The 72,089-nt window shown below is 45.5% G+C and overlaps 1 long non-coding RNA gene across 1 annotated transcript; it reads left to right on the top strand.

The window, feature by feature from the left end:
• The first annotated feature begins 14,772 nt into the window (after positions 1-14,772).
• LOC144773058 (uncharacterized) lies at positions 14,773-57,180 on the top strand. Its single transcript, XR_013599911.1, has 3 exons — positions 14,773-14,903; positions 52,713-52,867; positions 56,968-57,180. It is a non-coding gene; the product is annotated as an uncharacterized LOC144773058 (long non-coding RNA).
• Positions 57,181-72,089: the final 14,909 nt, after the last annotated feature.

Raw genomic sequence — 72,089 nt, 5'->3', positions numbered from 1 at the left:
GTGGAGCTTCAGAGTGGAGCTTCAGAGTGGAGCTTCAGAGTGGAGCTTCAGAGTGGAGCTTCAGAGTGCAGAGTGGAGCTTCAGAGTGGAGCTGCAGATTCAGAGTGGAGCTGCAGATTCAGAGTGGAGCTGCAGATTCAGAGTGGAGCTGCAGATTCAGAGTGGAGCTGCAGATTCAGAGTGGAGCTGCAGATTCAGAGTGGAGCTTCAGAGTGGCGCTTCAGAGTGGCGCTTCAGAGTGGCGCTTCAGAGTGGAGCTTCAGAGTGCAGAGTGGAGCTTCAGAGTGCAGAGTGGAGCTTCAGAGTGCAGAGTGGAGCTTCAGAGTGCAGCTTCAGAGTGGAGCTTCAGAGTGGAGCTTCAGAGTGGAGCTTCAGAGTGGAGCTTCAGAGTGGAGCTTCAGAGTGGAGCTTCAGAGTGCAGCTTCAGAGTGCAGCTTCAGAGTGCAGCTTCAGAGTGCAGCTTCAGAGTGCAGCTTCAGAGTGGAGCTTCAGAGTGCAGAGTGGAGCTTCAGAGTGCAGAGTGGAGCTTCAGAGTGCAGAGTGGAGCTTCAGAGTGCAGATTCAGAGTGCAGATTCAGAGTGCAGATTCAGAGTGGAGCTTCAGAGTGCAGATTCAGAGTGGAGCTTCAGAGTGCAGATTCAGAGTGGAGCTTCAGAGTGGAGCTTCAGAGTGGAGCTTCAGAGTGGAGCTTCAGAGTGCAGATTCAGAGTGGAGATTCAGAGTGGAGATTTAGAGTGGAGATTCAGAGTGGAGATTCAGAGTGCAGATTCAGAGTGCAGAGTGGAGCTTCAGAGTGCAGATTCAGAGTGGAGCATCAGAGTGCAGATTCAGAGTGGAGCTTCAGAGTGCAGAGTGGAGCTTCAGAGTGCAGATTCAGAGTGGAGCTTCAGAGTGCAGAGTGGAGCTTCAGAGTGCAGATTCAGAGTGGAGCTTCAGAGTGCAGAGTGGAGCTTCAGCGTGCAGAGTGGAGCTTCAGAGTGCAGATTCAGAGTGCAGAGTGGAGCTTCAGAGTGGAGCTTCAGAGTGGAGCTTCAGAGTGGAGCTTCAGAGTGGAGCTTCAGAGTGGAGCTTCAGAGTGGAGCTTCAGAGTGCAGCTTCAGAGTGCAGAGTGGAGCTTCAGAGTGCAGCTTCAGAGTGCAGAGTGGAGCTTCAGAGTGCAGAGTGGAGCTTCAGAGTGCAGAGTGGAGCTTCAGAGTGCAGAGTGGAGCTTCAGAGTGGAGCTTCAGAGTGGAGCTTCAGAGTGGAGCTTCAGAGTGGAGCTTCAGAGTGGAGCTTCAGAGTGGAGCTTCAGAGTGGAGCTTCAGAGTGCAGATTCAGAGTGGAGATTCAGAGTGGAGCATCAGAGTGGAGCATCAGAGTGGAGCTTCAGAGTGGAGCTTCAGAGTGGAGATTCAGAGTGGAGATTCAGAGTGGAGCTTCAGAGTGGAGATTCAGAGTGGAGCTTCAGAGTGCAGAGTGGAGCTTCAGAGTGCAGATTCAGAGTGGAGCTTCAGAGTGCAGAGTGGAGCTTCAGAGTGCAGATTCAGAGTGGAGCTTCAGAGTCCAGAGTGGAGCTTCAGAGTGCAGATTCAGAGTGGAGCTTCAGAGTCCAGAGTGGAGCTTCAGAGTGCAGAGTGGAGCTTCAGAGTGCAGAGTGGAGCTTCAGAGTGCAGAGTGGAGCTTCAGAGTGCAGAGTGGAGCTTCAGAGTGCAGAGTGGAGCTTCAGAGTGCAGAGTGGAGCTTCAGAGTGCAGAGTGGAGCTTCAGAGTGGAGCTTCAGAGTGGAGCTTCAGAGTGGAGCTTCAGAGTGCAGCTTCAGAGTGCAGAGTGGAGCTTCAGAGTGCAGCTTCAGAGTGCAGAGTGGAGCTTCAGAGTGCAGAGTGGAGCTTCAGAGTGGAGCTTCAGAGTGGAGCTTCAGAGTGGAGCTTCAGAGTGGAGCTTCGGAGTGGAGCTTCGGAGTGGAGCTTCAGAGTGGAGCTTCAGAGTGGAGCTTCAGAGTGGAGCTTCAGAGTGGAGCTTCAGAGTGCAGAGTGGAGCTTCAGAGTGGAGCTGCAGATTCAGAGTGGAGCTGCAGATTCAGAGTGGAGCTGCAGATTCAGAGTGGAGCTGCAGATTCAGAGTGGAGCTGCAGATTCAGAGTGGAGCTGCAGATTCAGAGTGGAGCTTCAGAGTGGCGCTTCAGAGTGGCGCTTCAGAGTGGCGCTTCAGAGTGGAGCTTCAGAGTGCAGAGTGGAGCTTCAGAGTGCAGAGTGGAGCTTCAGAGTGCAGAGTGGAGCTTCAGAGTGCAGAGTGGAGCTTCAGAGTGCAGCTTCAGAGTGGAGCTTCAGAGTGGAGCTTCAGAGTGGAGCTTCAGAGTGGAGCTTCAGAGTGGAGCTTCAGAGTGGAGCTTCAGAGTGCAGCTTCAGAGTGCAGCTTCAGAGTGCAGCTTCAGAGTGCAGCTTCAGAGTGCAGCTTCAGAGTGCAGCTTCAGAGTGGAGCTTCAGAGTGCAGAGTGGAGCTTCAGAGTGCAGAGTGGAGCTTCAGAGTGCAGAGTGGAGCTTCAGAGTGCAGATTCAGAGTGCAGATTCAGAGTGCAGATTCAGAGTGGAGCTTCAGAGTGCAGATTCAGAGTGGAGCTTCAGAGTGCAGATTCAGAGTGGAGCTTCAGAGTGGAGCTTCAGAGTGGAGCTTCAGAGTGGAGCTTCAGAGTGCAGATTCAGAGTGGAGATTCAGAGTGGAGATTCAGAGTGGAGATTCAGAGTGGAGATTCAGAGTGCAGATTCAGAGTGCAGAGTGGAGCTTCAGAGTGCAGATTCAGAGTGGAGCATCAGCATGCAGATTCAGAGTGGAGCTTCAGAGTGCAGAGTGGAGCTTCAGAGTGCAGATTCAGAGTGGAGCTTCAGAGTGCAGAGTGGAGCTTCAGAGTGCAGATTCAGAGTGGAGCTTCAGAGTGCAGAGTGGAGCTTCAGAGTGCAGATTCAGAGTGGAGCTTCAGAGTGCAGAGTGGAGCTTCAGAGTGCAGAGTGGAGCTTCAGAGTGCAGATTCAGAGTGCAGAGTGGAGCTTCAGAGTGGAGCTTCAGAGTGGAGCTTCAGAGTGGAGCTTCAGAGTGGAGCTTCAGAGTGGAGCTTCAGAGTGGAGCTTCAGAGTGGAGCTTCAGAGTGGAGCTTCAGAGTGCAGATTGGAGCTTCAGAGTGCAGCTTCAGAGTGCAGAGTGGAGCTTCAGAGTGCAGAGTGGAGCTTCAGAGTGCAGAGTGGAGCTTCAGAGTGCAGAGTGGAGCTTCAGAGTGCAGAGTGGAGCTTCAGAGTGCAGAGTGGAGCTTCAGAGTGGAGCTTCAGAGTGGAGCTTCAGAGTGGAGCTTCAGAGTGTCAAGAGCAATGCCAATAGCTCTAACTTTAACAAAGGCAAAACCATTGCATTGTAAATGCTTGTTAGTACTTGCACTTAATTTGTGTGCGCTTAGCCTCTAGTATGTGGTAGTATTCAGTCCTGGCCTACTGCATTTACATACCCTTTGATCCGATGGTTTAGAAATAAACAAATACATCGAAACTGGCCACATCTTGACACTGTTGCACGACCTTCTGGCTTCTCCATCTCCAAGATAAAAGGAGTCGGTAGTTGGTTGGCTTGTAGCCTTTTTTGTCCTGAAGAACCTCAGGCACTGGCATACCGTGATTGGCCACTAGATGCCGCTGCTGCGCCTCCACCTGTCTGCACGCTGCGGGCCCTCAGCCAACGGCAGAGTGAGAATGGACACTGTGGCCCAGATTTAACACAAACCGGGCAGCAAAGTGCTGTGTAAAAAAAAGTCAACAGCGCTGCGGTGTCAGGGGCGTAGCTTTTATTACTGCCAAAAGGTCAAGTGGCACCGCTGCCCACAGGCCTGAGTGGCTCACTGCACCCAGGTTATGGGGCTCCTTCCAGGACTTCGGGCATTTTTACAATGTGACTGGCCACTGGGTGTCGCTGTTGCATTGGTGTCAGGCTGCGCTGTAGCTGTCTCACCGCTCCTTCAACATTTCATGTCGTTTTACAATGATGATGGACACATCATTTTGGCCATACCCTTTTACTGCTCTACAGTTTTGTCATCCAACCTCGTATTTATTTTCAGAGCTTCCTTCCCACGCTCTGTGCAGTGCCCATTGCGTACTTGATATGTTGAATGCACACTTTAACGTTGGTTTGCTTTTAAAAGGACAATATAGTTTCGGGGAAAGACCTTTAATATCGTATGCCTGATTATCCCTGCCACCCGATGCTTTATTTGTATTAAAAAACACGAAGTGCCAGGGCTCAAGGTATTTCTCAGGCGGTCACTGCAGTGTGACACAACCCACTGCCCCTGCCATTGCTGCCAATTGCCAACCCTCACGCATCTACTAACCATCATACTCTCACAAAAGTGATCGTTTGCATCATTCCAGGCTGTCCAAATACTTAAGAACTGCATGGGAACATTGGGATTGTTTATAGGTCTTGCCTGCAACTGTGCATGGGCTAGCACACGTGCTCTCGCTTGCGAGAGATACCGTTTTGTACAAGGGTCTTGGAGCCCGCTCACTGCTCACCATTTGTTGGCTTCATTGTCAGTCTTACTTTCTACCTCGTGAATGGCCGGCACATGCTGGATTCACTTCCCCTTGGTTCGTGTGTAGCATGGAGCTAGTATTGATTGCTTCATCTTGATTAGTGTCCTGCTGGTATGGTGACCAACTGGCATAGTTGCAAATTCAGGACAGTGAGTTTAAAAATTCAGGACAAAGGGTCAAAATTCACGCCAAAAATTCAGGACAGAAGGTCAAAATTCAGGACAGAAATTTCAGACAAAAAGTATGTTTTCAGACACTTCAGAGGAGGTCGTAAAATAGTGTAAAACTAAGTAAATAGACAACCAACATAAGTATGTCAAAATAAGTTTATATTAAGTTGAGACAATCGTGCACCTCACTGTTTTGGTATGTGAACAGCTTTGAGCAACTGTGCAGGTCTTTTTGTGGTATTTCATATGATATTTTGTTTACAGTTTGGGGTTCCTTTCAAGTGTTGTCCCACCCGCACTGCAGGGGATGCAGAGGCCTTCATTACATCCCTTCACCAAAGACCTCCTTCTGCACAGATTCCATCACTAACTATATCCCATGGTGCCCCTCATCTCTATATAGACCCTCACTCATGTATGTGTCATTTATTTTACAGTGCTGCTCAGCCCAATGTAGGGTGTTGAGCGCTTTAGCTCACACACTTATTGTTCAGAGACAATAACTCATAAGTATGTAAATCAATGTATAGGAAATGCTGCTTAAGACAAGGAGGGCTACAAGGTGTATGAGCCACATGGCATCCATAATGGTAGGCACTATATGCAGGGCCACTGGAATTATGCGGCAGGGAGCGCCAAATTATGCAAAACACACAAAATGATGGACGGAATATTGCACAATGGCAAAACATTCACCCCAAGTCACAGATCTGAGTTTAATCCATCGTTATTTTGCTCACCAAGCCACCCCAGTTCAGACATGGCGATATGCAAATCAGTCTTGACCCTGTGCCTCATGGGAACAGTCCAGACCAAACTGCCAAGCCATGTCTTTCCTGGACCGGAATCAAGCATCCTAGGACCGGTTTCTGGCTATCAGCCGTCTTCAGCCAGGATAGCTTGACTCCAGTGGTGTAGTGAGCACGGGACCCACGTCTGGGCATGCCCTTCCCACATAGGGTGAACAGCAACACACACAAGATGATGGACTGAATGTTGCACAATGGCAAAACATTCACCCCCAGTAACAGATCTGGGTTTAATCCATCGTTATTTTGCTCACCAAGCCACCCCAGTTCAGACTTGGCCATATGCAAATCAGTCTTGACCCTGTGCCTCATGGGAACAGTCCAGACCGAACTGCCAAGCCATGTCTTCCCTGGACCGGAATCAAGCATCGTAGGACAGGTTTCTGGCTGTCAGCCGTCTTCAGCCAGGATGTATGACATTACAACACATGCTTTTACCACGCATGCTTTTACGACGCAACTTCTACAACGCATACCATTACAACGCATAGCGCTTTGGGGTGCTGGATAGTGAATAGTTTAATTTACTATTCCAACTCCAGTCCCCATGGATAGTAGGGAAGGTGTTGGATAGTAAATTAAATCTATTCCCTATCCTAGAGCGCCCCCCAGCGCAATGCGTTGTAATGGTTTGCGTTGTAAAAGTGGCGATGTAAAAGCACTGCGTGGTAAAAGTTGCGTTGTAAAGGATGTTTCCCCTTCAGCCAGAATAGCTTAACTCCAGTGGCGTAGTGAGCGCGGGACCCACGTCTGGGCATATCCTCCCCACATAGGGTGAACAGCAAAACACACAAGATGATGGACGTCACTAACTATCTCCCATGGTGCCCCTCATCGCTATATAGACCCTCGCTCATGTATGTGTCATTAATTTTACAGTGCTGCTCAGCCCAATGTAGGGTGTTGAGCGCTTTAGCTCACGCACTTATTGTTCAGAGACAATAACTCATAAGTATGTAAATCAATGTATAGGAAATGCTGCTTAAGACAAGGAGGGTTACAAGGTGTATGAGCCACATGGCATCCATACTGGTAGGTACTATATGCTGGGCCACTGGAATTATGCGGCAGGGAGGGCCAAATTATGCTGCAGGGTTGACTAAATTATAATGCTTCACATTTTGTCATAGTATTACCATATTATTTTCTCATTTTTGCACATTTTAAAACTTTCTGGTCATAGGTTGCACCTCATTAGTACCCGTATAACACCCAAATATAGTAATATGCAAAGGAAGGTCAACCTTTACATAGGGCCTTTGCAACACATCACTGCCTTTTTAGTTATTGTTTAACCATTTGAGGAAGAAACTTTTTAAATTAGAATCTTCAGCTATATTCAGCTAATGATGGATTATGTGGCACATGTGGCAAATCCATAATCATGTGGAAACTGTTGAAGCCACACAATCACATTCATGTGGCCTGTCCAACATCCAGTGACCCCGAAATACAAACTGTGGGTATAACACATAACATAGTGGTTGGGGTTGTCTTTACAATTATTATACAAATAAATACTTTGCTCTGCATGTTACACATTGTGCTTTACAAGAGGCGCATTATGCCTCATTGCTTCTTTATGATGTGTCAAAACCAGGATTAGTGAAACCTCAGATCTCTCCAAGGGATGCATTAATCACCAGAGTTAAATAGACATTTTTGTTATGGCCCAAACATTGCAGATGCGCAAAGCACTCAGAAGTCTTTGCCTTTCATCCTGACTGATATTTCAAAATGTAGCTAGGTCCTCCAGGACTGCTCCTCCACAAAAGCAGCATGCTGTGCCCTAGAACTATGCAGAGGATGGCACACCACATGCTGTAAAGGGCCCATTGGAAGGGAGAGGCCACACAACTAAAATACCCCCCGCTTTATATGGCACTAAATAAAGGAGCAACGTGAGCTATCCATGTCTCTCCTTTTGAAGTCTGTGAAAATTGTTCCCCTGAGGAAAATTTGCAAAAATAATGCAAAAGTATGCTTTTTACAGTAGGAAAGAAACTTGGCCAAAATCTGCATTTACCGATATTGACGTTTGTCTTTTATTCTTTCCGTCTTTTCATTTTCTTTCTTTCCTTATGTCCTTTCTATCCACCTTTGTTCTCTACTTTCATCTTTACATCCTCCATTCATCTTTCTTTCCATCTTTCTGTCTGTGCATCCTTTCATTTTGTTTCACTCTCTCTATTCTTTAAATGTTTATTTCATTTACTTTTCATATTTTCATATTCCACATTAACATTAATTTTGTGTTCCTTTTTTCCATTTGATCATCCTCTTGTCCTTCCTTCCATTGTTAAATCTAAATCTTTCTCTATCTTTCCAGCTTTCTTTCATTATTTGCTTTCTATTCTTCATTCGCTTTCTCATCCATTTTCCTTGTGCTTCTTTTTGATTTACCAAGAACCAGATACCACACATTATCATTATTTCTCTTTCTGTCGCTGCTTTTGGCTACTTCAGCACCCTCTGACCCCCCCCCCCCCACACACACTCAAAGCTGCATTACAGTGATCATTCCTGCTTTTATTTATTTTTCTGTTATTCTGCCCTGTGCTGATCTGCGAGTCACAGATCAAAGTTAGGAAGGGTCATGGAACACTGATCTGCACATCCCCGCCCCCCACCCTGCCTCTGGTGCTTCTCCACACCTTTGGCCCATTGTCATTCTTTAGGTGATAATCATCCACATCAGAATGACAATGGGCCCGTACTTACACTGAGCACGGTCGGGGAGGGGCAGCTGCAGCCTCTGAGAAGTGCGAGCTGGCTCTGATTGTCCCGGGGGACAGCACAGCTGGCTGCCATCCCCAAAATTAGGGACAAATGGCGTCCGTGAAATTTACGGACGGTTGGTCACCCTACCTGCTGGTCGCACTGTGATCGAGGTGCTATTTTTATTTTTTCCTTTCTTTTTCCTTTCATGTAGCTTCTTATTTGTTTTCTTCTTTTTGCCATCTTCTTCTTATTGTCAGTGTTGCTTCTGCCCTCCCACCCCCTACATTGTCTGTGTTGCTTATTCCCTTCCACCACCCCAGCCTCTCCTTATCTGGGCTGCTTTTCTCCTTCCACCCTCCCGTTGTCCATGTTGCTTGTCCTCTCCCACCATCCGCTCTCATGTTGTCCGTGTTGTGCCCCACACCACCTGCCATGAGAAAACATGCATTTTCAATGCAATAGAGCTCTCATTTTTTAGAGTTAGAGCTATTGGCATCATAAATGATAAATTATTTTACCTATATGTTTTGGTTTGGAGTGTAGTGGATGTTTGAACAGAGACATAGCTGCAGCACTTCCTAGCAGACTTAGAATGAGAAATTACTACTAGGACCAGAGAAGCATCTACAGCACTGCTAGAGGACTTAGAATGAGGAATTACTGATGAGACTAGAGAAGCAGCAGTGTTTAGATGACTAAGAATGAGAAATTACCACTGGGACCAGAGATGCAGCTGCAGCACTGCCTAGAGGATTTAGAATGAGGAATTACCAATGATACCAGAGAAGCAACAATAAGTATACCAATAAGTTATAAGTATTTAGGCATGCAACACTTTTATTATTTATTTTTTACAAATTAAGCTCTAAATTTTGGCTGAAGCTTGTACTTTAAATCGACTTGCACTCCTTTAATCTGACATTAGCAGTACTTCCCAGCAGGGCTGCAGTACGTTTAACGGATGAGGAGCGGCACTTCGCTTCTAGATGTCCATGTTTATTAGGGGCACAAACTTCTCATGTCCCACTCCTTGGATCCTGCCAACACTGGCAGACAGTGTCAGGACACAACCAAGCACCCCAGGCTCTCCCGACTCCAGGCGCTGCCACAAACCACATCTGGAAACCGATTCATAAAGATGTGGTGTACTGGATAAATTGTCCACGAAGCCAGAAGGATTATGTCTAATGAGAGTGGGTCCACTCAATGAAAAATAATAAAAACCCTCTCCCCTTAATATTCAGAATGAAAGGCCCATAAGAAACTTCGGGGAAAAAATGGTAACAAAATGGGTTATCGCTACATAGACTGCAGATTCATTCAACTTGCCTGAAAGTGGAGTATAGGAGACATCTGCAACAGTGGCAAGAGGCCCTTACATGATGAACGGTGCGCAATAATAATAATTATTATCATAATAAGAATGTGTAATCTTGGCCAAATGTCTCACCCTAGACATGGAAGGTTTTGGAACCCTCAACGGTAGTATGTATCCATTACATAAATGATGTATTCACAACAGTTCTCCATCCATGCACTAGCGCCTTATCAATCATTCCTTTCGCTTCACTGCACTCCATACCTGCAGTGCCAAATCACATAAAAAGCACAACTCAGGCCCTCGTGCACCAAATCCACACACTTCGATCCAAGCACATCCAAGGAGTAGCATGCTGAATGAAACAACGGGCTAGTAGGAAAAAGTTAACATGGAGGTGACATGGTTAGAGCACTCAATTTGATTGAAGATGGCGACACCATTCACTTGAGCACATAGGAGATTGCCGTACTTACCAGGACAACTGGATATCTCAAGGAAAGCCATCTGCAAAAGGGCAGATGAGCTGTGAAGACACTATCTTCGATTGCCTCATAAATGAGGGAACGGACAGAGCTCTGTTAGGCCCCGCCCACCTCCTCATATATGAAGGAGCCAACACTACCTCTGCTCCTGGTAGCACTACCGGAAAAATAGAGTTTTTCAAGCCACACCTTTCACTGGAGTGGGACAAGACGAGCCTTGCAGAATGCCGAACAGAGTTTGCCCAGCCATGCTGGCAAAGAAAAGAAAAGAAAACAAAGGAGCGTGGCCGCTATAGTAAAAACGGACTGCGCTGCCAAACAAAAAAAATATAATAATGTCGATAAAAAGGTGCAAGTTGGGTGAGCCGCGAATTTTGTAAATATGATGTGCCCGCCATAACTAATAAAAATAAAAGCGTTGTCATATGTGGAGTAGGAGCAAAAATCTTTTAAGAAAATAGTGCTCACAGACTAGATAAAGCAAATCATGTAAAAACAAAAGTAAAAAGTCCAGTCCTCCTCGGAGATTACAAATGCAGACAAGGCGTTACTAAGGAGGGACTAACAAGCCTATTAACGAATCAGAAGCAACCTCTTAGAAAGGACAGTAACAGGATCCAATTGAGAATATGGGCGGGAAGTGGGCAGGGCTTCAAGCCCATACCTGAATACAGCATGCCGGGCAGAGCAGCACATGCGCTACCCAGGCTCAACCTAAAAATGCACTATGAAGAGGCCAGTACTCGCAGCTTCATAGGACATTTTTCCGGTCCTGTTGTCCCTGATGCCCCTCCCACTATCCCTCCTTTTTTTCCTGTTGCCCACTCTTCCCCTGTGCTAGGAAAGAAAAAATAGCACTATGACAAGGGCAGAGCTTACTGCATCATAGCGCTTTTTTTCAAACCTTTAGCTATGCTGCACAGCAGCCACTCAGCTGGGCAACATGGCTAAAAGACATTGGCAATGCTTATAGAGCTTGCATACGTGAGACATATTCACTTTGTAATGCTTAATTACTTTGTATTAAATAGATAAAACTGTTGTGGTCCTCACCTCAAAAATATACAAATAGCGTTACCATGTGTCAGACTGTGGAGCTGCCGTAAAAACCTGCACAAATTAAACGCTGCTGCCTCGAGGCCCGTGGCCAATAAAATGTGTTTCTTGGGGATAAGTAGCTGGTAACTTAGCAATGCCCCTTTGACTTGCTTTGGAGTACCCAACACCATCAATCCCCCTCCACCACGATTGTCATATGGGAATACCACATTACCATCAGTTCTTTTCAAATCGTAATGGGACGTTCCTTCACTCATAACCTTTGAACTTTGGCATTCTGTCAGCTGTACTTTGCAGCTTCACCCTCCTTCGTACCTGATACATTGGCACTACAAAGTGACTCTGCAAGTACAGATGTGGAAAAGAGCATAGCACACAGATGCTGGTCATTTTAAGGGAGGTGGGCGCGTACCTTCCGGGCACACTTCCAGGAGTACTGTGAACATCTTGACAAAATAACAACAGAAGAACAAACAATAATGAAATCTTACGCTGAAAAAGAAACTAGGTATTTTATCACAACCTTACCATTCACAAAGGCTGTAGAGGAGGACAGGCAATCTTGTGAAATAAGTAAACTCTTTTTAGGTTGAGCATTCGAGACCTTATATGTGTATGTACTATGTGGACTTTGGAGATCAGCCCTAGGACTTGTCTGCTTCCGCTTAGGGACTTTTTTCTGTTAAACTATCTCTATTAACTGTCTTGATAGAAAACGACCAGCAGAGGTCAGTAAAATACCAGAATTGATTTCTGCTAAGACTTTCTTTTTTTAATTTTTCTGGCAATTGCCTCTATTTAACTTTCTTGAAAGAAAACAACCAGCAGAGGTCAGTAAAATACCAGAATCACTTTAGCATTCTCTAGATTCCAGTCCATAGAAATTGTCTTCCAAGAGCACCCGTAGACAATAATTTTTTTCAAATCTTGTATTTTCAGTGATATGACCACCGAAGGCCCTGATTTTATAGTAAAAACAGAGCTTTGGACTATACCATCCCGCTGAAAGGCAATATTTCTCTCCATGTGTTCCCACACCTGGCTTGTCACACAGTTTAGTGCTTACTTTTTATCCATGTTAAAGAACAGTAGATGTTTCAGCACCCAGGCTAATGTGCTGCATAGCTAAATACATATCAGGTCCCAAAGGCAAGACCGATTGAGTTGCAAATGCTTGTTTGAAATACTAGCGCCACAACTGAACAAGGTGTTTAAAGTCATGGCACCCGACCTTCCCCTATAATCTAGAAAGGGAAAATTAGTCATTTTCTTAAAACCCTAAGTAGATCTGGAAGCGCCCAATCACCATGCTGATTATAGCTCCTTTACGTAAATTTATTCGGCAAGAATGGCAGGTGTTATCCACAGGATTGTTCATCCAAAGCAGAAAGGGTTTATTTCCGGAGAATATTTGGCCTCACATATGCATTACCTAAAGAAGATCCTGTATAATGCAGAAGTCATGGATGAACTGCTGGCCTTTAACCTGGCAAACCTGGATTATCTGGTGTTGGAGGTGATGCATTTTTCAAACCAGTTAACCAGGTTACTGTTCTCAAAGTATCAGGTTTCACTGGTGACTTTAATAATGGACAGCTACCCAGTGGCCGAGGTTAAAATCAAATCAGGCACTAGGTAGGCTTGTCTACACTCCCTGTTATTATGTGGGCTATTTATTAACCTTTATATTTATTTATTTCAACAACAAGAGAGCCAGGGACATAGATGGTCACTCTCCTACCCCAATTCAATATATTTCAACAACAAAGGAGTGACTGTCAGTTAAATCACTGTGTGCTTGTGAAAAAACAAATAAATTAAACAAAGAGACAGAGAAACTCTATTCGTAATCAGAGTAACACTATTTGTAAAAAGAACCCTCACTCACCCTAGTGATGACATGCTTCATCATGGGGTTCCCACGGGGGAGACCGAATATCTCCCCCGTGTGCTACAACGCCTGCGATTGCAGCGGAGCAGGTTGATAGTGATGTCAGTGCCATATGCTCAGTGAATTAAGTGGGAAGTTAAAAGAGATCAACAGTGCCTTAAAAAACTTTATTCGTAGGTCTGTTGGTCACATTAAAAACAAGTGAGGAGACTGTGATATTTTTTGTAACAATCACTGTTTCCTATAGAACAAGGTCAACATGTTTCTGCTGTCAAAAATGCCTTTTACGGCGCAGCTTTCATCAGGACCATAAGTGTATAATCCCCCGGGGGTCCGTACACGCTAAGGCACGTCCACACCGTGAGGATATTAATGTGAAAAGGAAAAAATATAAATCAAGTTTTTCTTTTTTTGTATTAAAACGTACGGTTTTGTACCGTGTCGTCATGTACTCACGGTAAATCAACCGGAGCCCAACCTGAAATAACATTCAACACAAAACATACATTGATTAAATGATTGATCAGTGTCATTAATTCATTTTACCAACATCATTATAATTGTCTCAATGTTTCTTCATTTGCGGTGTGTCTGTAAACTCAAGAGAAACATATGGAAGAAGCTACCCAGATTACTTGGGAGTTCCTTATCCCACAAATACCACTATCTACGGGTTCTCCGATTTGGCCATACTTTGGTCATGTTGGGTCTTATGCCTCACTCTAAATTTGAGAAAAGACATTTCTTTAAAAAAAAAAGAGAAATACATTCTCTCATGCTACCCTTGCTACAAACGAAACTAATCCCAGTCGGGACTACATATTCGAGTGTTTAGACTTCTGGAAGATTGTACAATCTGTAAAAATATGGTATGGTCTTTAGCATAGAATCTATACTCACATCATATCTGTTTCTAGACAAACGTCATAGAAAAGCAGCGCGGCTCACTCTTCACGCTGCATGTCAACTGGAAAATAATATAAAAAGCAGGACCGTTTTTTAAGAACCACTCTCCACTCTTGGCCTCGTTTATTATAGTCTAAGCATACGGAACAAGCTTATCGACTGCATGCACTTACTTGATCTACAGCGACTCGCCGCCGTCCACCTATTTCAGTAAACGCTGCTCTCTGAACATCGCGTTCCCCATTTTGCGCTTGGTTGTTATGGGAATTACGCGCGTCATCACATACACGGCGTAACACATCCTGGTCAGCTGACTGGTGACGTGTACTAGTTCCGTGAACAACACAAAGAGCGGACTAAGCATTCAATGCTCGAACTCAATGGGAACTTTATTGATCACCCTTCAAAGAAACAATCACAAGCCTCACATCAATATAATCTTACAATTGGTGACTGATAATGTTAATCAACTCAGGGAACGCTGTGTATATGCAAAAGGACAGATGGTCCTCTACTATCCATCACTCCACTTTTAAAAAATTCAAGCTACTGTTGGTAAAAAGGAGGTTAGTAGTTCATTGCATCTCATTAGAGGGAGAGAAATCTCATCAGCGTCTCAAAGTACACTGAATAGTTCAATTATAACCCTTCCACTATCTTACTCATGGTGTGATAATTAGTAGATTACCTATGTGATCTCGTGCAACTCTCTGATAAAAACAGAGGTCATTGGAGATTAGAAAGTTCGAATACAGAGATAAGAGTTCGAATACAGAGATAAGAGTTATGCTTGCCATCCCTGGTCCAGCCTTAACGTCTCATTACAGTGTTCCAGGGGATGTCATCATTCAACCCGGTCACATGGCTCGACAAGCGATGCACCCATCTCTGTTCTTTCTCAAATAGACTGGTTTCTGTTCCATACTCAAGGTGCTCTATCACAGTCCAGTGGATGTCTGAGGGGGAGTGCTTAAGCTCCTTATAAGGTGTGGTGAGTTTGGTGTTATTTTTACTACATCTTATGTTGCTACGGTGTTCGCCAATCCGGAGTTTAACCATCCTTTTGGTCATCCCCACGTATCTTAATCCACAAGGGCAGGTTATTAAATACACGACATTGCATGTATTGCAATTCGTGTGTTGCCGCTGATGCCATGTTTTGCCTGGTTCTAAGGTGAGTGCCTTGGATATGGATGTGAGAGAACAAACACTACATCCTCCACAAGGAAAATGGCCGCATACAGGAGGAAGACCCCATGCATCCAGTACACTCCTTGTTTTTTGTTCCTGTCGTCGTGGGCGAGTATGTACCACGGAGTCCTTCAAACTCCTAGCTTTTTTGAAAGAGAACAATGGTTTCTCCTATTTGCAGTTGTTGGAGGTCAGTATCCTCCAATGTCTCTTAATGCTGCGACTCACTGTGTTTGATGCTGTGTTGTAAGTTGTAACACATGTCAAGGGTATCTCTTGGTTGGTTGCTTTTGGGATGTTTTCTAAAAGAGCATCGTGATTTTGATTTCGTGCCCTCTTATAACTCTTACTCAAGAGGTGATTAGGATATCCCCTCCTTTGTAATTTCTCCGTGAGGTCCCGAGCTTTGGTTTTATAATCTGAGACCTCACTAAAATTCCTCCTAATCCGGAGGTATTGTCCAAAAGGGAGATTCTCTCTTAATGGTTGTGGATGAAAGCTTGAGTAATTTAGCAGGTTATTTCTCGCAGTAGGTTTGAAATAGGTTCTAGATGTTAAGTTCCTGCCTACTCTTGTGATTCTAACATCCAGGAATACAATCTCAGTGCTGTCATATTCATGTGTGAACTTGAGATGTAGGTCTTGGTTATTCAACCATACAAAAAAGGCAAGTAAAGACTCCTCATCACCCTTCCAAATTAACAGCACATCATCTATGTATCTCTGCCATTGAATAATGTTTGCAAAATGGGGGTTGGTGTTGGGTAGGATGTATTTACTCTCAAAATTGAATACGTACAAACCTGCCACGCTAGGAGCAAATGTGCTTCCCATTGACATGCCGGTAGCTTGTAAATAGAGATCATCTTCATATTGGAAAACATTCCTCTTCAGTGCCAGTGTCGCACAATCGACCACAAAAGACCGAGATGTCTGATATTGCCAGTCAGTTTGTTCTAATGTTTGTGCAATTACCTCAATAGTAGCATCTTGAGATATCGAGGTATACAGACTCTCTATGTCTAATGCCGCCAGGAGGCAGGGTTCTTCTGGCAGAGTGATAGTTTGTAGTATAGCCAGGAGACTTTTAGTTTCTTTGATGTAAGTGCTAGTTAGTTCAATGATGGGCCGCAGGAAGAAATCGCAGTATTTAGACAGAGGTTCTAAAAGAGAACCTAAACCTGAAACAATCGGCCTCCCTGGAGGTGGAAGGATCCCTTTGTGGGTTTTCGGGAGAGTATAGAAATATGGCATTCTCCCGTCTGTCATAGTCAAAAAATCCACTTCTTGTTTGCTTATTTTCCCATCATGTTCGGCCTCCATCACTAGGTCAATTATCTCTGTTTTCAGGCTCGAAGATGGATCCTCCCTTAATGGTACGTAGTTTGTTTGATTACTAAGGAGGCGCCGGCACTCTCAATCGTAGTCTTCCGTGTCCAGGATGACTATACCTCCCCCTTTGTCAGCACCCTTAATCACTATGTTGTTGTTATCTTGTAAGGAGCGTATTGCTTGAAACTCCTCTGAGGTTAGATTTTTAAAAGGTACAGGAGTCTCCAAAGACTCAACATCATTAATAACCGCCTGTTCAAAGGCCAGTAATTCAGGTGAGATCATGTGTGGTGGAGGGGTAAAGGTAGATTTTGGTCTAAAATTTGTACCTCCTCCTGATGTTTGAGTGTGTTCTGTTGCTTGTTTCTCAAAGAAATGTTTTAATCGTAATTTACGAAAAAAGTCACTAAGCTCACAGCGTAGTTTGAATTTATCAAAGCCCGGTGTTGGGACAAATCCCAAACCTTTCTCTAATACTCTCATTTCTGGTGTAGTTAGATTTGTTGTTGAGAGATTGAGGACTAAGTTTTCTGATTGCTCGGTCCGGCTCTCTGTTCGGAGGTTTTGCTCCTCGTATTGTCGCCCACCGATTCCTTGTTTCCCATTGGACTTGGTTGGACCCTTTCCATCTCCCTTTCTTCCCCTGGCCCCTCCCTAAAAAAGGCGGTTGTTGGAACATCTGGGGTTGAAAAAACTGTGGTTGTGGTGGGCCAAAAGCCGGGTTCCATCCCATCATAGGTGGGAACGGTAGAGGTTGGTGGTAGGCACCATGGTAGCCTCCCTGTTGGTACGTTTGTTGGCCACGGTTCGGGGCACCTCTTCCTCTACCCCGACCCCTGTTCTTTCTGCCCGTGCTTCCTGTACTAGAACCACTGTTATTAGAATCTCCCGAAGCATCAGAGTTGTAATCTGTCTTCGACGGTGGAGTAAAGTCCGGACTTGTGTACGGATAGGCCTTCACATATGACCAACGAGTCAGGTCTTTTTGAAATTTCTGGGCTTTAGATTGTGCTAAGCCTTCCTTATACTCATTCATTTCCTTATTGAGATCCTCCAGTTTCTTCTTATACCCTGTCAGGGTTGTCCTGAAATGACTTTCAGTCTGTTGAATCTCAATTTGCAAGGCTTCTGATAGTCTGAGAGCCGTTTTAATTATCAAAATTGCCCAGTCCCTGGTGCAATGCCAGGCTATTTGGGCCCATTCCTTTCTAAATGTCGCGTCCTCAAGAAAAATCCTTGGGGCGTTTGTTACTAGTAATCCTTTAGGAGCTGTATTTTTCATCAGATATTCTTTTAGCATCGTGCCATGCAAGATGGCTCTGATGCGGCTCCTCTTCTGTTCCCCAAGTTTGTCCCACTCCGTTGTCTGGGAGATGGTTTGGGAAATAAGTGTATCCGCAAACAACGAAGCATCCCCTAGGAGTGCATCCACTTCTTCTCTCGAATAAGAGAGACCTAAATCTTCCATTTTGTCTAAAACAAGGGTAAACAACGACGGACGGAATATACTCTCGCAGCTGTGCGCTGCAAAATCTATTTCAACAACAAGAGAGCCAGGGACATAGATGCTCACTCTCCTACCCCAATTCAATATATTTCAACAGCAAAGGAGTGACTGTCAGTTAAATCACTGTGTGCTAGTGAAAAAACAAATAAATTAAACAAAGAGACAGAGAAACTCTATTCGTAATCAGAGTAACACTATTTGTAAAAAGAACCCTCACTCACCCTAGTGATGACATGCTTCATCATGGGGTTCCCACAGGGGAGACCGAATATCTCCCCCGTGTGCTACAACGCCTTAACCTTATCTAGGTAAATAACCAATAAGGTTCAAGTCAAGGTCAGTCCTAAAAACTTAGAGGTCAATAGGATTCTAATGAATGCAGATGATGTGACTTTATTTTTGGGTCCTGAACAACAAAATATAAGGATTAATTTAAGATAATAGAACCATTTTGAAAAAAAATCTCCAGCAATAAAATAAATGACACCATAATATAAGGACTCCTATTAAATGATTAGATCTCTCAGTTAGCAGAAGAGGCACAGACAATTATGTCCTGCACTGTTTGGGATTTGGGGGTACAGGTATAAGGTGCAACAAAGCACCGTCTGAATTATAAGTGTTTACTATCCAAATATGAGATTGATATTCAAATCTTGTAACATGCCTTTGTCTGTGGCTGGCCATGTAAACATCATACTAATGATTTTTATTTCAGTGCCTTTCTTCTGTGCATATATTCATTTTTACAAATGTAAACTATTTACTATCCTGAATTGTTCAGGCTGGAAAGACCTTTCTGCCTGCCATAAGTAGTGTGCTCCCCTGGGGAAAGAAACATGGATCTAACCCGAATATGTATACTATTTGGCAGCATTTGCACAATTTATTCAATGGTTCGTCTTCCCAGGAGGCAATACACAGTTTCCCCCCCACATTATTTGGAATGGTATGACTAAAAAGCGCGGGAAAGTGGCATATCCCTTCAAATTTCATAGCCTAAAGACTTCAAAAATCAGGTTAAAAACACTAAGGGGTCTATTGGGATTGCGGGTGGATAGCTGCCGCCAGTCCGTGGTGGCAACCGCCGTTCTGGCGGCGGCCATCCGCCCGCGGTCGACACCCGGAAAACCGCCAGTCCGATTAGCATCGTGGCGGTGGTATTTTACCATAAAAAACAATTGCTCACCTTCGGGTTGTTTACGTTGTTCCTGCGTTCCAGCGCTATAATTTTGCAATGAATGATGGAATAATACATGACGTGGCATAATTTTAGAATTTTATGAAAACGCATACATGTAATTCCCAAAATCATACAAACTAAGCTGGTATAATTTAAATTTCACCCGGGTCTTATGCAGCTTCCTATAATCTCAAACTTCCACACATCTCAATACTTTTGTTTATAGGCTGTACTATAAACCAGAACATCTTCCTAAATCCTCTAAAGAATATCATAATTTGTGCATGATACTCCTGGGAAAGGTCAGTACTGTAAGGCGAAAATGGATCAGAAGATTAAATTAGAACATGATCTTTGTATGACTATGTTAGGCAGACAGTAAACGTATGGCCCTGCATTTTGTCCTTCTGATTTCATTTGTTATATGGATCGGCCTCTCTTTAAGTGTCCAAAGGTGGAGCATAATTATATTCCATGACTAATAAGAATGGGGGCGGAAGAGCAAAGAAATATTTTATGAAGAATTGTTCTATAAATATCTAGAGTTTTAAATGTACATTTAAAAAGACTTCCGAGCCACAAACAAATTGGTTTAATAGCTTGATAGGAGATTATACGGAATCACATTTACTTTACGTATTAGATGTTCATGATTAATGGACCCTTCTTTAAATCACTGGACACTAACATATTTTTCTACTTTCTTGCTTTGCTATGTCTTCTCCTATTCCTTTTATTGAAATAAAAAACAAAATAATGCAATGGAACACTGTGGCCAAAGTTGTTAAGGCATGTTTGTTAGATGGTGCCCAAAATCTTGCCCCAACTGACAGGGACAATTTCCCTCCCTCAACCCCAATAGTGACTAATGCCCCAGGCCTTCCACAAAATTAGCAAACATTCATTAGAAGGCTTCCCTGGGGTAAACTATATCAGTGTCACCTCAAACACTCAGAACACAGCTTACCAGCTCAAGGCCGACTGCGAACAGCAACCAGCCCTGGTGGATTGCTACTCGACCGGCCCTGGGAGCGAGGAGGGGGATGCTAGTAAAAAGCACCCCTTCCGCTTTTGTTACAGTGGGCAGATATTGCAACAGTGCTGCAAAACCATACTCCAGTGACAAAACCGACCCCCAAGGCCAGAATACAGGCCCCCACGCTTCCAGCCCACCAAGGAAGCGCCCGGTGCCCACTATGGCCAGTCTTGCCCTGCGGTCTCCCTCGGTAGTGCTTGTGCTACCTTTGGCACCACTTCTTTCTTGATGAAATGTGTGCCAGCCTGTCTGTGATTTTCAGGCTTGTCTTAAATTCCTCCCTCACGGGTGAGTTGCGCACTTACAATTCCCTGATTGATTGATTGATTGAATCAATGTGGATTTGTAAAGAGCAGCTAAACACCCAACGGGGTATCCAGGTCCCGGAGTCTCATTCCAACAGTCGGATCTTGATAGGAAAGCGCTGAGAAAGCAGGGAAAAGGAGGAAAAAGGGGATAAGTTATTCAAAAACAGGGGGAAAAAACAAGGAAAAGGAATTTGAAAATGAGGGGAAAGCAACGATAAGGCACTCAAAATCCTGAGGGAAAAGCAAGGAAAAAGCAGTGCAAACAAGGGGAAAACAAGGAGAATGGAAATCAAAAAATGGTGAAGAAGTAAGGAGAAAGCAATGAAAACGAGGGAAATACAAGGGAAAAGCGAAGAGAAGGTACTAAAAAAACAGGGGAAGAAGCAAGGAAAAAGCTGTGAAAATGAGAGAAAAGCGAGAGATGGCACTCAAAACCCCCCTCCTTGATAAAACGTTTTCAGAAGTTGGTGGGTATGTCAAGGTGGCCTAACCACAGGCACTTATGTCCCCACTGGACGTGAAGCTGTGTTGGTATCATGTGTGATAGGGTCTTTCATGCCTTTTATATGTTTTCCACTCTACTTCTCTTCTCCATAGCATTGTTCCCTCCAAGGGGTGCTGACCTGGAGAGTGTGACCTCAGGGGGGAGCTGTGTTTAGCAATAACTTAGGTTTTAAAAGCACCTGCAGCAGAGTTCTTTGTGCATCTAGCTTTCAGGCCACTATAAAAAATGTCAAGATAACTCTTGTGATTAATATTCCTGCCAGAAAGAGAGAGCTGAGAGTGTTGTCTCATGGCAGTTTTGACTCACCATAAAGTAGCGCAGAGGGTTAATATACCTGCTGCAAAGAACAGATCTATGTTTTATGTTGATAGCTGAGCGGATAGTAAAGTCAGCCCTTACAAGCGCTTTAAAACAAATGAATTATATGCGAGAGTGGGGTTGAGGTTCCGTGAATTCTGAACCCGTTCCATAAAGGTCATGGTTTCGTTATGAATTTGATATTAGCAAACCGTAACTAGTTAGTGTGGCAAGTATGAGTGTTTTCGTCACGTTAGACCGATGGATTCACTACGTATTTAGGGATTTCGTTCTGAACCCTTGGGTTCCATTTTGTGTATGGCAGCCATTTTGTGGTTGCCCTCACATAGGCCGATGACTGCGGCTGAACGAGTCTTTAGCACACGTACACTTTAGCTGACTTCTGAATGACCTGAGCGAACAGACCCTCTTGCCTGAAGTCAACCTTGTTAGGCCAGTTCCTTTCCCAGTAGCTGATCAAGATTGAGGATCAAAGCACAGGACATCGTAAAACTTTATTGCACACAAATATGCCTTATCCTACTCTCACCTGTTTCTGCTCCTTTCTTTATGGTCTATTTACAATGGGGATGTGCCCTTTTTTATTATGGGTTCGTTCGACCTGTCTAAAGAACAATGTTGGGTTTGACCGATGATTGATCATGGGCTGGGCAACTGAAAAGTGGGTTTTACCGTCATGCGATATCTCTGGTGTGGATACATGTGATTGGACAGTTTGTAAATGTAAGGTATTTGTCTGGAATGTGATTTTTGGCATAAAAAGGGATGACTTGCTTTGTAAAATTGAGCAGTCTCCTGAGAACTCATACCGTGTTGACTTCTAGGACTTCTGTTACTGGCTGCAGCCAATAAATTCGATCTTTGACGCCACCAAGAAGTTTCCGTGTCTCTGTGTTCTAAGACAGGTGATACCCGAAGACTTTGGGCGTGCCCCTGGCGCCGCCAGTTCTTAAATAACCCGGTTCTTCAGGGTTATGAAGAGATTAAGGGAACTTTTTCCGGGTGGTAGTTAGGGAATCTGAGGAGGAGGTCGTAGGGGAGGGGGTAAAAAAAAAAAGCCTGTCGCACCAGGTGCCACCAGCGCTAATTCAGGCCCTGGTTCCTCTTCACTATCCTTGCTGTGCTCTAGCTGGCTTACCAAGAAAGAACAGAATTGATTGTGAAGTTAAAAAGACGAACTGAAAGTAAAATGTCCGTGCCATACTGTGACTTGCCAGTGGGAGTCACTGTCACATTTGTAAATTGCCACAGAACATTTGCTAGATGCATAAACTAGGTAGGACTATCACAATACAAAAGGAGCTTTTTAATTTAAGACCAGGGTCTGTAGCAGGTTACATATGAAATGCACACAGCAAACCTCACCAGGAGCAAGGTACTTCTCATCAGGTTCCCTGCCCCTGTGCTGTAACTGCAATAAAAAACAAACTGATGAAAGGAATGTATGAACCGGTAAACAACGTTTACAATGCATCGTTTACAATGCATGTGTTTACAACGCAAGTCGTTACAACGATGGGTTGGTACATCGCATGCCATTTCAACGCAAGTCGTTGCAACGACTTTCTGTAGGGGGCAGAAGGTGTTGGATTTTCAATCCAAGACCTTCCCTACTGTTGCACACACTGGAGTTGGAATAGTAAATGATACTATTCCGAACTTCAGTGCCCACCCCTACAGCAAGTCGTTTTAACTACTTGCGTTGTAATGGCATGCAATGTAACAACGCGTCGTTGTAACGACTTACGTTGTAAACGTATGCATTGTAAACGCATGCGTTGTAAAGAGTGCTATTCGTATAAAACAGTCTCAGCCACTGGCAACCACTTGTGCTGCATCCTAGTCCCTTGTTTTTCACCCACTGTGCTCCTTAAGAGATTGACTATATGCAAATCCGTCATGGTCCAACTCCAGTAGGAGGAGTGTAGCATGAAGTGCCAGACCAGGTCCCCTCCAGACGAGAACACAAGGAACCTCAGTCTAGGGTTCAGCCTACATAGACCTCATCAGGGAGGTTTAGTTTGACTCTCGTATATCAGCAAGCATGGGTCACATGTCTCGGGATACCTGTCACACTTAGGACTTCTACTGCAATAAACAACAGAGAGATGGAAGGGATGCTTGATACCAGCCTGAGCTACTGGCTATCTCTTTGGCCAGTACATCATTATTCGTCCTATCTCATGTAACTACAGATCAGCTTTCTAAGAGACACAGCAAGTTTCTATTGAATAAACCAAACACTTAGGCGAGTGGGGACACAGAGAGCACATGATGAAGACAAGGCATGCTATCATGTTTGTCGGTTCTCTCCAGGATAGCAACCAGTACCATATTGTGAGTGTGCACTGGGTATCACTGCTGCACTGGTAACTGCTCCCTCCCTGACCTCGGCTAATGCCCTACTGCAAGAGTACAGAGGGTGGCACTGCTGCAGGGGTATATGCTCCCTGTCGAAAATCAGCCAATGCAATGCTGTGGTTTTCCACCAGGGGCTGTATTTCAAAAAGTACCTTGAGGGACATACCAGATATTTGCACCCTCGGTGACCGCGGGGCATTTTTACATTATAGAAGGGGTTGCAGATGTGTGTATAGTCCTTTCTATAATGTGGATTGCGCAGGCAGATATTTTGCATACATGTGACCCTCTGCAAATGATGGAACCGTTTGCCTTACACCTGTGCGGTATTAGAGATGTGGAAATAGAGGCAAAAGAGCTGCCGAGAGGCGCATTGGCTGTGCTCCACATACAACTGACACAGGGTCAGTGTGTCCTGTGGGCACCCAGAGGGAGGGGGCACAGAGTACAGAGGGAACCCCCAGGCATCCCCCTGCGCTGGTTGCAGTAATGCACTGCACTCACTCATGTTAAAAGATGAGCCACTGGGATCAAAAAGATACCCTGCATTTCAATAGTGCTCTCCTCAGCGCATGTGTGAACTACCAGAGTTCACGCTTGCAAGGCGTACCTCCTCCAAAGCGGCCTTAAAATCTCTTCACTGGCTACCAATCTGTGAAAGGATCAAATACAAAGCCCTCTGCGTATGCCAGCGTATCTTAGGAGGCAAAGCACCCGCCCCTTTGAACGGTCTTATTACCCCCTACAGACCAGAGCGGATGCTCAGATCCTCCGACACTGGCTTGGTCACTGTCCCCAAAATCCGCAGAGCCCGCATGGGGGGAAGATCGTTCCGTTTTCTTGCCGCCAAGAATTGGAACTTACTGCCGATTGAACTACGCCTGGAACCCTCTGAGCCCAAATTTCGCAGAGCCCTCAAAACACATCTGTTTCGTCTAGCACTGCCCTAACTTCTCCTCCCTAACTTCTCCTCCCTTACTAAAGCATTCTTAGCGCAGGGACACGCCGATGAGCGTAACTAAGCGCTTTATAAAATTCCAAAATAAGCAAGATGGCCGCCAGTGTGGTGTAGTGGACAGTCGCACCTATTCCCTCTCCCGACCAGGACGATATGGTTGATGCCCTGAGGAGTTCTTGGTACTGGATATGAGACTGCTCTGGTGGCTAAATAGGGCGGTGAGCAGTGAACATAAGTGCACAGAAAGGAATCTCAGAGAAAGCGTCTTGTTAACAGCCAGAACAGTGCTTAAAAATACACGAAGGTACTGGGAAGTAATTATCAGCGGGATGTCCCAGAAAGGAAAGAGAGAGAAGACCGAAAAAGACAAAGACAAGGAGAAAGCAGCGCCTATGGCCGGTATTACAAACAAGCTACAGGGAACAGGCACGATCCCTAAAACACCCTGTCCCGGCAAACGCGGGACGCCTGCACCAGCCTTAATATTAACTTTGGCCCAGAAAACCTTGCAACGCAAAGCCGACAAAGACAAGAAACTTGGAATGAAAACTACGGCTACGAGGGATGAGACACAGTACATAGCTGCTGGGCTAAATAAAGATGTACTCGAACAAAGAAACAGGATTACGGCGGTAAAAGAGGGCAAAGAAGCAACCTTCAGGCAGCCTACCTTGCCGGAATCCTTCTGTGCAAAACCAGCTGTGAGTGCAGCAGTGGCGAAGCCACCGGAGGAGCAACTACCCGGTAGTGAGAACGCCACCGGAGAAACGAGGGAGCCGGGCGCCGTCCTCGCGGACGCCAGCGGTTCAGTAACCAAGCAACCAGTGAGCCCAGTCACGGGCGGCGCAGCCTCAGTAAGCGTCCCCGCGGACGCTAACAGAGAAGGGAGAGAGCCAGACGGCATTCTCGTGGATGATAGTGGAGAAGCGAGGGAGACGGGCGCTATCCATGCGAACGCTGGAGGAGACCCGAGGGAGACGGGCGCCGACCTCATGGACGCCTCGGTAACCAAGCAAATAGTGAACGCAGCCGCGGGCGGCGCGACTTCAGCGGGAGCAGCATCGGAGCTGGAAGAAAGTGCTGGCAGCTCAAACAAACAGGAGGGCCAGGTGCAGGCATCGGTAGCAGAGACAGAGGGGGTAAGAAACATGAACAATGAAAGGATGCTAGACGCACTGTTGCAAGTGGAAGAAGAATGGTCTAATAAGCTGGGACAGAGTAATGGTGCAATGTGGGGCAGTCTGGCAAGTATCGAATCGTCGAGAGAGAGAGAGGGGGATAAATTCTTTTCTGTGAATGAAGGTTCAGACACTACTTCAAGCGACGAGGCAGGTAAATCTATAGGCAAATCCACAACAGAAACTAGCTCAGACACTGAAGAGAGCGGGGAGAGAAATACAAAAAAAAAAGGAAACACACTGTAAGGCGTGGAGGCTCCCCAGATAAAACGAATAAAAACCTGCTGTGGGACTACTCAGTAACTGCAAGCACCTATCAAGAAACCTCAATAGGGGGAAGCGGGGCAGCAGGAGGTGGGGACCCTGAAACTTCACAAAATGTCACAATGGATATGCTGTTTAGTACTCTTAAACAAATGCAGGCTGAGGCAAGTGCAGAGAGCAGAAGAGCCAGACATGACACTAAGAAAATCCAAACCTCGATTAGGAAAATGAATAAAAAATACGAGGAAGTGGAAGAAAGAGTGGGACTTGTGGAGGAACGGACTAGCAGAGTCGAGGATGAGATTACTGATTGGCAAGCATTTAAAATGGAACAGACTAAAGTGGCAGAGGACTTGCAGTGGAAAATTGAAAATTTTGAGAACCGGCAAAGACGGAGTAACGTGAGACTTCTTGGACTGGAGGAAGGGGTGGAGGGGCAGGATCCCAGAGGTTTTGTCATTAAATTGCCTTCCCTGTAGTACCATGGCAATGGGAATTAGAAGTACAACGAGCGCATAGGTTCCCACTGGTTAACAAAAAGAGGAAAGATGATAGACAGGATAACATGCCTAGGGCTATGCTGGTTTTCTGTGGTAACTATTTGGCAAGGCAAGAAATAATGGAAAAAGCCAGACCAGATGCCAAAAAAACAGCTCAAGGAGTAACTTTCTTTGCTCGCCCCGATTTTTGTCACGTAACGGTAGAGAGACGGTGGCGACTTAGGCAGATGATAACACCTTTCCAACAGCAAGGGGCAGAGGCTTACTTAAAGTTTCCTGCAAAATTGAAGACCATCGTAGGTGGTCATGTTAAGATGTTTTTCTCGGAGGTAAAGGCCAGCGAATATTTAACAGAGTTGACAGAGAAAAACAAGGGAAGAGGGGGAAAAAGATAAAGATACAAGTGGCAGTGCCAGGATAGGGTAGCAACACAGGGTGTTGGGCGAGGAAGGAAAGACAATGAAATTGGGAGGGAGAGGGAAGCGACTTTACATCACACAGCAGTCACATATAGGTCATGTGTGACCTATTTGCCTGTGGAAGGGGTGAGGGGAGGGGGGCGGGAGTCCTGTGGGTGGGGTGCGGGGAGGGAGGGTGGGCAAAGGGGAGGTTGAAAGTTGGAAAATAAGAGCACAAATAGCGGAAAAAGGGAGAAAAGAACATACTAGAGAGAAAGATGTATCAGTAAGCGATCTGATGGCTAGTGCTAAAAGAGTATGTCATTGTAGACGGGAAATTTTTGAGAAACATAAATGGCTTTAAGGATGATCTCCATGAATGTATGTGGGTTGAACAATGCTGATAAAAGACAAAAAGTTGCTGCTATGTTGAGATCGCTTAGATTAGAGATAATATGTCTGCAGGAGACACACATTGCAGGAAAAGAAAATTTTTTGTTGGAACAAATGGGGTTTGACATCCTTGCCTATACAAGGCAAGAAACAAAGACAAGAGGAGTGGCAATATTAGCCAAAAAAGGGGCCGTAAAACTTAAAAGGAAAAAAGAAGATCAAGAGGGAAGATGGGTAATTGCGGAGGTGGATGTACAGGGGGGATGTTATACAATAGCGTCAGTTTATGCCTCAAATGATGATGAACCAGACATCTTTGAAATGCTAGACGGAGAACTCGCATTATGGACTGAACCAATAATATGCTGTGGAGATTTTAACATTAATGGACTAAATGGGATGAGCTTGTTGAACAGGGGAGGGTATAATGGTAGAAAGAAAAAAACGTGCAAGGCCATACACTATATGGCGCGGCATAATGCACTAGTAGACGTTTTGGCGGAAAAAAATCCAATAGGGACAGGGAGTACATTTTATTCAGCCCCGCATAAGATGGTAGCCAGATTAGACTATTTCTTTATTTCTAGATCAATTACAAACGATTCTAAACTAGTAAAACTGCCCAGAGTGGTATCGGATCACAATCCATTAGTGTTGAGTATACCGATGCTCAATAAGAATGCGAGTAAAAACAGTACATGGACATTTGAGAGAGGATTATTGAGGGAGCCAGGTTATATAAGACATATGCAGGAATGGATACCCCAATATTGGGAAGAGAATAGGAATACAGCTACAACTAATATGATCTGGGACGCATTTAAAGCTGGAATCAGGAGAAACATTAAGCTATACACTGCAAAGAACTAAGAAAGAGAGGATCAAGACAGAGAAAAGGATGAGGGAACTGGAGGTCCTAGAAGAAAGACTAATTACAGCAATCCACAAGCGAGACCCACTAGAGGAAATACTCTTAGAAATAGAAATAAATAAAGCAGAGGCAGGGACAAGCCTGGCACAGAAGGCGGCAGGGAATTACCTAGCAAAGAAGGAAAAGTGCTATGAGTTCAATGAAAGGGTTGGACACTTACTAGCAATATGCACCCGACAAAATTTATCAGCAGGGGATATAAAAGAAATTAAAGATAGGTTAGGTAATGTGGTTAGTACACCAGAGGAGATACAGGAGGTTTTTAGAAGCTACTATGGCAACCTATACGATTCAAGCATAGGAAACGTGGATGGAAAAATTACAGACTATTTGGGGGGAATACAGCATGATATATTAGACACTGCAGCTAAGGAAGAATTAGATCTCCCACTAACATTACAGGAGGTAAGGGAGGCCGTGAGAGACTTACCGGTGGGGAAAGCCACAGGACCAGATCAGATCCCGGCAGAGTTTTATAAAATTTTTTGGGATCAACTGGGGGGAGACATGTTAGAGACTCTTAGACAGGCACAGGCTGGTAGTTCGATACCACGGTCATGGGCAGGCGCAGACATAATAGTGATCCTGAAAAAAGACAAGCCACCACTAGAGCCAGGGTCTTATAGACCAATCACACTCTTAAATGCAGACACAAAAATCTTTTCAAAATCATTAGCCCAAAGACTTAGCAAAATCATTGAAGGATTAGTTAGTACTTCACAGCATGGCTTCATCCCTGGAAAAGGTACGACCCAACATACTAGGCAGATGATAACCATCTTAGATGCAGTTGAGGTATCGCGAGATCCTGTCGCAGCCATATTTCTCGACGCTGAAAAGGCCTTCGACAGGGTCTCGTGGGACTACTTATGGAGGGTTATGAAATGGTTCGGGATAGGCGAGGGATATATTAAGGCAATCCAGGCTCTCTATGAAAATCCAATAGCAAGGATAAGAATAAATAGAAGTTATACAAAGGAAGTTCAGATCAAACGAGGGACCAGGCAGGGCTGCCCAGCTTCGCCGCTGCTGTTTGCTTTATATCTAGATCCCCTGCTAAGAAAATTAGATTCTAATAGGAATATCCAACCGGTGATACTGCACGGGAGGGAGTACAAACTATTCGCTTATGCAGATGACGTGGCCATTATAACACCAAAACCAGGGAGAGCGCTAGTTGAAATAGAGCAGGAGGCCTTGAAATTTGGAATGATTGCAGGATATTCAATTAATAAAGGTAAAACCCAGATTGTTCAAAATAAATATACAATACACCAAGATAATAGAATTGTCCCCGAAGCTACATATTTAGGGATAAAGGTGACCACTGACTTAGATAAGTTAGTAGAACTTAATATGAGTCCATTACTAGATAAGGTTAAAAGAAACACCGAAAGGATTCACAACCTACACCTGACGTTAATGGGGAGAATAAACGTTATTAAGATGATTACTTCCCAAAATTCTTATACCTTTTCAGAACGATTCCATTGTTTTTTGAACAATCATGGTTCCGGAAACTGGAATTAATACTTAATAGGTTAATCTGGGCCCAAGGGAAGACCAGAAGAGCGTATCGATACATGGTACTCCCAAGGGAGAAGGGAGGTTGGGGAGCCCCGGATTTTAGACTTTACTATTGGGCAGCAACATTGCAGTATACACAAGGGTTATTAGGTGGAGGGAGAAATTAGGAACAGAATACAAATGTATATAGAGCACTAGTTGGGGAGGAAGCTGAGAATGGTTTGTTGAAAACAGTGGATTATAACTATTTTAAACATACCAAGTTTAAGACTTTACAAGCAGCATATAAAGTCTGGAGAGTGGTGGCAAAAAAGCTGGGTATCGGCCGATACAATTATTACACACGACTATATAACAATCATTCATTACCAGGGGAGATATTCAGGGATACAATTATGAAGGAATGGGATAACAAGGGGATTAAAAAGATAGGAGATCTAATGGACATGGAGGGGACAATTAGACAATTTCAGGACTTACAAATGAAATATGACATAAGAGGAAACAATTTTTTCAAATATTTACAGCTAAGAAGCTATCTAGCAGATAAAAGAGGAGGACCAATAGGGTTCGAACATAGCAGGATTATGGAGTATATAGAGAAGTCGGATCGATGCACAATTAGACAGCTTTACGCAGAATTGTATACATTAAAAATCGATGATATAGATAAGTTTGCCACCAAATGGGTGGAAAAGGTGGGTGCCTCCATGGAGGATCTACAGACATCCTTGATGTTAGGCCACACAGTTTTATGTTCCGCAACATTACAATCGCAACACTACAAAACAATATACTCTTTATACCACACGCCAGCAAGAATTGCACAGTGGGGTGGGGCCAATGGAATCACATGCCCACGTTGCGACTCATTAGAGGCGGATATTGTTCACATGTTCGCTCAATGTCCACAATTACATACACTAAAAGGGGCAATTGAGAATTTTTTGGCAAACTCGTTGGGAATCAAAAGAAAATTGACAGATGATATAATAATCTTAGGATTCGCGGGAGAAACAGAGGATTATTACATAGAATTTTTGTTTATGGTGACGGCGGTGTATCGAATTGGAATTGCGAGAGCATGGCTTGACAAGGCCCCCCCTACTTTTGAACTCTGGATAGCAAGGCTGATCTCTACTTACAATCTGGAGAAAGCAATTTTTTAAAAAAATTTTTTTTTTTTTAATTTCAAAATATTTTATTGAAAGTAAATTTTTTTCCATATACAAAGGCAGAAAGCTATTTATGAAAGAAAGGGCAGGAGGGCGAGAGCATTGGGTGAAAGAATCTGGCAACCTCTAACTCGCTGGAAGAATAGTAAGATTCAAGGCGGGAGCGAGTAGAAATGAGTAGGAAGCCAGAAAGTAATGTTAATGATATGATTACACCAATTTGGATAGTGGTATGTAGATAATACTAAAGCACATATGAATATGAGTATTTGTATTATTTTTGGTTGTTTTATTGTTTTATAGTTTTTTTTTTTTTTTTTTCCTTTTTCTTTTCTCTCTTCTTTTTGTATACTGAATGTTTTATGTGCTATACTGGAGAACACTGTAAAAATGGGATAAAAATTTTAATAAAAAGTTATAAAAAAAAAAAAAAAAAAAAAAAAATCCAAAATAAATAAATAAGGAGGGCAGCATATTTGTGGTGTAACTGGGTGCGCTGCCCTGATTTACACCAGACGCTCCGTGTTAAGGGTGCACCTTATTGCAACTGCGACTTCGGGCCAGATATGAAATTCGGGCAAAGGTGTCATTATCAAATGTGTCTAACTCCTCTGATGCCTTAGTCAGTGCCATAATGCGACTTAGCAGTGGGCATCTCTACTGCATCAGTGTCATTTCCTAACCCAAGGGGGTGCGGGGGCCCAGGCAACCACATTGGCTCTTCAGTACGGTTGCCTGGCCACTGAGCATCTATGTGAGGTAGTGCACCTCCCTTTCACAACTCTCCTGTCTTATCATGCAACCTTTCACCCAATAGTTTATGCTGTTATTTTATGGCTTGCTTTATTTGCATGTGACCCCGGGTGTAGTCTTTGCTATTTTGTTAAAAATTAACCTAATTTACAATGTGTAAACCTCGTAAATGTGCTGGTTTTACAACGGATTACCCGTTTCTCCACAAAGTCTGATTGGGCAGACAGTCCAATGGGTTCAGAAAAAAATATGAACACCCTAAGTGCAGTGGTTCTTAACTTGTGGTCCATGGACACCTGGATATGCGACTCCTATTCAGAGGGTCTGAGACTGTTTAGACAACAATATAATTTTAGAGGATTAGTAAACTACATGTAAATATAACAGCAAATTGTAAAATAGAAAGAATAAAAGCATTCTGTAAATGTGAAGGAGTTTGAAGCTAAAAAGTAAGTTGGTATCCACAACTGGATTTGTGGGAGCAGGCCAAGTACAGCAAACAGAATATAGCAGAGAGTCTGAGTGGCCTCAATTGAAACAAAAATTGGAGAAAAAAAGACAAAGCATATGCTAGAGTCTAGTATATTGCTTCCTCTTTCCGAATTAGAACCAGAATTAAAGCTCAACCTTCCCATTAAAACGAAATGTTTGATTTTTCTATATTTGTTTGTGCATTAAATTAAATATTTCATCAGACATCCTCAAGCGCTCTACACACATAATAGACCATGGACAATAGTTCCAGTCATTGTTGGTATTCCAATTCTTCTTTATTCAGTTGCTTCACTCTAACCAACACGTGTTTCATCAACAGACTTCATCAGGGCTAAAAACCATACAATGCAACAGAATTATTCTATCGGTATATGGCAGTCCAGAACCTGTTACATCACGTGATTTCTCATAAAGTTATATGTAAAGGGACATTGGCCCAGATGTAGGTAAAATAGATTTACCGATTTTTAATTACCGAATTTTACCGATTCGGTAATTAAAAATCGGTAAATCTAAGGGGTGGATATGTAGGTATTCCATATGTGCTGGAATACCGATTCTGAAGAATTCGGTATTTACCGATTCGGTAAATACCGAATCGGTAATGCCCATTCATTCCTATGGGCTTTGAAGCCCATAGGAATGAATGGGCATGACCGATTCGGTATTTACCGAATCGGTAAATACCGATTTGCACAAGGGTGCAGGGGGTGTCACTTTGACACCCTCTGGCACCCCCAAAACAGGCTCGGGTGCCATGTGGCAGGCATACATGCCCTAAGGGCAGGTCTGCCTGTCACATGGCATAGGTGTGCATGCGCACATGTGCATGCACACCGGAATCAGTATTTTACCATCAAATTGGATTTGATGGTAAAATACCGAATCTGTAAGGCCTCTGGGACTCTGAAGAGTCCCACCTACATCTCGGTGCCTCAGAATCGGTAAATTTACCGATTTTTTATTTTACCGTATCGGTAAAATTACCGAATCGGTAATTTTACCGATTCGTTAAAATAATGCCCACCTGTCACCCATATACCGGTCGGTAACGGCCGAAAATACCGATTTTCGGCCGTTACCGACCGACCTACATCTGGCCCATTATGTTTGAGACATGTTTCCCCAGGATGCAATTTCAATGTTTATTATTGAGAATCTTTTTATTTTTAGCGCGAACTAGACCCGAACCGAATCGAATCAGGTATCAGAGCGCTTTACATAGCACCAGTTACGTTACATGAGGACACACTTTCATTTTAGGCACGGGGAGATTAAGTGATTTGCCCAGGATCACAGGAGGTTTTTGGCGTCGTTACCGAGACTCGAACCCAGATCCCCAGGTCCGAGGTCGAGCGCCTTAGCCGTTTGGCCAACCCCTCTCCCCTGAGAATCATTCACCCATGTGCTCCTATTTATAGTGTGTCATCTAATTACTTTTTTCTACTCTTCACTGGTTTATTTAGTATGCAGTACAAGATATTCCATTCGGGTCAAACTTCCTTTTCGCTCTAGGGCACATTTTGTAGTTTAAGTTCACTTTTTGCGCTTGGACATATGGACTGACTTTTCTGGTTATTTGTCCTCAAACATAGTTATTTATAAAAAATATTGGAGTGCTCCAGTATATTATTTTAAAATAAGTGCAAGGCAAATAAAGTTTCCCTAAGGGGCCAACGGCCAGTATTGCCATACATAAGGATTGCCGAGTACCAAGGCTTCCATGTCTCTTGATGCAACCTCATGCTTATTTCATTCAATTCCCTAAACTTCATGTCTCTTTATTTCTCTCTCACGGGTTCTTCTACATCAGTGCTTTCTCACTTTGGCACTCTTCATTTATTACCTCTTCTTTCTTTTGTACCTTTCCTTGTCTTGCTCTGGGTCAAAGTGTGATGTTGAAAAATAAGTTCTGATTACCAAAAACAAATTCCGTTGTCCACCATTTGCCGTCATCAGATCAAATTTAACACTGGCATGGATAGGTCTGTTAAACAGAGAGGTGGGGCTAGAATGCTCTTGGTAGAGATTTGATTTCTTCACAGCTCTTAGCCTATGAGGGTCTTGGTGTCTAGTGGTGGCACACGCTGGCAGTCATGCCTCTAATTATCGCGTCACGGCCAAAAGATGGCAAAGGCAAACAGTCCTGTAAACTATACCCAGGCTCTCCCTCTAGATGGGAATGGGTACAGGTGACAATCCTGAATCTTCTTGCATTCTCACTTATCAGGCGTAGCACACACAGGAAGGTCTGTTCTCTGTTGTAATGTAACTTTTCTCATTGGTATAGCACAAGCCTACTCATTGCATAGCTCTACTGCCTACTGTAGTCGCTCTCGGAGAAGGTGGAGGAGGCTGCCTACCTTGTCTCACTGCAGTGTCACTCCCTAGAGAGTACCAAGGACAGGCTAGGTACCAATTATGTCCTTACATCTTGCAGGACTAAATGTGAATCTATTACCCAAAACCATATGCTATAGTTCAGTTCAAAAGTTTAATGAAGCTATTAGGAACTAAGTCCAGCGAGGGTCTTCATCCCTTGGAGAGTTAGGAACAAAACTCTCCACCAGGCCAATCACCAATCTTAAGTCTGGATACAGACACCTTTAGTTGTCTGGAACACCTCATGTCATCAGTTCTCCAAACAAGCACAGCTAGAAAAAGTACCAAGAGTGGGTGTTGGTCTGCCCCTTTAAGCCATTGGCTTTCAAGTATTTTTCATGGTTTGCCATTGCTTGAATGAGTTGCCCATAAAGGTCCTGATGTTTTGTGGATGGTTGCATTGTCATATGTGATCCATAAGGTTTTGATGATGGGGCACCAAGTAGTCTTTTCATTACAGTACTGTTGGGGCAGGAATGCCCTCTGCATGGTGAACTGGCATGCATCCCTGCCTTGAGTGCCCAGCTACATGTGAAACCCAGGCAGGCAACAGCTCTCTATATAATGGAAGGTCACCACCCGACAGTGGGTGGCACAGACTGGCAGCAGCGTTCTATTTTACTGAAGGTCATCACCCGGCAGTCGGTGGCAATGATTGACAGCAACTCTCTAACTAAATTTAAATACTAGGTCTGGGTAGAACAGGCTGGCAGCATTTCTATTACTAATATTCTGTGCCTGGTAATGGGTAGCAAAAGCTGGCACCCGCTCTATTAAGGTCCAGGACCCAATGGTGGATGGCAAAGATTTATCAGATCTATTGGCAAAAGTCAGTGCCTGGGGTGGGCAGCAAAGGCTGGCAGCAGCTCAGTGCTTGATGATTGGTGGCAAAGGCTAGTAGCAGCTTTTTTTTGACTAAATTCCAATATCAGGCCTGGGTGGCAAAGGCAGGAAGCAACTTTCTTTTGTACTAAAGATAAATACCAGGTGGTGAGTGGCATAGTTTGGTAGCCACTCTCTATCTTACTAAAGTTCAATACGTGTCAGTGGTACAGGTTGGCACCAGCTCTCTATCTCACTGAAGTTCAATTCCTGTCTTTGGCACAGGATGGCAGAAGGTCTTGATCTCACTAAAGTTTAATATCTGGATGTAGGCAGGCTGACAGCAGCTGCTATCTTACTGCAGTTCATTGCTTGGCTCAGGCACAGGCTGACAGCAGTGTTTTCATCATACTAAAGTTCACCTCCTGGCGGTGGGTGGCACAGGCTGGCAGCAGCTTCCAATCCCAATGAAGTATAATATCCGAAGGTGGCACATGCTGGCAGGTGCTATATACTTTACTACAGTTCAATGCCTGGCTGTGCCAGAGTTTGGAAGAATCTCTCTACCTCACTAAAGTTTAATAGACGCGGGGCAAAAACTGGCAGGAGTTGAATGTCTTAATAAAGTTCAATATCTAGCGGTGGCTGGCAGAGTGTGGCAGCACCCTCTTTTATTGTCACCTATCTCCTGCAATGTATTTAAAGGTGCCTCCACCCCAGGAGGTGGTGTAACAAAACAACATACCACCTCACCCCCGCAGAATGCAGTGATTGGCCCCTACGACTCTCATATCTCACAGATATTTATAGGCTTGGGGTGATAGGGGCATGTGCTGCAGCGGCTGTAGGAGTTTGTGTTACTCCCCTGCCTCCAGGAGCCCCAGTCAGGGTTAGAGAGGAGCCCAACCTCCATTTTGCCTCCATCTTCTTGGTTGCACAGGTGGTTTGGAGGTTCCCAGCTATCCACCACATCCTATACCTATAAGGGCAATTAGGTATTTGCCGACGGGCTAGTCTGACAGGTCTATGTGTGTAACTTTTTTGCCTATTTGTGGGCCTGGTTTATGGTTTGGTGGGCCAATTTTTACTGTTGATTTTCCTGATATCAACACAAACATTGCCTGCTGCAAATTCAAATCCATACATTCTTCCATACTTTGCAAAACACTTATACAGCTTGCCTTTTCAAGTTTAAAACTGCCCCAATTTACAAACATGGGACACTTTCTTAGGTATCTAATTCACTAAAAGGGGACACATTTATTTTGGTTCCCTGGCCTATTTTCTGTCTCAGCCTGACCCGGCGCACATCCTTACTCGCAGTGACCCACCGTGTGGTGTCTGGACAGGTTTAGTTGGAGTCCGGGTGCACGTCCTGCTTGGCAAACATTGCGGCAGAAGCTCTTTGCCCATCCCTTGAGTTTATGGGCAGAGGCAATCCCTCGATAAACAAAGCTCCCGTGCTTTAAGGGGTGGTATGAGGCCAAAGGTGGGGAGGGCGTACCTGGGGAGAGGTGGAAGGGCGTGTGAATGGAACGCCTGTGTACTTGACCCCTCTAATGGTTGAGGCCCAGGACACACCACTCGTTAAGTACATTCCATGATGAAGCAGCAACAGTTCACCTCCGGTCTAAGAACCCAGTTACCCCTCGAATCATCCACTAATTGTGTCTTTGCACTTCACTTTACAGCACTTCATAGTCCTTCAGCTTGTTTTGAGCTACACAAGTACCACATACATATATATTTGGTGCCATCTTTTGTTAATACCTCCCTCCCATTCATGTTACAGTGGACACAAGGGTGTATAATATGCAGCAGCGTAGCCGGTGTGTCATTGGTCCTAGTGCAAGGAAGGAAATGGGCCCATCCGGGATGCTTTTTCAATGATAAAATACAGCAATAATCAGTGTTCAGTGGGAACCTCATGTCACTGGGGTGGGCCCGGTGACACTGCATCTGCTGCATCAATTGAAGCCACGACCCTGGTTATGGGGGCGGTGGAGTACAGGAGTGGTGAGGAGTCAGGAAAGTTTTAGACCTGAGTACTATTCTCAGGTGTGATTTGGGAAGGGGGTGGAGGGGAAGGCTGACCTGTTCTCTTCCTCCTTGTACCATCGGTCCTGCCCAGAACCAAATGTGTTCTCTTCCACATTACTTCTGCATGTCCAAGGCCATTAGGTGTGGGGGTCTCCAACGCTCCATTTTGTCACCTCTACTTTTTAACATATGCATGCTTTACTCGCACACCTGCTCCTTCATGTTAATGTGTAGTTTTATACATGCACAGGGTTTTCAGGTTGGCATGTAAGGATGGGCACTCGCTTATGTTGTTGGATCTCCAGCTATGTAGGAGCAGCAAAGCTCTGTAATAGACTTCGGCTTGAACTGAGTAAAGAACCTGTGTTAGTTCAGCAAGCAGTAAAAAACCTGGTTATTTCAGTATGTAGGCTCTATAGCATGTCTATTGCATGCTACACTCTGTATCTCGAAAGCAGGTGGTAATTGTGCATGGATTTGGCCCCATTATTCCCCCTAGAGGTGTGAAATACATGCAGAATTGGACCCAGTATGCCCGGGTCCACGTGCTATTCCTCATTCTGAGGTAAATAACTTGTAATCCTTGTTAATTTAGGGGAAGAACTGGCCAGAATGAGTGATTCTGGTCCCTAGTATCCAGTGCTTAATATGTAACAAATTAAGTGCCAGGGCCTTCGGCAGGAGGCCACTGCAGCTCGCACGACCGATTGCTCCGGTCAGCAGTGCCAATGACTGTTCCAACATAACTAGGAACCATCACACTCCTAAACGTGTGGCATGTCCCGCTATACCAAGACATTGAAGCTATAAGAATGACTTGGGTAGCAGGTAATACTCATGTATAGTGTATAGTGACTTAATAAACATCTGTTCTTGTGCTCATCTTTAAATTAGATACACAGCGCAACCATGTGACATGCAACATTGTCAATGTTGGCCTTCAAGTGCTGGTGCTGAGCACCGGAAACCACAGGCTCAAATTAAGCACTGGTTACCCTGGCAGAATTAGCAGGGAACTTATAATGATGCTGTAAGTATTTGGAAATGAACCCTATCAGAAAACAGCTTTTCTTCACTAAGACCTTATCTACGAATGCCTGGGAAAATTCCGGCGCCCATGCAAGCAAGCATCGGCAAAGTCAATTCCTCTCGCCTTTGCAATCTGTTCTATTGTTTCTCTATTCTACAGTAGTTGTGTGGATAGTAAGTGTAGATTCTTTGTGTTTGTGCTAATAAAATACTTTTTAATGTTTTGCTGATTAAGTGATGTATGTTGTATGTTTTGCCTCCCTCCGTCGTCCTACTGGCTTTGCAAATGTTTTTGTCAATGTTAGCAAGCTGAAAGCATTAATGCCAGCACTACTTCAATAACACTGGAAACCATTACTGCAGATTACATAAACTTCCTTTGGCACGTGTCCACCAAGCTATAGTACAGGCTTTTGTTAAGCCATTTTGGCATAGCACATAGGGTCTTGGTTCTTTCAGTGGGCAAGGGGGTCTTATTTTAGCCTCCATTCAGTACCGAAGTTGTGTGTATAAGGTATTCATATACAAACCTAATTGAAAAGGCAGCTGAGCTCTGTATATTGTCAAGGCAGATTCATCACAACATATGATAGAAGCGGTAGCTGGTTTGTAGAGTATTGCTGATGCGGTTTGAGGTAAAAGTGTGAATCAATGTCTGTAAATCAATCACCTCTTGCAGCATTATCTCTGTGCAACCCATCAGCGAACTTGAGTCACATGACACAGCACGGAGAAGATGAAGTACACTTTTCACAATACTGCTTTTCTTGTTCCTAAACATTAACTTTTGGAACATGTTTAGTAGCCGCAATACTGTGCACTTACAGTTCCTTTTATAAAATACATAGATGTAAAGTTTTGGGTTTGCATATATGGTTGCAATAATTATTATTAATGCATTCCGCCTCTGTCTGATCATTGGCAGTCTTACGTGTATGTGTAGTTCTCCATTGAAAACAGTTGTAACGAGGGGCTGGGAAGCTAAAGTGGGACTCACACGGGAGGAGACGGAAAGAGCTGCCGACGATGGAGGAGTCAAGCAGCGATGAGGGAGGGGGGTTGGTGTACGAAATAACCCCCTTGGAAAACAGCAAATGTGTAGAGATTAAATCAAGTTTTACAGTGGTATATACATAAATAATGCTAGGAGCATCAACACTACAAAGAAACAAAAGGGAACCTTCCCAAAACGCAGGATGAAAAAAATGAAAAAATAGTGCATATACAGGAACTGAAATAGACAAAAATTAATGGTTTGTTTTATAAAATACATAGATTTAACATTTGGGGTTTGCATATATGGTTGCGTTAATTATTGTTAATGCATTGTGCCTCTATGTGATGATTGGTGGTCTCATGTGTGCATGTAGCTCTCCACTGGAAGCGGTTGTAACAAGGGACTGGGAACCTAAAGTGGGACTCAGAGGGCCGACAATAGAGGGGGCAAGCAGCGATGATGGAGGGTGTGGGTTGATGGTACAAGCGGTGCTAGGAGCATCAACACTACAAAGAAACAAAAAGGAGCCTTCCCAAAACACGGGATGAAAGAAACAAAATAAAATAGTGTGCATACATGGACTGAAATAGACAAAATGTGAAAGGATACAAGTGATAGGCCACTGCTCCGTGGAAGGGTGCATGATACAAGAAGAAGGGACAAAAAACACAGATTACCCACATAGATGCAAGATTTTGGGAAGGACACGCGAACAAAGGAAACAAAAGGAATGAGTGGGTTGTAAGCCCACAGAGTGGGTACAGCATGTCTCGAAGAGACAGCGCATGCGCTGCCTAAGCAAGACTAAAGAATTGTTTGAACAGATGTTAGTGATGGAGAGCGGTAATTTCTTCTGGTAGTTTCTCAATGTAAAACCTCCATGCTACCTCTAATTTACCGCTCAAAAGGTGTTGGGCCCTTCACACCATGTATTACCATCAGGAGAATTTAAATAAAGATGAACAGTCAAAAATGCAATTATTATTCAAGCCAATAAAGAGAGTTGTTGAGTATTTAAAGTCAAAAGTTAAGTTTTTCTCTGACCCTTTATTCATTAGTAAAAATATCAATCAGGTTACAGAATTTGGAAAACAGGGAAAATATCAATAATACAGAACACATTACAGTCTGCATATAAGCATTACATGTAGTTATGAAAAATGTGGCGCAAAAGTCTTAAAGAGTTTCTAAGAAAAATAGTCTTGCAAAGCTAATCAGTACTTAAATAGTTTGCAAAAATATGCTATTAAGAGAAATAAATGCATAAATCAAATAAATCTTTTCAGACCTAATTAATTAGTCAAAACATATTAGCATCTAATCCTATCCTGATCCACTGCACTCTCTGTCTGTCTGTGTCTAAAGAGGAAAGCAGCCCGCCCTTCACAGGCCTCAAAGGAATGTGGCATGAACTGCCAAGATATGACGTGGAAGCAAGAAACCTCCCCCTGACACTCCTCGGACGCAAGCCCGCCCTTCAGCAATCTCCCGGGACGTTTCTCGTACCTAACCCATAGAAGCCAGCTGAGCTGAGAAAAAGAAGAAGTGCCAGCCCCCATCCAGAGAGGACAGTATTTATACCATAATTATTGGCAGAGTACACAAAGATGTAACATTTTTCAGTAAAACCTTTACGTGATTGGTCAGTCATGATGCATGAGGTCACACTTCCCTGACTCATTCTAAAAACCTGACTTCACTAGTCTTAACAAAAGAAGCATACATGAATAACTCCATTTATAAACATTTGCAACATTTACTAGGAAAAATGTTTCAATCTAATTCATCCTTCCTTCCTTCTCAGCGCAGTAGATGGACACTTTTAACTAACTGGTACATTGGCACAGTTACAAAAATTCAGGTTGTCCTTGACTTTTTGTCATGAGGAAAGCTGCCACAGTCTGCGCATGCTCCCTTCTCATTAAATTGCAAGCCATAGCCTTGATGGATTCACAGGCAGCCATGTTTTGTGTAGGCCCCAAAAATAAAACAAACACAAAGATAATATTAATTTCATGTAAATCAGTCCATTATGTATCCCAAGTGCATTATTAATTCACACACATTATAAAAAGAGGTGTTATTAACTGAAAATGTTTATCAAAATATGCAACAAGTCAAAGTCTATTAAGACAGGAATAATTAATGTAGATTATATGGGATGGGCTGGGAAGAGAGAAACACATTCTATTAATCTTCAAAGCTAAAAAGGCCACGTTTCTCTAGACTGTAAAAAATACACATGTAAATTCAGCAAAAGCATTTTCAGGCCTCACTTTCATGTTTTTCATGTGCCATGTTTTTAACCTGCACCAAAATGTGCGTTGCAATTTAAATGCAGCCTGTCTGAAGCACAAAAAAAAATAAACAATGCATGACTGCAGATGAAATCTGCTCCATCATTAGATTTATGGGTAAGTCTGTAAAATACAACCGTCAGATTTTTCACCTGATTCATCTGCTGGTTAAATCTTCCTACATTTACTGGGTGAAAAATACCAGGTAACTATAACAGGGCATTCGGATTTTGGTCCACTTTTTGCCAACATCCATGTTATGTCACATTTTGAGAACAAAACTTCTAATTGCTATTATGTATCTTATCCAATAAATAACCAACCCCAGGGTGTCATTATTTCTAGAATGAGATAAATAACAATGCAATTATGAAGAGCTCGTAATGGTGGTATGTGAAGATCTCTGCTAGCTGCACTACAAATTGATGGCAGCTGTGATGGATACCCCCATACCCTCTAAACAGGATTACAATTTAGGCAAATTCATAGACCCAAACCTTTCTCTCGACAAACAGGTGGCCAAGGTCTCAAGCTTCTGGTTTCTTCAAATCAAATGTTCAAAGAAGATACCACCATAGAGTCATGTGGATCATCACATCTGAATCGTGAATGTCCTAGTGCAATCAAGACTGTATCCGATTTACCTAGTTGCTACCATCACTCTCCTGAAGATACTCCCAATGGTGCAGAAAGCATCAGCTCGCCTCACCTCAAGACTTACCGGTGGAGATGACATCAGTTCCATCATTTTTTAGTTCTTCGCTAGTTCCCAGTCTATTTAAGAGCCCTCTTTAAATCACTTGGCATTGTACACATCCATTTTTCAATCTTCTCGTGTTTTTTTTTTGGCTGTAACGTTCAAACAGCGCAAGCCATGGCACTTTCTTCATTCAGCTCACCAGGACCTTCTGAATCTGCCCAAAAGCAAACCAGTCTTCTTTGGGAACAGTGCATTTATGGTGGCTGAAACTTAGGCCTGAAAATTCTTGCCCACTCGACTTCAACTAGTACCATCCCTCCGGATTTAATGTGAACACCTTAAGACATGTTTTTTTCAACTAATAAATCTTCCCTTTAAGGCTCATCTCCTCTTTTTTACCTGCCTTTTACTGTTGTTATTTTTAGCTTTGCTACCAGTCTTTTTTTTTTTTGTAACTTTTTATTATATAAAACAAAAGGAAACAACACATCAAACATACAATCAAGGCAATACAGCAATAATACAGCCATTAGGCGTGCGCTCAAGGAGGACGGGAGACATATGACAACAGGAGAAAAGATTTTTTGAATACAGATGAGGGGAGGGTGCCAAAGGTAGAATTGCATATGAACAGCACAATATACCACAGTTAGAAGGAATTTAGGTCAGGGCGACTGGGAGGGACTAGGAATCGCAGTGAGTGGGGGCGTACAGATATCTCCACGGTATGAGTTCCACTGGTTCCAAATCTTCCCCCATTTTTTGGGTCTGCCGCTTGCCATATACACTGTCTTCTCTCTGAACATGCACCAGTCCAGACTCTCTTTCCAAGCAGTCACTGTAGGTGGCCTCGGGGACCCCCACAGCTGTGCAATATCCCTCTTCGCAACCATATTGGCAAGAGTCACCCACCGAAGCTGCGACACGTCATAATCATTCGGACCCCACACATTCAATAAACATTGTCGGGCTTCCGGCATCATCACAACACCCATTACTTCATCCATCACTTCATGTATACGTTTCCAAAATCGCACCACTTCAGGGCATTCCCATATGATATGGAGATAGATGCCAAGAAGACCACACCCACGCCTACACTTGCCATCCGTGACATAGATTCTGTGGAGGATCTTGAGTTGGACCAGACGGAGGCGGGCCGGAATCGCCACCTCCCTGGGAGAGGAGATCGCGGACTGCCAGTCCTCATCATCCAGTTCAATACCATCAGCAATCCAAGCTTCACGAAGGCGATCAAGCAGACTCGATCGGTCATTAATCATTTTCTTATAGAACAATGAGATAGTACTGTCTGGTACATAACCGTCTAGTATACGATCTTCGAGGGGGGAGGCTTCCGGAATATCACTACCCACTGGCAACACAGAGTTCAGAGCATGGCGTACCTGGACATAACGAAATGTTTCCCTGTCACTCAGCTTATACTCTACTTGCAGATCCGAGAAGGTCTTCACCCCTCCTTTAACCCAGAGATCACGCACTTTACTAATACCGATCGTGTCCCATTGATCAAACCCCCTCGTCTTCCATAGGCCACCCAACTTCGCAGAGGCATAGAGCGGAGTTGCACCAGTTAGTTTATCACTCCAGCCCATAGCCGCCGTTGCGCTATGCCAAACCTGCACGGCTATAGCGGTAAGTCCCGAGAGTTGTGAACGCGAGGGTCCCGAATAAAGCGACCTGTAGTAATCACCACCCGGGAGCAGCCACTTATCCATTTCAAATGCTGGATTCAACGCCGGGCCATACATCCCGTGGTTGATGGCAGCAACGTGGGAGGCCCAATAATACCTACGAATATCCGGGAGCGCTATACCGCCATCATAACAGGGAAGTGTCAATTTTGGAAGAGCGATGCGTGAACGTCCGTTCCATATTAATTGCCTCTGCAACGATTCTACTTCCCGAAAATATTTTGACGGGACGACATCAAAACTATTCTGAAGTGCGTATAGGAACCGCGGTAAGGACATCATTTTAAAAAGGGCCGCACGCCCTAGGGGAGATAACGGTAATTTACGCCAACGCTCTACATCGGAGCGCAACCTTTGGAGTGGGGGGAGTAAATTGCGTTCATAGCGAACCGCCGGATCCAACGAGATAAACACACCCAAGTACTTAAAGCCAGACTGCGACAACTGGATGGGACAGCCCCGCGGCAAACGAGGGACATCACCCGCAAGTACATAAATGTAGGATTTCGACCAATTAATGATAAGGCCCGAGTTCTTCCCGAAGGAGTTAAGTACGTCAAACAATACGTTGAGCGATTTTTGGGGAGATGTAAGGAACAATAAAATATCATCTGCGTATAAGGAAATGCGATCTTCAAATTCCGGCGTCCAGCGTATACCCTTCATCGAAGGTTCCCACCGTAGCCAAGCGGCGAGTGGCTCCAACGCCAAAGCAAAGAGGAGCGGGGACAACGGACAACCCTGCCGCGTGCCCCTCCCAAGAGTGAAAGGCACGGAGACACGGCCATTAACCACCACCTGTGCCAGTGGCGTTTCATACAGGAGTTTGACCCAGCCAATAAAACCAGCGCCGAATCCAAATTTGGCGAGTACCGCCCAGAGATAAGACCATTCGAGTGTATCAAAGGCCATCGTGGCGTCCAAGGACGCCAAGATGGCCTGTTCACGCAGCGTCGGGGCCCTCGCGAGAACACCATGCAAACGTCGCAAGTTTAATGCCGTGTTACGGTGCGGGATAAAACCCGATTGATCCGGATGAATCAGGTCGCTAATAACCGTAATCAGACGATTAGCAAGCAGTTTGGCGAGGATCTTAGGCTCCGCATTTAAGAGCGAAATGGGTCTATAAGACGAGCAGCGATCCCGTGGTTTACCCTCATTATGGATCACCACAATGGTAGCAAGACACTGATCTCTGGGGAGGGAGCCACAGTCTCGCGCAGCCAAAAACATATCACAGAGATAGGGAGCTAGAGTATCAGGGCGTAATTTATACAGTTCATCAGGAAGGCCATTGGGACCCAGAGCCTTGCCGGAACAAATGGAGCATAGCGCGAGAGCCACCTCATCCACTGAGGGCGTGGCATCCAAACAGTCTCGATCCGATTCCGACAAACATGGAAGTGCTATATCTCGAAGCAACAATTGCGAATCCTCCTCGGGCCTGTCGGACACCGAGGTATAGACCTCTCGAAAATAATCAGCAAAGCATTCAACAATTTCAACAGGGTCCGTTACACGCACACCACCACATGTCTCAATCACCGGAACCACTCGACTTGCTCTCTCCCTTCTGTCCAGCCAGGCAATCAATTTTCCTGCTTTATCACCCACATCATATAGCCGTCCCTGCTGTTCCCTACTCATCATCTTTGCCGCATCAGTAACCAAAGTTTTATATTCTACTTGTTTAAGGCGGAGGACATGTAATGCTTCTCGAGACACCTCTCGATCCAATGCAGTCTCCAGGTCTGTGATTTCAGTCTCGAGCTGAACAATTGCCTCATTTTTACATTTCTTAGCACACCCCACCAAAGACAATGCCTGTCCCCTGAACACAGTCTTATAAGCTTCCCATAACGAAACAGGCGAGGATACAGAACCAGCATTCTCAGTAAAATACAGATCAAATGATTTAATCAATTCAGTGCGAGTCTTAGGGTTAAGAAGATACCAGGGGTTAATCGGGGCCACCCTCCCTTCGGCGCCGATGCTAAGATTAAAATGAAACCAAACAGGGGAGTGATCTGATATACCCCGGGCCAAGTGTCTAATCTCTCCAATCGAAGGGGACAGGGCAGCTGGTATCAGGATATAATCCAATCTAGAAAGACTACCATGAGCTCCCGAATGGAAAGTAAACTGCGTTTGCTCTGGATGCATTAGTCTCCAACAATCTATAAGTCCCAATGTTTCCAGGAAGTCACCCAACCAGGATTGCGCAGCAGGAAGATCTCGGGCGGATAGCGGTCTATTCTGCCAGAAATGACGGAGTTAAAATCACCACCCAGTATCAAAACACCCTCCGGGAGACCCAGAACCATCCGCCCCAGGTCCGTAAATGTCGTGGATTGTAAGCCCGGAGGGACATACACCGACACCAACGAAATTGGTTTTCCCTCCCACCGCCCAACAAGTGCAACATATCGACCCCTGGCATCAAGGATCACATCGTCAACCTCGAGGGGGAGGGAAACCCTGAGCAAAATACCCACTCCTCTAGAACTAGATGTAAATCCAGAATGGGCAGCAAGACGATAACCCCGTCTATTAAGAGCGTGACAAGTATTTCCTAGCAAGTGTGTCTCTTGTAGCAAAACGACATCAGGCGAAAGGCGCCGCAACAGCTGCATAACCACCCCTCTCTTTATCCGATCACCCAACCCATTCACATTCCAGCATAATACCCTCAACCCTCTACCCCCATCCAGATCCACAATGAACTCCCATCGCAAAACGAGCATCACACCAATGTCAAAGATAATGAAAGTACCTTGCCTTGATAAAGAAAAAACAAACAATCCCAAAACATGGCCCTCCCTCCCCCAAGGTTCAATCATAGCATTTATATCAATCATAGCATTTATATAGCGCACTACTCACCCAGAGGGTCTCAAGGCGCTAGGTGAGGGGGGTCCGCTACTGTTCGAACAGCCAGGTCTTGAGTTGCTTCCTGAAGGCAAGGTGGTCCTGGGTCAGGCGGAGGTGGGTCGGGAGGGAGTTCCAAGTCTTGGCGGCGAGGTAGGAGAAGGACCGTCCCCCTGTGGTGGCTCTTCGGATGGGGGGGGACGGCGGCGAGGGTGTGGCTGGTCGATCGAAGCTGGCGTTTGGGAGCGTAGAAGTTGAGGCGGCTGTTGAGGTATCCTGGGCCTTGGTTGTGTAGGGCTTTGTGTGCGTGGGTGAGGAGACGGAAGGTGATTCTCTTGTTGACCGGGAGCCAGTGCAGGTCTCTCAGGTGTCCGGAGATGTGGCTGCGACGGGGGATGTCCAGGATGAGTCGTGCTGAGGCGTTCTGGATCCGCTGGAGTCTTTTCTGGAGTTTGGCGGTGGTTCCGGCGTAGAGGGAGTTTCTGTAGTCCAGACGGCTGGTGACGAGGGCCTGGGTGACCGTCTTCCTGGTCTCGGTGGGGATCCACCGGAAGATCTTACGTAGCATGCGCAGGACGTTGAAGCACGACGAGGAGACGGCGTTGACTTGTCTGGTCATGGAGAGGGAGGAGTCCAGTATGAAGCCCAGGTTGCGTGCGTGGTCTGTTGGTTTGGGTGCGCTGCCTAGGGCGGGGGGCCACCAGGAGTCATCCCAGGCGGAAGGTGAGGATCCCAGGATGAGGACTTCCGTCTTGTCCGATTTCAGCTTCAGGCGGCTGTTCTTCATCCATTCGGCTACCTCTTTCATCCCTTCGTGAAGGTTGGCTCTGGCGGTGGTGGGGTCGTTGGTGAGGGAGAGGATCAGCTGGGTGTCGTCGGCGTAGGAGATGATGTTGAGGTTGTGCTGGCGTGCGATGTTAGCGAGGGGGCTCATGTAGACGTTGAAGAGGGTTGGGCTGAGCGAGGAGCCTTGAGGGACGCCGCAGATGACTTCGGTGGCTTCTGATCTGAACGGGGGGAGGTGGACTCTCTGTGTCCTTCCGGCGAGGAAGGAGGTGATCCACTCTAGTGCCTTCTCCTGGATTCCGACGTTGCTGAGGCGCTGCACTAGTGTACGGTGGCAGACAGTGTCGAAGGCCGCGGAGAGGTCCAGGAGGATGAGGGCCGCCGTTTCTCCGTTGTCGAGCAGGGCTCGGATGTCATCGGTGGCTGCCATCAGGGCGGTCTCGGTGCTGTGGTTGGCCCGGAAACCAGACTGCGAGAGGTCGAGGGATCCGTTCGTCTCGAGGAAGGCGGCCAGCTGCTTGTTGACGGTCTTCTCGATGACTTTTGCAGGGAACGGGAGCAGCGAGATGGGGCGGTAGTTCTTGAGGTCGGTGGGGTCGGCTGAAGGCTTCTTTAGTAGAGCGCTGAGTTCGGCGTGCTTCCGGGAAGGTGGCGGTGGTGAAGGAGGTGTTGATGATGTCCTGCAGGTGGGGTGCGATGACAGCTTCGGCCTTGTTGAAGACGTGGTGAGGGCAGGGGTCGGTCGGAGATCCGGAGTGGATGGAGTACATCGTGCGGACGGTGTCTTCGATGCTGATCGGGGTCCAGGCGCGGAGGGTGGTGGTGGGGGGCGGTGGTTCGGTCATGGCGTGCGTCGGTTGAATGCTGAAGCTGTTGTGTATGTCCGTGATCTTGTTGTGGAAGTGGGTGGCGAGGGAGTTGCAGAGGTCTTGCGAAGGGGTGATGTCGTTGTTTCCGGCGTTGGGGTTGGAGAGCTCTTTAACGATGTTGAAGAGTTCCTTGCTGTTGTGTGCGTTGTTGTCCAGTCGTTCCTTGAATGCAGTTTTCCCCTTGGAGAGCTCTTTAACGATGTTGAAGAGTTCTTTGCTGTTGTGTGCGTTGTTGTCCAGTCGTTCCTTGAATGCAGTTCACCCCTTGAAAGCCCATTCGTTGTTTCTGGACCGATTGAGAAAAGTTCCCAACACAACTCCTCCCCACCCTGCACCCCTGCTCCGACTCAAAAGCCACCCCAATTTGCAGTGTGCCTGTCGCCCTAACAATTACAAACAAAGAACTAATCTACACAAAGAAAACCCCAGAGGAGGAAAGGGGTCCCGCCATCCCCACTACCTCCCAAGATACGAATGGAATGATCAAGGAAGTCAGTGAGCCTCAGCTGGATACGTTGAATAGTGTTCGGGACACAGGCACCATAATCATTCTTGGTCCATCAGTCCCCCCTCAGCACCACCAGCATGTTCCTGGCCAGCACGGCGAGCCGGCAAAGTGTCCAACCAATCACTTGCTTCCTCAGGCCTGACAAAGAAGAATGTTCGATTGTCATATTCAACACGCAGTCGGGCCGGGAATAAGATAGCGTATTTTAGTTCCATGTCTCTTAATCGCCGTTTCACCCCTTGAAAGCCCATTCGTTGTTTCTGAACCGATTGAGAAAAGTCCGGATAAAAGTTCACAGCAGCGTTCTCGAACTGCGTAGGGCCGCTTGTCCGTGCCGCCTGCAGAATGGCGTCGCGATCTCTGAAATTGAAGATCCGTGCAATAATCGGACGGGGGGAAAACCGGGCTTCGCCTGTCCCCCTGGCACTCTGCACGCACGTTCGATGGCAAAGAATTTGCTCAGGCCCTTGGGTGCAAGATGATTAAGAATGAGGTCCTCCACTCGAAGAACAGTGGCGAGTGAACTAGAATCTTCCGGGACCCCAATAATACGCACGTTGTTGCGCTGTGCACGGCTTTCAAAATCCTCCAAGCGACGAGCAAAAAAGTCATTAGCAGAACTAAGGTTGCGTACTTCTGTTTGCAAGTCGGACACATCCGTGGTAAGGCTGGATGTCTTTAGGTCCAATGACTTCACCTTCTCGTTCGTCTTGGCCAAATCAGTTCGAATGAGGTTGACATCAATAGCCACCGTGTCCAACTTCAGAGCCAGGGCTTCATACTGTTGGCCAATAGAAGACTGAATACCAGCAATGGCGCCCATCACGTCCTGTATCCTTAATTCCGCCAATACAGCAGGATCGTCGACAGCCTCCTCCCGGGCCTTAGGTGCTCCACCAGGGGATCCTTTAGAAAGTGTGTAGCGATCCATGACATTCGTCTGGGTTGAACCTCCACAGATAGTGGTCTTGACTTTCCGTTTTTCACCCTCGGGCTTGCCCGTCACGGGGAGCCGGGTGCCCCGGAGGGAGGCTTGGGATCTGGTCCAAATGGCTCCTTAAAATTCACACACAAGAATACAGGAGGCGAAGTTGAGCCAATTTGAGTCCACAGCCAGACGGTCGCTAGCTCGAAGCTCAATGAGCTGGCATCGGAGCTCGTCCGATCAACAAACACACCGCAGATAGGAGACAGTGCGCTGGAGAAACGAAACCGAAAGTGAAGTGAGGCTGTGGTCTGATCCCCTCAAGCCGTTGTTGTTAAATTACGACCTGGGCACTGCTACAACTCAAGGTCCAGGCTGTTCCATGGAGAAGGCCACAAATTTCAGGACGGGAGAACTCGGGGACCCTGCGTCCGATTCCGACCCAAAAACCTGCTAGTATATCAGCCGGGTTGTGTCTTCAATGACCTTCCATCAAATCAGGATATTATCCAGGATAAATGCGGGAGGCAGCAAGGGTCCTCGGGAGCCCTGTGCTCACGCGGCCATCTCGGATGCGCGCGTAGCTCCTCCCCCCTTTGTTACCAGTCTTGTCTCCAGGTATGTTGCTGGAGCCGACCACTGCTGTAAAACTGTTACGGATACTCAAAATCTTTGACAAGTATTCTGGTTTCTGAATACATTGGAGGAAATCAGTGTTGTATCCGCTCTTTTGATATGGCTGGCTTTAAATATCTTGGAATCGATACTATGAGGAACCAGGAAATGTTCCTACATATAAATGTATACATGGGCCTTGGCACATTGCAAGAATAAATGGGGGTACTGATGGAGTTTGCAGGGGTCTCTTTTTAGGGATGTTTAAAATGACTGTATTACTTATATTCATATACGTCCTCAAAAATGCACCATACTGGTTTATGAGTATAAGTAAAGGCTGAAATAAGGATGCTCCTGTGAGATGGGAACTTGTCCAGAATAGCACTTGGAAAACTGGTCAGGGAGATCTATGTGGGGGGACTGATACCCAATAGCAAATAGTGAAAGTCTATTCAGAAACATTAAACTATTACTACACACTCTGGTAGCCCATATACCAAGGGGAATGAGCAATCATTGAGGAAGTTTCCCCACTGGAAGATAGAATGTTGTCCGTGGTAATACCACATAAAGCCATATCCCTAATTTATAAGATAATAATAAACAATATACTAGACCCACTGGAGGACTTAAAGGGAAAATGGGTGGAATATCTGGGCCCATTTTCTAGAGGGGTAATGGGAAGAGGCGCTAGGTGCTCCTAGAGAGGTCTCTATAAGGACTAGTGCAACAAAAAATGCAGCACAAAGCCTATCCCCCCAGCATACTCCTTCGCAAATTGGTAGTGGGACGACTGGTCGTTGTTTAAGTGGGTGGAAAAAAAATCATTTTCTTTACATACTATGAGAATGTCCACAGAGGTCCTTTGGATGGGAGTGGGAATGTGTCATGCGAATCTGACATTCTTCCAGGAGCCACCACCAGATAAATGGGCAGTATTAGATCTGGAATGAGATCACTATGCAATGATAATCCAAAATGATTTACAGATTGGAGCGTATGGTGGCCATGAGAAATGTTGTCCAGCGGTAAGGTGTGGCTCCCCTTCCAGAGCTGACGAATAGAAAATGGACATGGATTGGTGCACATGGACTGAAAAACAGATATATGAAGAGAGGGTATTCCCCCAAAAATGGGAAAGATAAGGTTGCCTTGGACGACAAATGAGGGTCTGCCCTGAATTCTATATATTGATGGCTTATCTGGGCCTAGGGTGGATGGTTAGGTTTTAGGGACATGGTGTGCTAAAAAAACAAAGGGTATATGGCCAATGTATTTCTTATAATGTGCTTGGAGTACTTACTGCAAGGTTGTGATGGAGACTGTTGTTCGTTGCAAACTTTCAATAAAAAGATAAATATAACATATATAATTCTTCGAACCAGGCAAAATTGCTCGGAAGAGGTAGAGTTTGCTCTACAGGCCTAAGAGATGCACCAAATATTTAAAGAAAGAGGATACCCCATTGAGGTTTTGGAAGGCGCCCTTTGAAGGGTAAAGGAAAAGAAACGTGAGAACCTGTTGGTGGTGAAACCAAAAGCTGTTGCAAACAAGAATGATTTGGAGGTCTAGATATATCATGGATTATGACAGGTCCTACTTTGAGATTAGAGAATTGTTTAACCAGAACTGGAAGATCCTTAAATGGACAAAAACGTAAGGATCTATTGCCAGAACATCTGCTTATAACATACAGGAAAACAGCCTCATTAGGAGACCTGTAACCAGAAGTTACCTGAATCCTGAACAACTGGTGAGATCTAGAATTGGCAATTAGTTGTCAAGCGAAAAGAAAAGATTTTGGAAGTGCTTAAAGAGTAACGACTGCAATTATGGACACAGCTTAAATACATTTGGGACGATGCATGGGAAAAAGAACAAAATAAATGAATGAATAACATGTGAAACCACATTTGTGTTTTATATTTTAGAATGGGAAGTACTGTAAATAAACGTAAACTACGCATTTTACAACATCTTTGTGCAATAAAGAATAAGGACTTTTCATGCACCATGGCAAAGCAAAGGAAGTGCATAATGGAAATGCCAGCTGGTATGCAACATGAAGCAAAGAAGCCCCGGAGTGGTAAGAGAGAATTTAACTTGAGAAGAGCAGAGTCAAAGTGGATAATTCTGATGGGAACGGAGCACCAGTGGGGTTTGAATGCAGACACTGAACTTCAGGTCCAACTGTGATCTCTGCCTCTTTTAAACTGATCATTTTTACAGCAGAGTATTAAGGCAATGTTCCCAGATCATCACTCTACCATTTGTTTTTTTTCTCTCTTATAGTGTTATTTGCACTTTATTGAACTTGCACCTTTGTGAGATTCACAGTTTGCTGAATGTGTTATAAATATGTTGACAAGAAGGTGCTGACAACATATGCAGTAATATTTAAATTGAGAGAATATCTTTACATATAATGCATAAAATTGTGATCTGCGAAATAATGCTTTGCACTTGTGTTCGAGTTTATATGTATATTATTGCATGATCCTTCTTAGAAATAGTTAGATGTTCCTGTGGACATATTAGCGTTATCACTTGTACTTTACAGACATTTTCTAGGCCAAACTTGATTTTTAATTAATGACTTTTACATTGCATTCTCTTGCATTCTCTTGCACCATATCTGCACTTAACTGTATTTACAATTTGTAAACAAAAAAGTGCTGAAAACATATCTGTGCATGAAGTTCTGAGAACATAGACAATGTTACTTAACACATTTGCACTTTAAATTAATCTGAAGTACTGTACGCGGATAATGCACTAAGTTGAGAAATTGCTAATGCATTTGCACTTTATAACACAGGGAGATGCTCCAATTGTTGTATTTGAAATTTTTGAAAAATAAGTACTGGACATATATCTGTGCATAACGTTTTGAGCAAAAGACACACAGATGATGGACAGAATGCAGAGCAAATCAAACATTCACCCCCAGACAAAAGATCTGGGTTAAATCCATTGTTTTTTTTAGCTGATTAGCATATGGCTGGGATTAAGCTGGAATGGCTTGGGAAGCAAATAAATCAATTGATTTAGGCCCAGATCTCTGTACTGGGATGAATGTTTGACATTGTTCAACATTCTGTCCATCAATTGTTCTTTTTGCATTTTTACCCCGAGTGGGACGGGTTTACCCAGACGTGGATCCTGTGCTTTTCATGCTGGAGTCAAGCCACCTTAGATGATAAGGGGTGAAACCCAGATACCAGTCCTAGGGTATGCCCAGACGTGGGTCCCGTGCTTTCCATGATGCTGGAGTCAAGCTAGCCTGGCTGATGAGGGGTGAAACCCCGAAACATATCCTAGGGCGATTGTTTTCCAGTCCAGGGGGAACCTGGCCTGGCAGTTTGTGCTGAACTGTTCTCATGGGTAACAAGGTCAAGACTGATTTGAATATGGCTGGGTTTAAACTGGAATGGCATGGGAAGCAAAAAAGATGGATTTAGGCCCAGATCTCTTTACTGGGGGGAATGTTTGACATTGTTCCACATTCTGTCCATCAATTTTTCTTTTTGCATTTGTCAACCCGAGTGGGACGGGTATGCCCAGACATGATTTCCATGCCTTCCATGCCGCTGGAGTCAAGCTAGCTTGGCTAATGAGGGGTAAAACCCCAAAACCGGTCCTAGGAGTATTGTTTTCCAGTCCAGAGAGAACCTGGCCTGGCAGTTTGGGCTGCACTGTTGCCATTGGGAACAGGGTCAAGACTAATTTGCACATGGCTGGGTTTAAACTGGAATGGCATGGGAAGCAAAAAATAATGGATTTAGGCCCAGATCTCTTTAATGGGGTGTATGTTTGACATTCTTCAACATTCTGTCCATCAATTGTTCTTTTTGCATTTATCACCCGAGTGGGACAGGTATGCCCTGTAAGGATCCACAAGCTGTTTCCGCAGAAGTGCCAGGAACCGATGATAGGCCCAACGCCTCCCTCTTGCACCACCGCGTCTATCAGACCATAGCACGTGAGGGTGACAAAGAGGGAAAGGAGGGAACACAACAAGGGAAGGAGGGGAGCAGACACCTTGGACCAGAAGCTTCAGCAGGTTGAACACAGGCACTGTAATAAAGAGGACAATTAACAGTGTACAGATGAAAACACCACAACTGCCCTTTCTTCCCTGTTCTTCACCTCTCCTGTTATTATTACCTAAGGATAATCCTAAGGTCTTCCCTCGAGCACCACACGTACCCCTCGTTAACTGCCACTAATAATCTCTCAATGCTAGTCTCTCTGAGTTGACCTAAAAGGAAAGAGATAAACAATGAGATACTGCGGTATGTTCCTATTCTGTGAGAAATATATCTAATCATAGAGAACTTAGCCTAGTGTGAGGTGTAAGGGCAGGGAAGGTGTTTGATGCTTTAAGAGGCGTTGGTTGTTTGGAGATATCTGTACCAAGAAAAGACCTACTGATAACATGTGTTTACAGAAACACCATAAACTATAATATATAAATAGCGCCAGGCGCCTGTACCAGATCTTCAGTGATTCTGAGGCTGTAACCCCTGCCAATTCTGACACACCAACTGGCTGTCTGATGATGCCGCAAAATAATAATGAAAAATAATGGCCAGGGGGAAAGTAACAGAGTAACACAGGCGGACCACTAGTCCCACAATGCCCCAGAAAGACTCCACGTCTGCTCTGCCCAAGTCCAGCGGCCAACGGTAACCAAGTCCGGCTGACGGGCGGAACCGGGAGTAACAAACGGGAATTCCCCCTTGGGAGCAAAGGAGAGCTTTAGCCGGCGCTGTGGGGGAATGAGGAATAAAGAGACGCTAAGCCCACTATAAAGGATCCAAAGCGGGAGCGTCTTTCCTGAATATTAAAGGTTCGCCAGGAGCGAACAGACACCCACTCGATACCTGAGTGAATACCGAGGAGCGTAGATTACCGGAGGAACCGGAGACTTGCTGGACGAGAAGAGTACCAGCGCGAAGAGTATACAAGCAGGAACAATTGCGGAACGGGCTTAGGGCGGAAGTGACGCGACGCATAGGGGAGCACGAACACTAGAGCGCGAAGCGTCGGTCTCTAGGGAAGTCAGGCTTTTGACATCGGCCTGACTCCCTCGCTCAAACCAGTCCTAGGATTCTTGTTTTCCAGTCCAGGGAGAACCTGGTCTGGCAGTTTGTGCTGAACTGTTCCCATGGGGAACAGGGTCAAGACTGATTTGAATATGGCTGGGTTTAAACTGGAATGGCATGGGAAGCAATAAAATGATGGATTTAGGCCCAGATCTCTTTACTGGGGTGTATGTTTGACATTGTTCAACATTCTGTCCATCAATTGTTCTTTTTGCAGTTGTCACCCCAAGTGGGACGGGTATGCCCAGACATGGGTCTCGTGCTTTCCATGCCGCTGGAGTCAAGCAAGCCTGGCTAATGAGGGGTAACCGGTCCTGGCATGGCTGGGTTTAAACTGGAATGACATGGGAAGCAAAATAACAATGGATTTAGGGAGAATTCTCTGTCTAGGAGTGCATGTTTGACACTGTTTAACTTTCTGTCCATCAATTGTTCTTTTTACATTTGTCACCCCGAGTGGGACAGGTATGCCCAGACATGAGTCTTGTGCTTTCCATGCCGCTGGAGTGAAGCAAGCCTGGCTGATGAGGGGTAAAACCCCAAAACCGGTCCTAGGATTCTTGTTTTCCAGTCCAGGGAGAACCTGGCCTGGCAGTTTGTGCTGGGGTCAAGACTGATTTGAATATGGCTGGGTTTAAACTGGAATGGCATGGGAAGCAACAAAATGATGAATTCAGGCCCAGTTCTCTTTACTGGGGTGTATGTTTGACATTGTTCAACATTCTGTCCATCATTTGTTCTTTTTGCATTTGTCACCCGGAGTGGGACGGGTATGCCCAGACATGGGTCTCGTGCTTTCCATGCCGCTGGAGTCAAGCAAGCCTGGCTGATGAGGGGTGAAACCCCGAAACCGGTCCTAGGATTCCAGTATTCTAGTCCAGAGAGAACCTGGCCTGGCAGTTTAAGCTGAACTGTTCCCATGGGGAACAGGGTCAAGACTGATTTGCATATGACTGGGTTTAAATTGAATGGCATGGGAAGCAACAAAACGATGAACTTAGGCCCAGATCTTTGTTAAGGGGTGAATGTTTGACATTGTTCAACATTCTGATCATCAATTCTTCTTTTTGCATTTTAGGTATGCCCCGTCCTGGGTCCTGCGCTTTCCATGCCTGGAGTCAAGCTAGCCTGGCTGATGAGGAGTGAAAACCCAAACCTGGTCCTAGAATGCTTGTTTTCCAGTCCAGGGAGAACCTGGCCTTGTAGTTCGGGCTGAACTGTTGCCATGGGGATCAGTGTCAAGACTGATTTTCATATGTTAGGTTCAAACTGGAATGGCATGGGAGGCAAATAAACGATGGCTTGAGGCCCAGAACTCTTTACTGGGGTGAATGTGTGGCATTGTTAAACATTCTGTCCATTAATTGTTCTTTTTGCATAAAGTTTTGAGAACACAGATGATGTTCCATAATGCATTTGCACTTTAAATTAATCTGAAGTACTGTATGCCGATATTGCACTGAGTTGAGGAATCGCCAATGCATCTGCACTTTATAACACAGGGAAACACTCCAGTTATTGCATAAAAAATTGCGAAGTTTGGAGTGATCTTATGCATGTGCATCTTGATTGGGAAATTCAGTACAGCATGCATATTTTTGCACAAAGTCCTATGAACATAGATGACATTATTTATTGCATTTGCACTTTAATGAATCTGAAGTACTATATGTGAAGATTGCACTGAGCTTGGGAAATTGTTAATGCATTTGCACTTTAAACCACATGGAGACATTCAATCATACCTTCCTGTATAAACAATGGGGCATATTTATGAGAAAATGGTGCAGATTGGTCCCACCAGCAATTTTGCAGCGCTGAGCTGCGTCATTTTCTAAGTGGACGAATTGGCTGTTTTTACAACAATACAGCACATTCCTGTACTCACGGCTGAGCCGGTTAACAAAAATAGCCTAGCACCACCGCAGGCACCCTTGCACCCTGGTGCAAGGGTGCCTGCATTGCAGGGATGATTGTTGTTGTGCAGGATGGGACACATTCCAGCAAAAAAAACCAGTCATAAATGGCAGAATCTAAAACACATCGAAAGAGCAAAAACTAGGACAAATAAAAGTATTACTACTCGTTGTGCCACTCTTATGCCTTCTTTGGGGAGGTGTACGGTTTTGTCGCTGCCTTATATTTACAGATTCTTGTAAACCTAGAGCAGTGTCAAAAAGCAATGGGTGTTGCGTGGGACCACCTACAGCAACATCAATTGCACACCCTTTTGCCGCAGAAAACTGCATGAAGAAGAACCATATTTACAAGACGCTTTAAGTCACGCAAAGTGGCTTGTGCTACCTTGTAAATAGGAATCAGGGCACACTGCCACCGGAGCTTTGCAAAAAGGGATGCTCCGTAGGTGCAATGCACTTGTAAATATGCCCCATTGTGTCAATTACAGCATCACCAATTTATCTCATGGTACTTTACCGACAAGTATTGATTTTTGAATTTGAAGTACTGTATGTGAAGATTGCATTGAGATTGAGAAATTGTTGTTGCTTTCACATTTTAAATTATAGACAGGCATTCAATAGATTTTCCTGCACAAACATTGAGTCAACGGTCAAAGTGCCAATGTGTCTCATGGTACTTTACAGATTTATATAATGCACAAAACATTTTCTTCCTAATTACACAACCCTTTGTCAGTACCCTCTCTTAGTAAACATGACTTAAGCCATGTGTCAAATAATGTATTCACGTCTGATAAAAGGTTGAAGAAAGAATAAAAGAAAATGGTGGTTGAAATGTGCTGTGATGGTGGAGGCCTATATGTGTCATGTTAGCAGTCCAGTTGTTTATTAAATGCAATGGTGGTGGGGTAAATGGTTTTCCTGGCACTGAGCAACTCTAAGACCGTATTGAAGACTACAGCCGAAACCCGTTGATCTACATTCTGGCACCTTATACCAACAAGCATTTACAATGCAATGGTCTCGGCATTGTTAAAGTTAGAGCTATTGGCATTGCTCATGACATTATTTTTATTTATGTTTTTGTTTTTAAAACATATAAATAAATGGCATTGTCATTTACAATGCCAATAGCTTAATCTCTCGCAAATGTGAGACCTATTGCATTTGCACACACACACACAGAGCCACACACACACACACACACACACACAGAGCCACACACACACACGCACAGAGCCCCCCCACACACACACACAGAGCCCCACACACACACACACACACACACAGAGCCCCCCCCCCACACACACACAGAGCCCCACACACACAGACAGAGCCCCCCCCCACACAGAGAGCCCCACACACACAGACACAGAGCCCTACACACACAGACACAGAGAGCCCCACACACACAGACACAGAGAGCCACACACACACAGAGAGACACACACACACAGAGCCACACACAGGGAACAGAGGCCAGAAAAAACGATCACAACGAGGGAGCAGAGGCCAGAAAAAATGATCACAACGAGGGAACTGGGGGCAGGAAAGCAAGCACAACAAGGGAACAGGGGGCAGGAAAGCAAGCACAACGAGTGAACAGGGGGCAGGAAAGCAAGCACAACGAGGGAACAGGGGGCGGAAAAGCAAGCACAACGAGGGAACAGGGGGCGGAAAAGCAAGCAGAATGAGGGAACAGGGGGCAGGAAAGCAAGCACAACGAGGGAACAGGGGACAGGAAAGCAAGCACAATGAGGTATAATTCTATTATTACACGTCCCGCGCAACGTCTACCTTCTCTGTTGACAAATGTCCCTAGCCCTTTACCAAGGTGGCAGACAGGTCGTGCCACTGTGCTTGGTTTCTTTTTGAAAAACGCACCGGGCCACTAAGAACTTTGAAATAACAGCGGCTTCATCCCCAAGACAGGGGGCCGGTGGGGGGGCTCGATAACGGCTGAGGGGAGCAAGGCAGTGACAGCGAGGCAGGTGCCGGGGGAGCACCCCCTTACCGTGGCCGCCGGTCAGCTGGTCCACGAGAGCGGGCAGGCAGCAGGCGGAGGGAGGCTGCGGGGTGCCGGTCGAGCTCGAGGCGGAGGGGCGAGGATGTTCCAGCGGCTCGGCCTTTCCCAGGATGCTCGGTGATGTCGCAGCTGACATGTTTGCTGCCGCCGCTGTGACGCAACAGCGGACCCACCTCTGTACTGTAGCTGTGGCTCTGCGGCACGCACCCCGCAGCGGCGGCCGCTGCTGACGCGGACGGGGCTCGAGCGCATGCCGGGTTCAGAACAGAGCACGAGCCGGGTTCAGAACAGAGCGCGAGCCGGGCTCAGAACCGCGCTCGAGCCGGGTTCAGAACCTAGCGCGGATGCTCAATCAACCCACAGGTTTTAGATAGCAACAAAGAGGCCATGAATTACCACACTTATGTAACGTCAGAATTATACCAGAAGAGTCAACCGTATTGCTATAGATACACATACTATGCAAAAAAGTACCACCTATATGCGATGGCCGACATTTTACCAGACTTTGAATGCCCCGTCCTTTTCGGTTTGGGGGGCGTTTTTTCTTTAGAGAAAGAAACGAAAAATACATGCCCCTCAATCCGAAAAGGACGAGGCTTACAGCGAAAAGAGATCGTCACAGAGACCTCTTCTCCAATGGCTGGCCGCCGTTTAGGAGGCCAGCCAATGGAGAAGTGGGGCAGGTTTAAGCCTTGCTACTCTGAGACATAAGATCTCGCAAGCGAGACTGCGCATGCGCAGCCTACGCTAGCCGAGACCTAAAAAGAAAATAAAAGGATTGTTTTTGGAAATGGAGTCATGGAGCATACTGCTATCCTGTGAAATATATAAATATATTTTTCAAACAAATATAGTTTAAAGAACAAAAGGAATGTGGCACACCGAATCAGTTTTCAGGTGATTAAAAGGTACATGCATCATTGTTGCCGTTTGCGATTCCTTAATAGCGAAAATTAAGAAATCGCAGTTAAGGAATCGCAAACGGCAATGCATAAAAAAAAATAAAAAATCGCAATTTTTTTAGCGATTCCTTATTATTCCTTAATTGCGATTCACAATTTGCGAATCGCAATTAAGGAATCCCTTCCCATTGATTCCTATGGGCCAAAAGGCCCATAGGAATGAATGGGAAGACAATCTCAATTTGCGAATCGCAATTAGCTAATCGCAAATTGAGATTGCGATTTCAAGGGTGCAGGGGTGTCCAAAGGACACCCTGTTGCACCCCTGAAATCAATCTATGCACATATGTTGTGCACACACATGCCCTAAGAGCGTGTGTGTGCACAACATGACAGTTTGAAAAAAAAAATAAAAAATTCCCTCCTAATTGCGAATTCGCAATTGTTAAAGATGTCATGCATTGCATTTAAGGAATCGCAAATTGCAATTCCTTAAATGCAATCGCATTTTTAGAAATCGCAAAAAATAGCGATTTCTTGTATTTTTGTTTGATGCATCCCAAATAGTGATTTAGGAATCGCAAACGGCCGATTTTTGCGATTCGCACCGTTTGCGATTCCTAAATCGCTTGATGCATGTGGCTGTTAGTGTGCAGTTACCAAACAACGTGTTTCGGCCGGAACGGCCTTTGTGAAGTTGGCGTATACCACCCAACGTCCCCCAGAAATACAATTGACATCACGATTGACATAAAAGAAAGACATTATACTTTATGTACGGTGTAGTCCATAATAACATAAATGAATCAACATTCATTTCAGTATTCACAATTCCTTATTATTTAAGGAATTAATGTGTTCTTCAATGCGTCTTTGTCACATCATTGCAAATCTAACCGATTGGCAAAGTGTAATCTGCTTTCCATCAGTAAACATGAAAAAAGGACTTCACAGAACCATTCGAATGGTCATTGCCATCAACAATGTCATCTAATATCACCTAAAAAGTCCATTTGAATCAATACCATTTGATATAATCTTATGAGGGCTTTTGAAAAATAATATTTACAATTGCTAATAAATGGAGTATGTGCAATAACAAAACCATAAATCATATGATCTAAAGACAATATATGTAATCACAATCCCTGTAAATGTATCCTTTTGAACACACAAGCATCCTTGTTCTCATATACATAATGTTATACTCAAGTCAGAATATGATCACCACTTCCGTGAAGGAGCACCACCCCAGGATGTGGGGACCATGCGGTCTGTTATCGAGCAGGCCGATTTCGTCAGGCAGCAATGGATTTAGCATGTCCACCGGCACACCCAGGCCCATCTTTGGGCATTCAATGTTACAGCAGCAACATCGCGTGCTCCATTGGGAGCTAAAGGACACTACAAGGCCCATAATGCTCTGCTAGTCGTGGCAGAGCGTCCCATTCAGGGCAGGCTTTGGAGCATATAAATGATGAGGGCGGTGTCCTATGCGCCTTCAATTGCCAAAGTCTCTGAAGAGAAGTGGGGAAACTTCAAAACACGTCAGGCATCCATGGCACATTGAACTGCTTAAAGTTATTATTGTACTGGTGGACTGGATACCATAAAGGCTCTTTAGGAGCATTTTGCCGCTCGAGTGCTCCTTGTACGTTGGAGCTTGGATAAATACGCTGCATACCCTGCCGCGAAGGAGCCCCACCCCAGGATGTGGGGGCCACGTGGTCTGTTATCGAGCAGGCCGATTGCGTGGACAGCAATGGATTTAGCATGTCCACCTGCACACGAGGCCCTTCTGGGGGCAGCCAATGTTACAGCAGCAACATAGCCCGCCATTGGAAGCTAAAGGACACTACAAGGCCCAAAATTCTCTGCTAGTCGCGGCAGAGCGTCCCATTCAGGGCATGCATTGGAGCATATAAATGATGAGGGCAGTGTCCTATGCGCCTTCAATTGCCAAAGCCTCTAAAGAAAAGTGGGGACACTTCGAAACACGTCAGGCATCCATGACACACTGAACTGCTTAAAGTTATCGTTGTACTGGTGGACTGTATACCATAAAGGCTCTTTAGGAGCATTTTGCAGCTCAAGTGCTCCTTGTACGTTGTGTACTTGGAGCTTGGATAATTACGCAGCATACCCTGCCGCAAAGGAGCACCCCCCCTGGATGTGGGGGCCACGCGGTCTGTTATCGAGCAGGCCGATTTCGTGGGGCAGCAATGGATTTAGCATGTCCACCAGCAAACCGAGGCCCATCTGGGGGCATTCAATGTTACAGCCGCAACATTGCACGCTCCATTGGGAGCTAAAGGACACGACAAGGCCATTAATGCTCTGCTAGTCGTGGCAGAGCATCCCATTCAGGGCATGCATTAGAGTATATAAATGATGAGGGCAGTGTCCTATGCGCCTTCAATTGCCAAAGCCTCTGAAGGGAAGGGGGACACTTCGAAATGTGTCTGGCATGCAGGGCACCTTGTACTGCTTAAAGTTATCGTTGTACTGGTGGACTGTATACCATAAAGGCTTTTTAGGAGCATTTTTAGGAGCTTGGATATATATACATATCCCATTGAGTGTGGGAGGTCTGCAGAGGCATTTAAAGCGGAGACGTGGGACTGTTACGCAGTGCAGCAGTGGCATCTGAAGAAGACTAGTGTGTCGAAATGCATAATGCCTTACCTGCTTGTCCAATTAAAGGCTTTTTCCGGAATTCCCTGTGTGGCCTCTTCTTACAGTTCTTTTGGAGGGTTTGTGGACATTTTCAGCGTCAGCCAGAGACGCTTCAAGAGGCCCCGTCTGTAAAGTGGCTGAGGTAATACTGGCGTCTGCGTGAGCAGTTTCCCTTTTGTACCCGAGGTATCGGATGACCACAGCCCACCTTCCCAGCACAGGTCTTCTGGAGGGTTTGTTGATATATATATATATATATATATATATATATATATATATATATACATATATACATATATTACTTACTCGCGGTCGCCAGTAGGTAGTTATAGTTAGGACCTTGTTTCTATTCAAAAAGCTTATTTTTCTTTGCCAATATATTTGACGCCGGTTGAAGAATCTTCGCAACATTTTCAAAACTAATGGCCCGCTCCGGTCAGCTCCTGTCTTGAAATTTTGGAGTGATTCATCAAGCGGGGGCCGAGAAAAAAGGGGGTCCCAAAATGAGTTTTTTCCATGTTAATTTCCATAGGAAACCTTTGTCGTGCTACAGCCCGAACTGCTAAACGGAATTACACCAAATTTGGCAGGGAGATAGCTCTTTGTCTGGAGTGCACTCTTTGATTTAAAGGGTGTAAATTCGTTCAGTAGTTCCGGAGAACTTAAAAAAAAAAGTGATATCTGGTGACTGCGGTGGATCCGGGAACCCTCCCGATCACAAGCTTGATTCTGATTGGCTGCCAACACTTCAAAGCAAGAAGTGTTTACAGCCATCTTGTGACTCAGTAGAACCGAGTCACAAGAAAAAAGGACAAAAAAACACAAAAAGGGGGCAGGCTGGAAACACCCTGTCCCCCTAGGCCTGCTCAGGGGGTCCAACAAGTATCCAGAGGGCCCCAAATATATTTTTTAAATCAGCGGGATTTGCAAATCCCGCCAAAAATAAAAAAAATAAAAGTGAAGCGTGGTCTCCTGCGTTTCATTTTCTAGAAGCCCCCAGGTGGGCCAGGTCCCGGGGGCAATGCAGATTTATAATGCAGAGGCCCGCGGGTGCCCCTGCAGCCCCAGGGACTGTCACCTCCCCGAGGCATGATTAATATTATGCGGGGCACGCGCCCCCGCAGCTTGGGGACTGCCACCTCCCCGGGGATTGTAAAAAAGCGGCCTGGGGTTCTCGTGCCCACCCACGCTGCCCTGGGATTGCTATCTTCCAGGGGCGTTTGTGTAATATGTTTAGGGGAGCCTCTTGGCCCCCCCAGGTCCTGGGGACCACCACCTCCCCAGGGCTGTACTTTATTTATTTATTGATTTCTAGAGCACATGGCTGCCCGTGAGCATTCCAGCGCTAGTGAAAGAGCTGGAGAGGACGAGAGAGGGAAGTTAAGGGAACAGCCAGGTTTTCAGGAGTTTGCGAAAGGACAAACGATTGGGCTGAGCACGAATGTCTATTGGAAGAGAGTTCCACAATTTGGAGGCATTATACGCAAAAAGATGGCCTCCAGATCGAGCCCTTTTGATCCTGGGAATTGAAGCCAGATGGAGATGTGTGGACCGAAGGGCTCTGTTGGTTTTGTAAGGGGAAATAAGATCTTTCAAGATAGGGGAGCCTTACCATGAATAATTTTATGAGCAGTACAGAGGGCCTTAAAGTGTACTCTTTCCAGTATGGGAAGCCAGTGAAGTGATCTGAGGGACGGTTTAGCTGAGCAGTGGTTTTTAGTGCCTGTAAGGAGCCGGGCGGCAGTATTTTGCACGACCTGCAGCTTGGCCGTCACATTCTTTGGGGCACCGAGATAAAGAGCGTTACCATAGTCCAATCTGGACAATATGAGGCCCTGGATCAAAAGCTTCCTGGACTGGATAGGGAGCAAAGGTAACATTTTGCGGGAGGTACGAAGGAGGCCGTAGCAGGTTCCAGCGGTTTTCCTTGCTTGGGTGTTAAGCGTAAGGCCTTGGTCCAGCCAAATCCCCAAGCCTTTAATGTCTGACTTCAGGGTCGGGGCGGACCCATACACGGGGGCCATAAAGTCTCAGGGCGAAAATGAGACTGATTACCTATGACCAGAATCTCCGTCTAACATTAAAAGTAGTGTGGGGAGGGCTTCTGCCCCTCCCCCACACTGCCCCGGGGACCACCACCTCCCCGGGGCTTTTAATTAGTTGGGTGGGGGGCCAGGCGCACTCCTTTCTGGAGCCCTCCTTGACTTTGGGGACCGCCACCCCCCAGGTACGGCTCCAGCAAGGTCTTGGGGTGCCCAACCCCAGGACATTGCAGTTTGCTATGGCAGGGCCGGAGCATGGCTCCCGCCCTGCCATAGCAAACACTGCTTTGCTTCATGGAAGTGAGCAGGAAACCTGCTCTCGCTTCCACAAAGCAAAGCAGTATTGATTTTGGGCAAAGGGAGCTGCTTTTAAGCAGCTCCCTTTGTCCAAAAGCAATGCTGGCTCCCGCATGATGCGGGGGTTCTGGCAGGGAACACGTGGGCAGTGGGCTTCCCCCCGTGGTCCCCAACATAAAGGCCATGCCCCAACAAAGGGGTCCTGGGGGCTAAAAATGGCCCGGGAGGGGGGCCACGCGTCCCCCCTCCTCAATATAAAAAATTAATTGAACAAAAGAGGCAATGCCCCGGGGGATGGAGTCCCCGGGGCTTTTCACAGCTGCGCAGCAAGTAGTGCCAGCTGCACCGTTTAGGCCTTTTTCAGCTGCGCAGCAAGTAGTGCCAGCTGCATCGTTTAGGCCGTTTACAGATGTGCAGCAAGTTGAGCTGTTTCCAGCTTCATTGTTTATACCTTTTTCAGGTGCGCGGCTATTAGTGCCAGCTGCACCTTTTAAGTTACTTTTCCGTGAGGACAGATCTGATTAAGTTGGAGTCCTGCTGCAGGGACAGCACCATTGACATTATGGTTTCAGGGCATTTGAGTCCCCCTCTGAGATGGCCATTTGGCCAGGGAGTCTGCAAGGTTTGTAGGGCGCCAGGCCTGTACATATATGTTAGTGCTAAAAAATGCTTTTCATGTATTTTGTCTTCCGCACCCTGTTATGAGCACATCTTCAGGTGGTCTTAAGATGATGAGGCTGTTGTGCATACTTAGGCTTTGCTAGTCCCGGACGGCACATTAGTTCTGATATCCTCACCTTAACGTCTGGATTATGTGCCCCCTTTATGCCCTTTTATTTCTCTTCTCCACCGCTTTCCCAGTAACACGTTCCTCTCATCCCCCCACCCTCCTCCTCCACATTTTCCCATCATGGCCACCACTCGAGTTAAGGTTGGAACTAATTGCTACAAAATCATTTATCCTCCCAGCCTGACTAAAGCTGCAACAAAACGATTGAAGCACAATACTATTGAACGTTTCCCGGATTCCCTCTTTGTTGATCAATTTCACAATACTCGTTTTGGGAGGCTCAAAAATGATTTCATTTTCTTCACTCACGACACCTCCTCTTGGTCCACCAGCTTATACAATTCCCTTAACGTCAACTCCTCCTCATCTATCCCTCATGGGAAACAGCTAAAAATCTCCCCCTCCACGCGTTAATGTAATGTAATGTAATGTATGTGTCTTGTAAAGCGCACTGCTGCCCTGAGGCGTCGTGGCGCTGTAGACCGCTGGGGAACCCGTCCTGGCTATCCCTGTGAGATGGTCCCTACTGGGTATCTCCAAGGTGAAACCAGGCATCCCCGGTGAATGTGGGGGGCCGTTGTAGAGATGAGGCAAGCTAATGCCCAGAGTTGCCGAGTGTGATCCCTGGTTAGAGTAGTCACCGAGGCGAGAATTATCGAGTCCGCTGACCCTGGTCCGCGTTTCAACGGTTACCTCACTATCTCACTCTATAACAACGGTACTGTCATGATCCAAGGCAATGACACCTGTCTTTCGCTCTTTGACCACCTCTTCCCCTCCCTACTCCCCTCCTCTGTGACCGGGTTTTCCCCCGACTCTCCTTCTAGCTCCACCCATTACTCCCTCTCTCCTCCCCTGACCCCCCTACACTCCAATTGGCTGCACTCACAGGTCGGCCCTCTTCCCGCCCCCTCCCCTGTGACCTCCTCTCCTATTCCTCCCCCCTCACAATATGCCCCCTCCCACTTCACTTCAGCCTCACCGCTAGCTAATGCCCTCCTCGTCCAATCTGCATCATTCCGGTACTCCAATCGCTTCTCCTCCCCCATTTTCCTTCCAGTCACCCCCCTTTTTAGTCCACCTCTCCTCCAACCTTCTCCCCCAGTGAACTTTCCCTACGCTCCCCTTATCCCTTCTTCCATACCTCCTGTCCACCTCCCCCTCCCCTCGTTATTCACCCGGATTTCACCTCAATCCCACTGCATCTCTCTCCTCCCTCCCACTCCTCCAGCAATGCTATGCTACTCCCTTTCCCCCCTGGTAACCCTGTCCATTTCCCTCCCTCGGGTCCAACAGTACCACTTCCTTTCCCCAACTTTCCTTTCTCTCAACACCCCCCACTCTGCCAGATGCCCGTTCCCTCACAGCCTCCTCTCCTACCTGACATGCCCTCCACAACCACCTCACCTCTTTTCCTCCCAAACCTCCTTCATTCCCATGACTCCACACAGTCCTCCCCTCTCCTTCTTCCCTACCGCTGTGTTCCGCACCCTTCTCCCCCTAAAGTTATCCCTAATTCCTCTCCTTCTTGCAACACCAACAAAGGCAACTCTCCCTTAACCTCCGACTCATTAACTCCCGCTCTCAACCTCCACCTTTCCCCACTTTTGAACCTTACACCCCAACTCACCTCCTATCCCCCCACCTCTCCCTGCCTTCCACCACCAATTCCACCCCCACCTGTTTCCATCGATCCACCCAACCTTCCGTGCTCTGCATTACTCTCACTGGAAAATAAGCTAGGTTCCCTTATCACCTCCATCTCCCAGCTTACAGCTGCAATTTCACTCCTAAGCTCTAAGATTTCCACCTTTCCTTGCACCCCCTCTCCTTCCCAACTTCCCACAAGATGCACCTCGCCCCCTCACCTCAATTTAGCCAAGCTCAATCAGTCGTCTGCAGGCTTTGTTAACTCGCACACGCCTTAGAACGCCACCTTTCCTCAACCTGCATACCCTAGCAACCCTACTATCCACACTATTCCAACCATCTCCTCTGTCAGAACCAAGCATCCACCTAAACCCTCCCGAGCACCCCCACATAAGCACAACATCCCGATTACCCTTCAGAGCCCAAGTGCCCCGTCACCAAAACAGTCCTGACAGAGCTGCGCTATCTGCAGTAAAACACAAACTTGAAATCTCAGATACCATCACCCACCACAATATTGACATGCTCTTCCTCACAGAGACCTGGTTCAAAGATACCTCGCATTCTATGTTTGATCTCCTATTACCTACAGGCTATTCTATACTTAGGAATGACAGAACTGAACACACTGGGGAGGTGTTGCAGTCATCTTTAGAAACTCCCTTCAACTTAAGGCCTCTCCTATCAGCTCCTTCCACACCTTTGAATGCCTTTCTTTTGAGCTACAAGTGCACCACCGTTCACCCCTTAGATTCCATGTCATTTACCGCCCGCCTCGTAGTGGCCCTTCGTTTCTGGAGGAACTCACTGACTTCATCAGTGACCAATACTCGCAAAGTGACAATCAGACCTTCGTGGGTGACTTCAATCTCCACTGGGGCTCACCGCAAGACTCCTCCACAAACTTCCTGGCCACCTTCCTCTCTGTTAACTATCTCATCCAACACTGCACAGAATCAACACACTCTAAGGGCTCAATCCTGGACCTTGTTATTTCTAAACCAGGCATGCTTTCCATCACTACCCCTATTCACGTAGACTGGTCTGACCACCTCCTCATCCCATTCTCTATTCAACTATCACACGCTATAACACTTGGCCAACCCAAGAGGGCTATCTCCTGGTTCCGTGATGTTAAAAATATTGATGTCGGTCCCTTCTGTGAATCAGCTTTGTTATCACTTCCAAGGCTAGACCCGAACCTAGATGTTGACGATCTCACCTCCCAATGCCTCACAGTTCTTGCAGATGAAATCAACAACGTCGCTCTGCTAGAGATCGCGGGTCACCCGACCAATAAATTTCGCCACTTCTGGCTTCGGGCCCATATATTTTAAATCACCAGATACATTGATCGGATGACGTCACAATCTACTACCAATAATTATGAGTTCCTTTTCTATTTATTCTAGTGTACCTGACTTACCATCCACTGTTACGGGTACCTATGACCACAATGGATCAGGGAGCTAGCTGTAAAAGGAAAGGCAGCAAAATATACTATTCAACATTTGACTTTAATTCTCATGAAATGACCACGGACAACTAGAAGTTTTATAAAATTTATATAAAGTTCAGGTCAGTGTGAAAATCCAACTTACATTGAGCCGATAGTCAGTAAGCAAGATAACAAAACATTTGGATTCACAAGAAATGCGACTGGGAACCTGCTAAGCTAGTAAACTAACCATACAAGAGTGAACATGGGTGATGAAGAATTTACTAGGGCAAGTATCATTATGCTATGGAATGGGAAAACTTAGAAATCTAAACAGTTCGGTTAACGTAGAAAATAGGATAAGCTATAACTTCAGAAAATCTCTTCATTCAGTTTAGTGAGGAAATGTATAGAACACATCAAACAAGTTATAAACTGCAAAATGGAGGGGGAAAAAATGATTTGCAAAAGGAAGGGCAACATAGGAACACGCTATGAAAATAAATGCATACGTTTCATGAGAGGCAATGAGTTGCGGAAAGCATGGAAAACTTTTCATATGCAAAGATATGTCTTTATTGAAGCAAAGACAGAAAAATAGAAAGGTGCAGTTTCAAGAGATTCAGAGCAATATTTACCTAGACTGGTGTGAAAAACCAAACCCTGGCCACGGGTCAGTTAAGGACAGGAAACCCTCAAGGAAGGATACCCCTCAATGGACAGCAGGTGCAGAATGGACACCCAGGACAGGACAGGAAACCCTCAGATTAGGATCAGGACAGGACCACCAGGACACGACCAGCACCCGCAGTTTGGAAGCAACGCCTGCGCTCCACCCTCTCTGCAGCTATCAGTCAGGACCCCGATTGGGTCAGCGAACTCCCAGCAAAGTGCTCCGCCAGCACTTTTAAGGTTTAGTAAAACCTTAGTCTATGGTCAAATTCGGACAGAGTGCTCCGCAGCGCTCTGTATCAAGTCACCTATTGAGTGCGTTGGGTCAGTGACAGGTCAGCTATTCAGACAAGTCGGACAATTTCCCTAGGTGAACCCAGGGTAGATATACTGTTTTGGGACAGGGTACCACCCCCCAAATGTTGCAAAGCGTCAGAATCCCCAATTTCGATTGGTCCTAAGGTAGGATTTGGTTAACACACCAATCAGAACAGACTATTACAAGTCCTACTTAGCATCCTAGGGTGCCGCCTAGCAAGATTGGGGTTCCCACGAGAAGTCGCAGAGAATACAATGAAAAGAATACATTTCGTCACAATAGAATACAATCATGATGCCTTGGCTGGGTGAAGGTGCACGTTCCCATGCTGGCTCTGGCATCAACCTTCTTTGGCTTGGTTTCAATGTCACCACACCATGGCTGATCATGCGCGATGCTGCCCTCCAAGATGGACTCCCCAGCCCCATCACCCCTCAGTGTCGAGGATACATGAAAAGTAAGCGAAAACAAATTAATACATAGAAATAAATGAATGTATTACATTTTATAAGTTCGTACTTTAGTTTCATCATTATAAAAATATACTATGCATTAGTGAATAAGTGCAACGAATAACATCACAGGAGCAGCAGCACAAAGGTTCAGCACGTTATTGCTATTACGCATGCGCACCTTTTCCCTCTCGAATTCTGACTGCGTCATGTCAGCTGACTATGCCTCACGCATGCGCAGAAACGAAAAGCCAAGAAGCGGCCATTTTAGGGACGAGGATTAATCGTATTAGTAGAACACATAGGCAAGCTTCGCTACCTTTCACGCATCTCCAAAATAAAGATATTAATAATAACGTACGTTTGTTATGAGGTTATGACAAAATCGAGGTTCATGAATCGAGCAAGTCGCGATGCGAAATCTTGCTCTATCAATCCCCTCTTTGATGATATTTACTATCATCACACATAAATGGAACCAGATGCCAACTTTCTTTCACATCACCTAGGAGGTCGCTTACCCCAGTAATAGATATCTACAAGGCTAAGGTAGTAACATCAGCCTTGTATGGGGCTGAACTGTGGGGGCATTGCTGCCTGGACGCCTTGGCAACAGTAGAGAGTAAGCTCTTAAAATCCATAATTGCCATCCCTTCAAGCACCCCGACAGTACCGGTACTGATGGATACAGGCTGTAAAAACATTAAAGACCAAGCCCGGCTTCGCCCTCTCCTTCTATGGACACGTATCTGGAGGGGTGAAGATTTAAAATCATATGCTGATGGGTTGGCGGAGATAATGAGCTTGGGCGGTTGGGCAAAAATAAGATGGCTGAGTGACACTAAAAAACTTTTGGAGAAAATCGGATTGGGGGACTGTTGGTTATCAAGATCGGCTCCACCTAAAGAGGTGTTGAAGAGACTGTATTGGAACTGGGTTGCGGAACAGCTAGTTATAAACCCGGATCATTGCAAGTCCACTGCTGCTTTTTTAACAGTAAAAGATGTTGTA

The sequence above is a fragment of the Lissotriton helveticus genome, chromosome 1_1 (assembly GCF_964261635.1).
Source record: "Lissotriton helveticus chromosome 1_1, aLisHel1.1, whole genome shotgun sequence".
Lineage (NCBI taxonomy): Eukaryota > Metazoa > Chordata > Amphibia > Caudata > Salamandridae > Lissotriton > Lissotriton helveticus.
The sequence above is the reverse complement of the archived record's forward strand: the minus strand, read 5'-3'. Positions and strand labels throughout refer to the sequence as shown.